Source organism: Musa acuminata, chromosome BXJ1-6, assembly GCF_036884655.1.
Source record: "Musa acuminata AAA Group cultivar baxijiao chromosome BXJ1-6, Cavendish_Baxijiao_AAA, whole genome shotgun sequence".
NCBI lineage: Eukaryota > Viridiplantae > Streptophyta > Magnoliopsida > Zingiberales > Musaceae > Musa > Musa acuminata.
The window spans coordinates 16,542,137-16,614,225 of NC_088332.1; the positions used below are offsets into that span (position 1 = coordinate 16,542,137).

The 72,089-nt window shown below is 37.2% G+C and overlaps 4 protein-coding genes across 9 annotated transcripts; 1 reads left to right on the plus strand and 3 right to left on the minus strand.

Annotated features, from left to right (window-relative positions):
• The first annotated feature begins 11,507 nt into the window (after nucleotides 1–11,507).
• LOC135676524 (uncharacterized) lies at nucleotides 11,508–14,777 on the plus strand. 2 transcript variants are annotated; one of them, XM_065187810.1, is made up of 3 exons: nucleotides 11,508–11,983; nucleotides 12,615–12,749; nucleotides 12,829–14,777. In XM_065187810.1, exons 1-3 carry the CDS (start codon nucleotides 11,576–11,578, stop codon nucleotides 14,479–14,481), a joined length of 2,196 nt encoding a protein of 731 aa, XP_065043882.1. In that variant the 5' UTR covers nucleotides 11,508–11,575; the 3' UTR covers nucleotides 14,482–14,777. The 2 variants fall into 2 exon arrangements, with proteins under 2 accessions (XP_065043882.1, XP_065043883.1); XM_065187811.1 differs by having other exon boundaries at nucleotides 12,844–14,777.
• A 7,437-nt stretch (nucleotides 14,778–22,214) lies between these two features.
• LOC135676525 (lactoylglutathione lyase-like) lies at nucleotides 22,215–29,609 on the minus strand. Its single transcript, XM_065187812.1, has 9 exons — nucleotides 29,524–29,609; nucleotides 26,199–26,322; nucleotides 25,973–26,097; nucleotides 25,645–25,709; nucleotides 25,344–25,556; nucleotides 24,784–24,831; nucleotides 23,932–24,039; nucleotides 23,705–23,857; nucleotides 22,215–22,497 (listed from the first exon to the last, which is right to left on the minus strand). Exons 2-9 carry the CDS (start codon nucleotides 26,318–26,320, stop codon nucleotides 22,453–22,455), a joined length of 879 nt encoding a protein of 292 aa, XP_065043884.1. The 5' UTR covers nucleotides 26,321–26,322; nucleotides 29,524–29,609; the 3' UTR covers nucleotides 22,215–22,452.
• A 27,463-nt stretch (nucleotides 29,610–57,072) lies between these two features.
• On the minus strand, nucleotides 57,073–60,563 carry LOC135676526 (aminomethyltransferase, mitochondrial-like). The gene is made up of 3 exons (XM_065187813.1): nucleotides 59,826–60,563; nucleotides 58,500–58,618; nucleotides 57,073–57,729 (listed from the first exon to the last, which is right to left on the minus strand). The coding sequence occupies exons 1-3, from the start codon at nucleotides 60,399–60,401 to the stop codon at nucleotides 57,183–57,185; spliced, it is 1,242 nt and encodes a 413-aa protein (XP_065043885.1). The 5' UTR covers nucleotides 60,402–60,563; the 3' UTR covers nucleotides 57,073–57,182.
• A 768-nt stretch (nucleotides 60,564–61,331) lies between these two features.
• On the minus strand, nucleotides 61,332–68,385 carry LOC135676527 (spliceosome-associated protein 130 A-like). 5 transcript variants are annotated; one of them, XM_065187815.1, is made up of 4 exons: nucleotides 68,164–68,303; nucleotides 65,297–68,083; nucleotides 62,233–62,724; nucleotides 61,332–61,780 (listed from the first exon to the last, which is right to left on the minus strand). In XM_065187815.1, the coding sequence occupies exons 2-4, from the start codon at nucleotides 67,913–67,915 to the stop codon at nucleotides 61,643–61,645; spliced, it is 3,249 nt and encodes a 1,082-aa protein (XP_065043887.1). In that variant the 5' UTR covers nucleotides 67,916–68,083; nucleotides 68,164–68,303; the 3' UTR covers nucleotides 61,332–61,642. The 5 variants fall into 5 exon arrangements, 4 of the variants coding, with proteins under 4 accessions (XP_065043887.1, XP_065043888.1, XP_065043886.1 ...); XM_065187816.1 differs by having other exon boundaries at nucleotides 65,297–68,080; nucleotides 68,164–68,301; XR_010514325.1 differs by lacking the exon at nucleotides 61,332–61,780 and adding exons at nucleotides 63,117–63,189; nucleotides 63,830–63,941 and having other exon boundaries at nucleotides 62,658–62,724; nucleotides 65,297–68,385.
• Between the last annotated feature and the right edge of the window lie 3,704 nt (nucleotides 68,386–72,089).

Here is a 72,089-nt window from a genome sequence, read left to right on the forward strand (position 1 = left end):
TATATAATAAAATATAAACATATATAAATATAAATAAAATCAAAATTATCATAATCTACGAAAGAGATGGGGGGAACGATGGGGGGGGGGTGGTGGGCAGGGCAGGCAAGGATGACTATGATGAAGGGAGAAAGCTATAAAGAGAGAGGAAGGAGAAGGAGTGTGCAATGGGAAGAGGAGGAGAAAGAGAAAAGAATATTAAGGAATCATCATCATAATTTATTGTGTTTGCAGCCATCGATCACTAGAGTAATCGTCATTTGTCGATAAAGAGAGGAGGACTAATGAAGACAAAGTCAAACAATCATTGCAACATCGCATGCGATTAGGGATTGGATGCATATTATGCGTGGAGCTACGAGGAGTTGTTATTGTTGAATGAGATGTTTGATTTGATTCAATTGAATCAAATGATTTTTAATTGAATCATAATCGATGCAATGAGAAGATGAGGAGAAAGAGAAAAGAATATTAAGGAATCATCATCATCATTTATTGTGTTTGCAGCCATCGATCACTAGAGTAATCGTCATTTGTCGATAAAGAGAGGAGGACTAATGAAGACAAAGTCAAACAATCATTGCAACATCGCATGCGATTAGGGATTGGATGCATATTATGCGTGGAGCTACGAGGAATTGTTATTGTTGAATGAGATGTTTGATTTGATTCAATTGAATCAAATGATTTTTAATTGAATCATAATCGATTCAATAAAGGTTCACTTAATCTAATTTGAATAATTTGAACCTAGCATCTCAATACATATATAAATGGGTTAGATACAAGTGAGAGGGAGTTCCATACCCATCCCCACTACGTGAGTAATATAAAATGAACCTCATCCCTATTTATTTTTTTCATCCCTAGCCCATCAAGAGTGGGTCCCCATAGGTATAATTCACATCTCTATGTGATTACAATTGAAAGATTTTTTTTAAATTTTATAGCATTTGGATCATTCCTTAAGGTTGATACTTTGATTTCGAAGTTCAACTAAATCAGATATTATTTATTAGGAGTTAACTTTTTTGGACCAAATTTATACTATAGCTTTGAGATATATTTAGAAGCTTAACTATTAAAAAAATTAAAAATTAAAAATTAAAAATAAAAACATAAAGTAGTCCAAATCATTGGAAATCTTTCTGAAAGATTTACAGTGCACCCATATGGATATGTATCAGACTTTTTCTAGTTTAGAAATTTTATTCATTTTTTGATTTATTTTATTTATTTTTTAATTTATATTCACCTTAGTGAATTATCAACCCTAATCCCTTTTCACTTTATACAGCCATTAATCATGTCATCAAAGTCTTATTATGAAAATTTCAGGAAAGCTTGTAGTTGAAACCTGATGGACCTTTATATCAAATTTTCTAATTCAAATTATTTTGATATTTTTTTATTTATTCTAAATTAGAATTGTTTGGTGTTATTTATATTTTCTCAATCTTTTTCTCATTTCCACCAAAACAAGATGGATCCATGCAATGTTTTTCCATTTCTCATTTCTACCAAACAGTTACAATAGTCCATCGACAAATTAAATTTTCAGAATTTGATTCAGATTTGATCCCAAAACCTTTTTTGTATTCATATATTACAATTCTAACTAACCAAATTTCTATTGTAATTTTCATTACACATACTATTATGATCCATGTGAAAATTTACATGATTGATAATTATATCTAAATGTTAGCACCTTGAATACTTATTTTTTTCCGCTATTTATTGATTTAATTATTACTTTCTTTCTTCTATTGGCCTGCACCGTGCTTCTAGGAATAACAATGATATAATCATATTCTCGTCGCATCCAATACTATTTGTTTCTTATAAGAAAAATGTTATCATTGCAAGTCTTCTTGTAAGTGTCTAAGTATATAAAATTTTTCACAAAATAAATATTGATTAGCACTCCCATATCCAATAGCAACCATCGCATGAGAACAAGAAAATTTTAAAATATCAAAATGCCGATACAAACTTTTTTCTCTAAATTTACTATAATTGTCTCAAAGGATGTCTTCACTTACAATTTGATATAATTATATGGAAAGACACCGTAGTATCCATCTTTCTCTTTCGCCTTAACAAGTCCATCCTTGATAATACTTGTCGTAATTGATATTAAATTAATAACTATTTTATAATGGATGTAGAACTATTCAGCAATCTTCATTCTCGTCATTTCAATCACAAAGATTATAGATAAATCATGACCATATTTGAGTAATGAATTCATACTTTTTGATGTATGCCCTATCAACATTGTATAATGATGACCAAGGAAGAATTCAAAAGCTAATTTCTTAATTTCATATATCTATATGAAACTGTCTATGTGGTTTTCTCTGAATTTGTATATGCATTCGTGAAACTTATACATAGTAGAGGCTCTAGCGATAGCCCAAAGCTTTACAATCTTTTTGTCTAGTACATTGGTCATAAGATTTTTTTATAGATGAATTATACAATAATCATAAAATGCCTCTGGGAAGATATTCTTTACCGCTAAAAGAATTTCTAGATTTTGGTCACTAGTAATAATCAAAATTTTGCATCTATACATATTCTCAATTGATGTAAGAATTACTTCCATGAATCACTATGCTCAATCTTTGTCACAACAAATATAATTAGAAATAATTTATTACAATCATCAATAGCTACAACCATCATCAAAATACAAAGATATTTACTCGATAGATGTGCAACATCAAAACAGAAATAAGCCGTATGTATAATATGAAACTTCTAAGTCAAGCTTTGAAAGACCAAAACATTCTTTGAAGATGAATTGACATTTGAACATGAGTCTTATAATTATGTAATTTCAACTCCATTGTAAATGAAATTATAATAGTATAGGACTGAAGTCACCACTAACCTCATTAAAAGCAGGCTCCAAGATAAGTCTTCTTGTATGACACATCTCTAAATCTTTTTTTGAATATTGGCAATAATCATCTTTGGAGTATAATCAACATTAGCCATAACTTTGATATTTGATTTAATCTTAAATGAAAGAACTATTGTATTTCTTATGATTCCTATTTAATCTTGATAAATTACATTCATGCTCTTTATGAAACTTGATAATGTTGAAACTATTAGTTCTACCATGAGATATTATCATCTATTGGTAATCAAAAACTTTATATTTTGCTTTTATCTCATGATTTCTAGTTACAACATATTTGATCTCAAAGTATCTTCAAATTGCATAAGTCTTTCAAGACTTTTTAAAATCCATCCTTCTCTTAAAATACTTATACAATGATGTTATTTGGATTACAAAATATTATATATAAAAAATTTGCAACATAATAATTTTGGGGGCTTTGTAATAGCATACTCAACTAACAAAAAGATCATTATAGGAATAATCATCATCTTTAGCGTAAGTGATCTATTTAACACACCATCATCTTTGCTATAATTGTATTCAATAAGTACTTATTTAATATTATCATATATATACTCACTTAAAAGAACTCTCACCAAAAACTTCTAATGTATCATAATTATTAGGTTTAGTGTCATCTTCAACTTTTTATTGTATTCATTTTTCAACCAATTCATTTCGTAAGATATCGCTACTATTATCATCTCCATCATAATATAAAGGTCATTTGAGTTTATGGTATGATTTGGAACTAATTGGTAGTTGGCTTTCACTCAAAAAAGATGTCCCACATAATCTCTTAATATCAACCTCATCAATCACATAAAATACTTTAATGAGAAGTGGATCATCCCTATAATGATATCGTTAGATAAACAAGTATATAACATTCCTATAGATGAACTAATATAATAGTATATTAGGTTATGATAGTTTTTAGTTTTTAAATTCCACAAAGGAATGTCACAAACTATGATAGAAATTTAGATTTATACAATGATATTTGAAATTTGATCTTCTAAATATGTCCACAAAGTATGGTAGAAATATGATCCATAAAAGCCAACTCCTGACATATGATATCCTGATTTAGGCTGAATTCAAAAATTAGAGTATCAACATAGATGGTCCAATTATTATAAAATTTTTAGGAAAGTTTTTAGTTGTAATCAGTCTAAATGCTATAAGAACTTTCTAATTTAGAGATTTTTTTATTTTTTGATTATTTTAGAATATGAACATCCTGGCATTTTTTTATTTTTTTTTTTTTTTATTTTCACCAAAATATGATGGATCCATGTATTATTTTTTGATATTTGAGCTTCTAAATATGTTAATAAACTATGGTAAAAAGTATGATATACAAAAGTCAATTTCCAGTATGATACCTTGATTTTGGTTAGATCCTAAACTTAGGGTATCGACCTTAAGGAATGGTTCAAATACTCTAATTTTTTTTAAAATAATTATATCTAGATAGACCCTTATAATAAAATTTCTATTTTAGAGAATTATTTTGTTATTTTTGATTTATTCAGTATTTGAATAGCTTAGTGTTTTCCTATTTTCTTCATTTTTTTCATTTCCATGAAAACATTATAGATCTTTATACTATTTTTTTTAACATTTTAGCTTCTAATTAGGATAACAAACTATGTGAAAATTTTGATCTGAAATGGTCAACTTATGGTACTATACCTTGATTTGGACTCCAAAATCGGAGTATCGACTTTAAGGAGTGATCCAAATATTATAATTTTTTTTAAAAAAAGCTTTCAGTTGTAATCATATGGATCTCTATAATATATTTTCTAATTTAGATTTTTTTTGATATTTTATTTATTTCAAATTTTGAACAATTTGAAATTTTCCTATTTTCTCTATATTTTTCTCATTTCTACCAAAATATGATGCTCTATTTATTCTTTTTTGACATTTGAGGTTCTAAATAGGTTAACAAACTATAGCAAAATTATGGCCCACAATAGTTAACTTATGATATACCATACTCTGATTTTAGTTGGACCCCAAGATTAGAATATTGACCTCATGGAATGGTCCAAATTCTTTAAAATTTCATGAAAGTTTTCAATTACAACCAAATAAACCTCTATAATAAATTTTCTAAATTTGAGTTTTTTTTATATATTTTTTATTTATTCAATATCTAAATAGTTTGATGTTTTCTTATTTTCTCCATTTTTTTTTATTTTCACCAAAACATGATAGATCCATGTATTATTTTTTGACATCTTAGCTTCTAAGTAGGTCCACAAATTATGATAAAAATTTGGTCTACAAAAATCAACTCTTGCTATATGATATCTTGATTTTGGTTAGACCTCAAAACTATAAACTCTTGCTATTAGAGTATCGACCTCATGGATCGGTACAAATACTTTAAACTTTCTAGAAAATCTTTCAATTGCAATCATATAGATCTCTATAATAAATTTTCTAATTTATAGATTGTTTTGATATTTTTGATTAATTTATTATCTAAACAATTTGGTGTTTTTCTATTTTCTCAATATTTTTTTCATTTCCACCAAAACATGATGGATCCATGTAATATTTTTTGATATTTTACTTCTAAATGTATCATAAAGCTATGGTAAAAATTTGGTGCAAAAAATTTAACTGTTGGTATATTATACTTTGATTTTAGTTAGACCTAAATTCAAAGTATTAAGCTCAAAGAGTAGTCTAAATACTATAAAATTTTTAGGAAAGCTTTCAATTATAACTAGATGGACCTCTATAACATATTTTTTGATTTACAGTATTTTTAAATATTTTTATTTTTTAAAAGATGAAAAGTTTAGTGTTTTCCTATTTTCTTCATCTTTTTCTTATTTTCACCAAAAACACGATAGATCTATATATTATTTTTTGATATTTGAGTTTCTAAATAGGTCAAAAAATTTTGATAAAAATATGATAAACTAAAGTTAACTCTTGAGATACAATATCCTGATTTTGGTTGGACTTAGAATCAAAATATCGACCTCAAGTAATGATCCAAATGTTTTATTTATTTTTAAAAAATTTCAGTTGCAACTAGATAGACCTCTATAATAATTTTTTTTTAATTTTTAATTTTGTTTATTTATTCAATACTTGAACAGTTTGGCATTTTTTTTATTTTTCTATCTTTTTTTTTTTTCATTTTCACTGAGACATGATGGATCTATGCAATGTTTTTTGTACTATATCATAAAACTATGGTAAAAATTTGATCCAAAAAAATAAATTTTGATATAGAATGTATTGATTTTAGTTGGACCCCAAAATTAGAGTGTCGACTTTAAGGAGTAATCCAAATGTTATGAAATTTTTTAAAAATATTTAATTGTAACCATATAGACTCTATAACAAATTTTTTAGTTTAGATAATTTTAAATTTTAATTTTTCAAAATCAAAATAATTTATGATTTTTTTTTGTTTTCTTTATTTTTTATATTTTAATAGTATCTGAATTGTTTGCCATTTTTTGATATTTTGAAGGATTATTTAGCTTATTAACATTTATTTTTCCTATTTTCTTCAATATTTCTTATTTACAGTAAAATGTAATAGTTTCCTTGCAATGTTTTTACAATAGTAGATTTGGTTATAACAGTTTCCAAATTCAATGCTCCTCTCGATGTGAAGATTTAAATACCTGTCAGTTTTTGAAAAACTATTTTGTGAGAGAAACACATTTTATCATATATAAATATCTATTCAATGATCAAAAAAGAAACAAAGACAATAATTTACTTACATGATACTTTTTTCTTTGAGCTCGAACAAATAAAAGACAGTGGAAAAGGGGAGAGAAAGAAAAAGCAGCACCACCCACGTAAAGACCCATAAGAAAGAAGAAAAAAAACAGAAAAAAAATGATAAAAATAAAAATGTCAAAGGAAAGAAAAACATGGGAGTTCAACTGTACAATGGACATCGAGCTTAGAGCCACAACTATCGTACGTTGTGCATGTTTTCTCAACCATGCTAAACCTACTGTGAGTCAATCCACCAACCCTTATTGAACCGACGATCCAAAAGTCACTATTTTGAACGAGAAATCGGTGACTTTTCTATCTAAAGTTATAAAAGTAGGGATGTTCTATTGAAAAAAGCTAAAGTTTGAGGTATTTTCTTGAGAATTCATCCAAAAATAAATGTTGGAAGTTAGTTAAAAAAAATAACTTTAAACCATAGTTTGATATGTTGGCTGTAAATAAAACAATAAGAGAGATGTTAGGAAATGATATGCTTTCTTTCCTTTCTCTCTATCTTAGCTTTTTGGCTCTGTTTGTGCGGTGTACTCGTTTAAGCATTCTCTATAAATAAGTAAAAGTAGAATTTTGTTGTCCGATATATAAAAGGGTTCAAAGTGAATCTTGGTTTGAGTTTGAGTCAATCATAAACTTAAGTTATTAAGTTCTATATATTTGGAGATGAGAAACTTTTCTAAAGGATCTACAAAAATTATACCGAGAGCATGATCAACAAAAGACCCTTTCGATATGCTTAAGTTAGTAACTTCGAAAAAGTGATAAAAGGATTCAAAGGGTTTAAAGAGCTTTGTATTTAATCAAAGAATATCCATTTAAGTATACACTTTTATAATGTGATATATGACTGTTGGATAGAGGTTGCAGTTAATACCGTAAACAACTATGTGTATTGTCCGACCATCAATAAGATTGTAAAGTCGTGTGTTGAATCTAAGGGTATGAAATAACAAGTCGTCAAATAAGCTTTCCCATTGGTGATATATAGCTAATCTTGTGGAATTAAATTGATTCCTTTGTCGATGCCACACTATCAGTCTTATAGGTTGGGACCCTCACATGACATGCTAATTGAATGGGGTTGGAGTGTTGGTCAGATGAGGATGATAATTTTATGATTATCCATGAGTAATATTTCCCTTATCATCTGTCGTCCCATCGTGTTTTAACATGAGAAATAGGGTTGAGATATAATGAACCATCCATTATGCCATTGTCCATTTTGAGTCTCTTATTAGATGCTTCATGCCTGACTTAACCGTGTTGTTATAGAGGAATGCTTAGCGGAAGATTTGGCTATAAGGTTCTGGATTGATGCTTTGTGATCGATTTGATTGCATCATTGTAATAGGATGTTTCTTAGAAGATTTAGCTACATTATTATAGCAGGATGTTTCTTGACTGATTTAGTCATATTATCATATAAGGATGGTTCTTGGTTGATTTGATTATATCATCATTATTGAGGGATATATTATGACTAATTTCACTATATTATTATAGAAGGATTCTTCAAGGTCGATTTAGTTGTATCATTCTCAGAGGATTTTTGTTTTTGATTATTTCAGTCGTATCATCATGGAGAGATGTTTTATAGCCTATTTGACAATATCGAGAGACGATGATATTTCATGATTGTATTCAATTGTATTATCATCGAATACCACTTTATAATCGATATGACCGCACATTTCATGAGCCTACGAGTTCACTTCAAGATTCTCCGAGTTTGGAACAAGATTCTCGAGTTACTGTGGCTAGAAATGGGACCCAGAGATGAGATTAAGTTGAAGCCGCGCTACAATGATGCTCAACCAAGAAACAATTTGCTAACGATCTGGTGGTGCCGATAAGCACCCTCATCCTGGTATAGCATCCACTTGCCTGAGGCTTCATGCTCTTGAGAAACCTGGTTATGACTATTGAGCCTTGCGATGTCAGTGCTTGACCATACCCTGTTTTTTCTGAGACCATCAGTTTTATGTTGCAGCTCAACATGTCTTCTTGAAGAGATGCAACAGCAGCAATCTTTAGTGTTGTAGCTCAGCCATGTCGAGCTGCAGTCTCCTTCACTAGTGCTCGGACAACCCTATGTCTTGGCGAGGCAGAGCTACAACTGCAGCAACCTCCTTTGCTGCTGCTTGGAGATGCCGAGATGCCAAACCATTTTGGACGATGCATAGTATGGTCCTTAAAATGTCGCTCAGTTATGCCAAGCTATTATCGTGCCTTGCCAAGGCACGTCGTAGCGTTATCGTAGTAGGTATGTGTGGTGGTGGTGGCCGACTACTGTTGCAGTTTCGTGTGAGCCTGGTTGGCCCAATCACTGGGGCATGATACACAACCACAGCTGCGAATCGGGCAATGTCGTGTGGTTACTTCTCGCCGAAGCATGATCGGCCGTTGCCTCTTCGCCTTGTCGAAGCACGGCCATCTACTGCAGCTCGCTATTACATGGCTATGGCAGCTGTATTGTGCTATTGTTGGTCATCGCGAACTCTATCTTGTCGATGCAATGATAATGTAGAAACGTTGTTTGTGTCTTGCGCTGCAACCACAAGAAGCTCGTCGAGTACTGCATGGCCAGCTGCTGCAACGGTGGCAGCTGTGTGACCAATGCGTACAAGCATTGGCGCTAAGGTGATCGACATTTGGAGCTGAATTATGTTTTTTATTGGTGTCATAGTATTAGTCTTGTAGGCCCGAATACGTTGGGTGAATAGGGTGCAAGATAGAGATGACATATTGCCGGCCTGTGTCATATCCTCTTGTATATATATGTGTAAACATATTGATCTGACTCGATGAGATCAGATGCAATCCACTTTGATCAACAAACATGGCAAATATCACTTACTAATATGGAAAACAAGATTGAAACACATTAGAAGATATTCATATTACTCTTTGTGCTAGCTTTTGCTTTTTGTGTTGTATTCGTATAATTCTTCATATTTATATGTATTCTAAAGATACACTGATCCGGCCCAATGATCATATTTATATGTATGTGAAAGCAAATCCAAGTGAAGAACGAGTAATATTGAACACGGAGGAAAATAATAAGATGTAGATGCAAGTTTCAAACTCATGATGTGCTCCAATAACAAGATAAATATTTTTTTTTCTTTTGTTAATCAGTTATCTGATCAAAATATTTATTGTGGTACTAGAACATGTTAAATTTCTATCATGCATGATGCCCTCTTAAAATTTTTCAGAAAATTTTCATAAAATTGATATTAGATTTTTTTATAAAATTGATCATGGTACTAGAGCATGTTAGATTTTTCATAAAATTGATATTAAACTTATCTTCTAAATCAAATTACTGAGTTATGTATCAGAGAAATTTTATCGAGTATCTCTTTGATATAATCTTATATGAATTGAAAGTTTGTGGATTCAATGCTCTAACTTTCGATCAATCGATAATATAATAATTCAGGAAATACTGAGCTTATAATATTATCTAATTAAAATATTTATCGAAATAGGATGGCTTCAAGATAAAATTTATAAAATGGATTGAATTATGTTGGGAAGGATCCATAAATTTAGGTTAATATTATTTGTCTTTGTGCAAATTCCATCTTGCCATCCCTGCTATCCCCATCTTAGCAATCAGTCCGGCCTTCCCTGCCTACAGTTAGCTCATGTGCAGTCGAATAGGATGACAACAAATCTAATTGTCCGACTCAAATAATAGTTTTATCTACACTTAGCCAAAACAGAGGAGAGCAGTATGATAATGAAAGGTGGTTCCGTTCTCACATGCCGCTAACTCTTTGCTTGGACCAGATCCAGTGCCGCGATGCGTCATCCTCCTCGTTGCTTTCTCCGACGTGGCGGGACGAGAGGCCTCCTCCCCAGGTCCTCCCTGCACTCTGTTCCCCGCTCCGCACCCACCTCCCCCCTCCCTCGGATTCCCTTATCGCTTCTCGGTGCAATCTTAGACGGGCCTCCGTTTCCACACAGCAAACGTCATGCCGATCGATTCGGAGTCCAACACGTCCCCCTTGGGACACGCGTTCGGCCGCTTTGCTGGTTTCTCGGAGCGTTTTTCCTGTGTGGGAGCTTACTGCCGGTCGAAACAGCAGCCGCAAAAAAACCATGATCGTGCCACGTACGCTCCTGCAGACTGTCATTTACTTACATCTTATGGAACATGACAATAACATATAATAATATAACATAGAAAATTAAAGAATATTAATCTAAATTAAAAAAGGAAAATAGTTCTTTAAGGATGTGGCTTTGGGAGTTTGCTGCACAAAGTCAATTGGACTAACCGAGTACCCGTTCCCATACCCTCTCAATCTAATGGCGAGGGAGTTGGAAGTCTTTTTATTATGGATTTTCATTTATGCCCCTTAATTTGACAGTAAGAAGCACAAAATTTCACATGAATTTAGCAGAAACAAATTAAATACATGAATACCCTTTTAACCTTTTAAAATATTATGAGAACAATTGCGATTTTCCACAAAATTAGAAAAGCACATGTAAGATGTTATGGCAATTTATCCCTGATTTTGTAAGAACTAAGACCTTGGCATGATTTTATGTGATTATGTGGAAATTTAGAGAACTCCACTTCTAAAATTTGTGTGGAAATTATTTGAGTTCAATTTTGATTTTAGCTTTGAGTGTAATTTCAGTATTTTTTAATTATTTTACCACTTCATTTTCCAAAAGACCATATTACCCTTCTACGTGCCTTGCGTGGGTAATTAGGTAATTTTTGTTGGAGCACGTGGTATGGACCTTTTGGTAAACGCCTCTAAGCGATCGCTCGTCTCTTCTACTCTTCTTTTGTGAGCAGGCACACTGTTCTCTCTCTCTCTCAATGTTGTCGGAGTGACGTTGTGGCCAATGCCGACCTCCGCTAGCCGCCTCGAGAGGATTCCTTCCTCCAAAGCCCTGGCGCCACCACACGACACCGATCTGCGCCCGGCAAGGAAGCCCCAACCCCGCCGCCGGATCCGTAACCCCGCATTCCCCGGCGCTGCTGTCGGAGCCCGCCCGAGAAAGGGCGGCGCAGGTTCCGGTGGAAGGAGGAGCGGCCCGGCCACCCCTCTGCTTCGGTGGAAGTTTAACGAGAAACCGGCGCCGGAACCTGGCCGGAAGGTTGACGATGCCGGCGCCAGTGAGTTGCCGCCGCCGCCGCTGCCGCGGGTCTCGGCGAGAAAGCTTGCGGCTGGGATCTGGCATCTGCGGCCTCTGGATTCCGGTGGGGGCCTCCGTGATGGCGAAGGCCGTCCAGCTCCTCCAGGTCCTGAGGTACGGTAGCATCAAGATCCCCACTCTTGCGTTCCCTTTCTAGGGTTTCTTTTCTGCGGTGGAGATTGATATGGATTTTGTAAAAAGTTCACATTTTGATGGTACGATTGTGTGAAAAAAACCAAGTTTTTCTTGCTCATTTTGTCGGATACCATCCAAAATGGAACCTTTAAGAGTATCTTCAACGTCCTTTCAGAAAAGGAAGAAGGATCTCTTGAAGAAATTTAGGAAAGTTGGCAAATGACATGGATGATTTATCACCAAAAAAACTCGTTTTTACCAATTTGTTCTTGATTTTTTGCTGTTTTCATCAAAAGAGGATCTCCAGCAGTCAATAGCACCAGATCCCTTTATAGCTATAGGGAAGAATGTGATGCGTTGAGATCTTTGGTTAGTGGCAGAGTTTCATGGTTGCTCTCACCACATCAAGATAGAATGAGACTTAGGCTTGGAACTAGAGTTTAGTCATGATGATGGGTTACAGTGTAGGTTCAAAAACTATGATGCTCTCTCTCTCTCTCTCTCTCTCTCTCTCTCTCTCTCTCTCTCTCTCTCTCATAGATGGCATATTGCACTTTGGATATTTGAATGTTGTTATTCATCACTTTCCACCTCTCCTTTTACATTGCAGCCTGTCCCTGGGCATCAAGGAATTCAGCTACTATATAATCCCCTTAGCACTGACATCCACACCAAACAGAATATAAAGAAAGAGTTTGCTAGTCCCGTCTCGGTCCTAAGTCCAAAATATGGCAGTATCCACAAGGTAACTCTTTATTTCTGTGGACTAAATGGATTTCTAGACAGCTACTGTGTTTTTGGTTGATATTTCTCGTGTTGAACAGTTTGCTGGATTTCAGAGTTCTGCAATGGAGAAGGCAACTAAATGGGACCCTGGCAGTTTAATGACATCGGAGGAGGTATACCGGTTCTATAGTCACCTCAAGCTTCTTGAAGATCAGGAGCTGAACACAGTTTCTATTGTTTCTTCTCTCCGGACTGAGCTCGAAAGTGCTCATGCCCGCATCAATGAGCTCGAGAATGAGCGGAGATCAGCAAAGAAAAAACTGGACCAATTTTTGAAAAGGCTTGCTGAGGAGAAGGCATCATGGCGGAGCAGAGAGCATGAGAAGGTCCGAGCTATAATTGAAGGAATGAAGGCTGACCTTGATAGAGAGAGGAAAAAGCGGCAAAAGATAGAGATTGTCCATAACAAGCTGGTCAATGAGCTTGCTGAGGCCAAGTTAACTGCGAAGCGGCTCTTGCAGGATTATGAAAAAGAATGCAAATCCCGTGAGCTTGTTGAGGACGTCTGTGATGAGCTTGCTAAAGAGATTGGGGAAGACAAAACTGAAATCGAGTCGCTGAGGTTGGAAGCATTGAAGATCCGAGAAGAAGTTGAGGAGGAGAAGAGGATGCTGCAGATGGCGGAGGTATGGCGTGAAGAAAGAGTTCAGATGAAGTTAATTGATGCAAAGCTGATGCTTGAGGAGAAATACTCACAGCTGAGGGACCTAATAATGGAGCTAGAAGTATTTTTGGCTGCAGAGACGACTGAAGACTTGGATGTTGCATTGATGAGAGAAGCTGAGTTGCTTAGAGAAAAAGCAAACTCAGTTAACATTGATGAGATAAAAGAGTTGTCTTACCAGCCGCCACCTGCTTCAGAAGACATTTATGCTGTCTTTGAAGAACTCCAACCAGCACAAGAAATTAACGAGAGATACATCCAACCTTGTGGTGGTCACAGCCCTAGAAGCCATGCCTCCAAGATTGACACGGCAAGTCCTGAAACAGATGTCTTCCTAGAACATCCCACAAAGCAGCACACACGTGAGTTGATAGATAGCAATGATGATGTAGACGATGATAGTGACTGGGAAACCATGAGTCATCCTGAGGAGCAAGGCTCAAGCAATACACTTGATGGAAGTGAACCATCTGTTAATGGATACTGTAAAGAAAGCAATGCTTCGGCGAGTGAAGCAGACTGGAAGGAGGATGGTATGAGGAACAACAGACTAAACAATGAGATCATAGAGGTTTGTTCTACAAACACAAAGTCAAGAAAAAAGGTGTCTTCGATATGTAGACTTTGGAGATCAGCAGCTCATGATAATGTTGAGGACCTCAAGAAAACATCAGCTGAGGTGAAACCTGGGAGGCTGTCAGATGGAAGGATCTCCAATGGAACCATATCTTCAAACAATGGTGAAGAGTACAAGAAACTTTCAGTGGAGCATATGAATGGAAGGCCGTCAAATGGAAGGATCTCCAATGTAACTTTATCTCCTGATATAGGTTTGGATGAAGTTGGTTTGAGCCTAGGACAGTGGAGCTCTCCTGACTCACTGAATCATCATATTAATCGAGGAATGAAAGGTTGTATTGAATGGCCACGGGGCAATCAAAAGCACAGTTTAAAGTCGAAGCTGATGGAGGCAAGGTTGGAGAGTCAAAGGGTTCAGTTGCGCCATGTCCTTAAACAGAAAATTTAGCATGCTTGTTAATACAGAATCTGAAGAAACACAAAGTAAAAACATTCTTGGTCATCAAGCCAAGGATGTTCTCCCTTTGAGGCAGATTCTGATACAGTATCCACAATAGGCTTTGCCTCTTGTACCTGTAGCCTGTAGTTCTCTGCATATTTTTGTCAACTGATTAAGCAACTCTAGTACGCAGCGCTTGTTGAACTTGTATTCTGTTGTATATGCTGTCACGACAACTGAATTCTGAGCAATGTCTTTCAAAGTGCAATAACACATTTACTTTGTTGAGCAATTTTCCATCTTCATCTCAAGTTTACTGAACTTTGGAGAGATCTGTAAATTATCTTGATTCCTCTTGATAAGAGCATCAAAGCTATGAACTAAAATGGCAGGTGAACAAAAATAGGAGTGGATGCATCTGCTGGGTTGCTCTTTGATGTATTTGTTAATGTTGAACTAGAAATGATCAAGAAAAGTACCTCTCCAATCGGCAGACACTGTTAATCCTTGTTCTCTGCAACTATGAGGTTGTTTCTATCAGCTTCTGAAGAAAAGGGTCTTCTGCCATGGTGGAGAAGCTATGCAACTGCACCACTGGGTCATTCTTCTCATGACTAGAACCAGAGATGTAAGGAAGTGATCAAGCTGATGTAGATCAACCAATATAGCTTTGTAATTACACATGATAGTTGATGGCCAGCAAACAAGAAGGAAAGAGAAAGGCCAAGTCTTTAGGACATGAAACAATGAAATTACCTGAACCAGCTGATGCGTAAATGTTTTAAGGAGACTTGGCAACCAGCTTGAGTTTGTTGTGTCACTGTCACCCAATTCATGACGACATTGTCTTCCATACCTCGTCCATGCTTTCTTGCTTGCTTGCGTCCACCCACACTCCACCACTAGTGCATACTTCATTCCTCTTGTGAGATCAGCCATACACTGTGTCTTCCTCCAAGATTGAGCTTAATTGCTCTCCAAATGTTAGAATCATAGGCTTATCATTATCTCGAGATGGGGTTTGTTTTGTTCTCGAATTTTGAAATCAAGTTCAGTGGATTAGCATGCTGAGCATTTCACCTTAAAAAAGAATTCTTTTATCAAATAATATTTGACTCATAATTATTTTTATTTGGAATATTTTTTTATTAATTTGATAAAAATACTCTCCTCTCTCTTCTAGTTGTTCTCGATCGTCATTGTCTTTGCCACTGCTACTATCTCCTACTCCCACCATGATCGATGCTTTCCATCACCTCTTCTCTTCCTTTTGTTTTTTTTGTCGTTGCCTCTTGCTCTCATCACGAGTTGTGTTGTTCATTGTTATCTCCATTCTCCCTTCTCTTTCGTGGACTATTTTAGATAAAATATTATAAAATGATTAACATATTTTTATATTTTAATATTATATTAATTTATATTTTATGATTATATATATATATATATATTGTGTGTATATATATATATATATATTGTGTGTGTATAAAATTTGATTGTCGAGGGAAAAAAGTTTGAAACGAGTAATGAATGAAATCATGAGGAATTCGAGTTCCTTTATGTTGAGTACTTTATATGATTACTTGGGCAAACCTATTAAAACTTACTTCGGCGGCAAATAATTGGCGATGCGGGAAACTCGTGAACAAAGAAATGCTGCTGTTCTTTGCCCGTTCTGCCAATTGAGAAACTTGAGGCTGTGGCAAATCCCACTACTCTGTTTGAATCCAAGTCATCCTCAAACCGTACGGCTATCTATCTCCACGTCGTCATGAATCCGGCATCCATCCTTCACGTCACAGCTACATGAAGACAAGACTTGAGATAGATTTCATCTCACAGTCTTTAGATGATCTGACAAACTATACTATTTGATAAATAAGATCATCTAATTCCCACGGAATCTACTACTAAATTATTTCTAGAGATAGATAGTACGAAGTGAGTTTTCCATAGATGGAAGACAAACTATTAACCTAACACGAAGTTTGCAAATAAGTGATTACCATGGTAATATGTTAATAACCCTACCCATTCCCATTTGGAATGGATCTAATAATTCCTTTCCCCGCATTTTCTAATTATAAATTGCAGTTCTATTTAGACGTTTGAATGCCCCAAGTTTTCCACAGCTTCAACACAAATTTCCAAGTCTGCTAAACGAGCAGCAATGAGCTGTTGCAGAAGTTCAGTTGGTGACTACCAAGTATAACAGCTTCTAAAACTTGTCACTGTCAATGTTTAGCTTGAGACAATGCTCAATAAGCTGTTGCAGCAGTTAAACTGATGACTAGAAGTATGAATGACAGCTTCTTAACCTTTCATTGTTAATGTTTGGCATAAAATAGTGATCACAGAACATATCAGATAAAAGTGATACATTGTCACTGTATTGAACAAATTGCTTCGAGAATTCCACAAAACTAAGAGGCACATTGCCTGCTTCTCTGTATACACTTTTCATACATATTATATTCTGTTCATAAATAAAACAGTGAATTTGATATCTGACAAATGATGCCTACTCATGGTTATTTTGATCTTAACATTATGTTAAAAGCCAACAAGATTTGATCGGGAAAAAAAGGCTCCATCACCACCTCAATTTAGTTCCACAAGGAAGCCAGCCATGGAATGTTGTTCATATATTCTAGAAGGAGGTTGCTGAATATAAGTAAGAAATTGAATATGTTGAGCTTTATTGGTCAAGTATCAAAAAATGACTTGATGGAATTATAGAATATGATTGGGAGGAAGAGAGAGTTAAAATTATGCACATAATGATCTTACTTCCAAACCCAAATAAGGCACGACACATGGGAACAAAAAGGGGGAGAAAAGGTTGCAACATGTTCTCATCACTGAACAGCCAACATCTGAAGATGCTCACTAGAAAGTTGAACATGCCATCACCCCCAGGAACAACTTCATGGGCTGATGGGTTCAACTTCGCCAATAAGAATCTTGCCTGTAGAAGAAACAAGCAAAAGTTACTCGTCAATCACGGTGCATACACTTGATAACACTGAACACCATCTTCATCCCGGGATATTCTACATTTTGTCGCATATTATCTGGTTATGTAACACCTAGGGCTACTAGTTTATGTTTCTTTCTGTAAAGGTGCTTTGATTTTGAGTGACCTTTTTGCACCGAAGAAATCATGCAGCAGTTCCTTCAATTGACGTGCCGGTAATTATGGTCTACCGATATCAAGCAAAGAATCTGGGAACAGGGAACCGATCTCTGATGATCGTTTGAACATCATCCTGAGGTGCTTGTAATAGCTGAGTGAAGAAGGCCTGAGGACAACAAAATTGATCCAGAAAGTAAATTCCTACTTTGCTGTGAAAATGTCCATTTCAAAGAAGAGATGAGATATTTACTGATATATTCACACTTGCAAAAGCTCCACTATGTTAAGGTTTGTCCTAGTTTTTCATTTTTGGGTGCAAATGGAACCTTGTATACCACACTTTGTAGTTTCACTAAGCATTCACTTTTCAACATGAATGGAAATTTCAAACACTTGGTTTTTGATTGAATTTGAGTAGCGCCAACATAACCACTACAGTAGTGTGATCTGGGATAATGTATTATAGTTAAAAATGAACACGTTTCAGTCCAAGCAGAGTGGCCAACCATTACGACTTCTTTAGGAATCTATATTTTCAAAGGTAGAACAGAGTTCTTGGTGAAACAAAAATGATTATGGAAATGTGGAACCAGATCAAGATGGTGACTGCAGTATATTTCAGATATAGCTTAAAGCTATTAACAGTTACAAATAGTTTAAGCTTCAGTCACTCTGGAGGCTGCATGATATAGATGTGGGGTGTATAGAACAGAAAATTAGCAATTAGACTTAAAAATAGTTGCAAACATGCTCAGAGACAGATAGATCATAATATGAATAACGAGTCCTATTCCAAGCTGTCGACTAAGACAATCCAAGGATGGATGATCCAATGGGACAGTGTTTCAGATGGCAGCAGCACTGACATAGACACAAAGTTCAAATGAGATGTACGGACCTTGTAAGCAGAAATGAAGTTGTTAGAGAATCTTTCACTGGCAGTGAGCAGGTGATGGATATTTCTTTGGAAAGGGGCAGGTTATACAATGCTCATAGGATGCAGTACATTTTTTCTTTACTGCAGTTGAGCTAAAAAAAGCCCCTTCATCAAGCATGAAGTTTATTATAAGTTATTATTACACATGGGGATCTGAAAACATAGAGTTATATATTGATACACAGATCAAAATTCTAAAAAAAAGGTTGAAAATAAGAAAAAAGAGAGAGAGAGAGAGAGAGAGAGAGAGAGAGAGACATGGAACTAAAGCTGACTTGGCATGGTAAGCCATAAGGAACAACACAAAACACTATAATTTTGAGTTATAACTTTTGAGTTATCTATCCGAGTAGAAAATTATGCCATAGAGTTACCTGATGCTCTGGTTGATTCTGGTAGCCACCGAGCAATGGTCATACCATGAAAAACAACAACACTGAAATAAGCATCAAGCAACAGTATACGATCTGCAGACATGGATGCCACGTCCAACGATGCCAGGTGCAGGAGGCGAGTTAGAAGAATAAGAGAACAGTGAAGGCTGGATCATAACAACAGAATTGGTGATACTCTCCCGACTCAATAACATCTGGAAGTAAGCTGTCTCATTGGGACATTAATGAAACAATTCAAGATTGATTTAAGGGGATTTAATTATTAAAATCATAGTCAATTTTTTCATTAATTATTAAAATTTTATGATTAATAAATAATGATAATTAATTTGAGATGATTATTTGACTTATAATGGTCTCTTAAGTTTTAACAAATTCAAAATTTTTATTTTTAGATTAACATAATAGTTTTAATTTATTTAACTAAATATATATACGTTTCAAGAATAATTATGTGTGAGTTTTTATTATCTAATTAGTTTTAAATTTAAGATCATGAATTTAATTTCTTTAATTCATGAATTTGAGTTACTCTTTAATAATTTAAAATATTAAAATTTAATTTAATAAGAAGAGTCTAAACTTGAGTCAAGTTGATTTACTAGACCGGGTCAATTCAGCTCTTTTGGTCAGGTATGATCCAATCAATGTGATTACACATAACTCATTCAATATGGTAATTTAGGATCCAGCTCATATGGTCAAGTATGACCAACCCAAATGGTCAAATATGATCCAACTCATGTGATAAAATATGACTCAGCTTATGTGGTCAAGTACTGTTAGGAACGAGTGGCACTAAGAGGGGAGGTGAATTAGTACAACGAATAAATATATCGGTTTGAAAGATCTTTATACGATTAAAATCGATTTCGGAAAGATAGCTTAATTCTGAAAGCATAGTCAAAATAAAGTAAGATAGGGATGAGCTCCGTGGGGTCGAGTTCTATATTTAAAGACGATCGAGAGTGTATTTTCAGCTATTTAACTTCAAGGGCAATGTCAATTCTCTACGTTCCCACGCCCATGAGCACCTCGGAAGAGCCCCGCCCACGAAGTGGGAGCAGAGGGTTTTGCAGAGTTGCTTAGATTGGAGGTGGACCACAAGGGGAGGTCTCATGATCAGAGAGTCTCGCGGGAGGCATAGGGGCCGCGGATGAGGTGCTGGAGACAGGGGTGTGGGTGGGAGGCTGGGAGAGAGTTCCATCAACGGGGGAGGGAGGAGGTCGCGGTGCACGGGAGGAAGGATTCGGAGGAGGGAAAGGGTCTGGAGGCTCAGACTCCGGCTCCATTTGTCTCTCATCCATCCATCCCTATTAATTGCTGGTCCACCTGAAAAAGAAATCACGTGGTGAATGCAAGCTGCCTCCATGTCTCAGTCTCCCATATAAGATTTCCTCAAGGCCGTTAAGGAAATCTCTAAGCAGTTGAGAAAAATCCCCCCTACTGAATGTGCAAAACCTCCATGCTGAATGTGTATAAATAGCTATCAAGAGCTTACTATCTAAATGAACTAGGCAATTACATCTCATACATTTCATAGTTTCTTCTACAATTTTTATCTTTCTATCTTCTTCGTTTAATTCTTTACATGGTATCGGAGCCTTCTTCCTTGCGGATGTAGGCAGCTCTGCTGAAGCCTTCTACTGCTCCTCTTTTCTGTTCAATTGGAAAGGGCAATGTTGCTGCTTACCTCTCCTCCAGCGCCGTTACTTCCTTTTTCGGAGTCAGAGACTGCTTGGCCACCTCTTGCCCTCACAAGAACCTCGCCTACACTACCATGGTGACCGCCATCCTTGCAACTGCTCCTTGGCCAGTGACCTCTCCTCCTCGTTCCCACATCTCACTCGAGTGAGAAGTGCTACTGCAGCCATCACTGCCTTCCTACGGCAATAGGAACGATTGTAGTTTTTACAGCTTCCATCTGTAGCTGCTTCCCTCTACTTTTTTTTTCACCTAATCGTTGCAGATTTCTCGCTCATCATTGCAACTTACTCACTCATCGCTGTAGCTTCCTCGCCCATCGCTGCAGCCTTCTTTACAGTGCATCGCTGCAGCCTCCTCTATAGTTCATCGTTGCAACCTCCTCTGCAGCGTATCGATCTACTTTTCTCCTCCTCCCTCCCTCCTATATCTTTACATCTTCTGTAAAGATCACTTAAACAACCACAAAATATCTGGGATGTCTTAATTTTCCTCTTTCAATATTCCTGTCCCTATTTCTGCAGGGACTCTGAGCACTTCTCAAAGTCTTATCACCATCAATGCTGTAACACTCATTCCCTTCAAATTATCCAAAGGCGGCAACTACGCATCTTGGCGGGCATAACTGCTAGTTGATCAACTGTATGTACGTGAGAAACACGGAGTTGATATCTAACAACTTGATCTCGCACGAAGTGGAAGTCAATGACAATGTGTTTCATGCGGGAATGAAACACTGGATTGGCACATAAGTAGGTAGCCCCAATATTATCACGATATATTATAGGAATAACTATGATAACATTAGAAAAAAGTCTCTGTTCATAACATTAGAAAAAAGTCAGAAGCATAATCTTAGCATGCCAACAAGAACTACCCCATCCATGCGCTAGCAATTGTAAACTGATAGTTTTGGGTGGTATTTTTGGCCTTCTAACTTCCATAATACCCCACCACTCTCAAGTTCTACAAGGTTACTCCTCTTGAATTCTCTTATTCTTTTAATTATGCCACATAAAGAAATATATGAAAACACTTAAACCACATCACACAAGGACAAATTGTTTCCATACAACTTGATCAACCAGTTAGTAATATACAACATGGTAAATACATTATGCATGCTATATGACCATTCGCCTATGCTGAAAAGATTTGAACAACACATTTCAACATTAACTATTATTAAAGAACATAAAATTTTCATATGATACAAGGGCATTTTGATGGAGAATTCAGAACACCGAGTATTTTGAGCAATGGTATATCTGGTGAAATAGATGTGATTATTTAAGCTTGGTGAGAATGATATAAGTGAGACATGACTTGTCAAGGTGAGCAAACGAAATGCATCCAAGCAATTGTGACAAAACACAAGAACATGGAAGGGTCTAAGATTGTAAAATAAGAATGAGAGATGAGAAGACATGGAAGTCGGAGACACTTTCATCTGGTGTAGAATGCAGAAGGCCTTCAACATAAGCCTTGATGCTTGAAAGCATTTCAGCATCATTACTCAATCCTTAACATAAGGATATGTCACCCCAGAGATTAAAAAATCACTAACCATGCCTTCAAGTTAATAGCTAACATTTATTTAAAACATATAACAAGAAGGACCATCTTGTTCTATCGCAAGAAACAGTGGAAGTTGTCAAAATAAAGCTACATATGAAAAGTTCACTAAGGAAATAGTGTGCAAAAAATTAACTACAACTCCAAGTACAACCAGAAATCACATGACAGGGCAATCTCAGGTAGCACTGCAATTATTACATACCACCATACTTAAGTTCACTCTTTGGTCATGATCACACCTCAAGCTCCTTGAGGAAGTCTGAATGGTCTACCAGAACCTGAAAAGCAATGGATTACTGTCAGCCTTATGCTGCCTATTTCGAATAACAGATCATCAATAAGAAGGCAATGAACATAATGATTGGAATATATTCAATCATAAATTAACTTTTGAAGCTCCTCATTTTTTCTAAGCTTTAACTGAATTATTGCATCACACCTCATAATATTAAAAAAATCCCTTATAAGCCGCTTGCTTCCAATGGATGCATCAAGTTAAGATTTCTTTGTTATCTCCAGCTAGATCACTTATTTATGGCAAATGATTTTACTGAAATATTCAAGAACCAGAGAAACTTTGATTTAAGTTTATTTATGAAAAACCAGAAAATCTGTATCATCCTCATGACAATTCAAAATCATCAAATACTATTGTGTTCCAGCCACCCAAGAAACTTCAGATGCAATGCACTGCATAATAAATGCCTAAATCATCTATCTCTGTGTTGGAATCCTGCAACTAGGCATTTAGCTGATCAGGTGCATTATCTTCGTAAGAAAATGCGGTACTCACCATTGTAGTTGCAGCTGTGTTCAGTTTAACAGTCAGACTAATAATGTAAGATAACTCACATGCACTCAGTGAAAATTTCATAAACATAAAATGTAATGAACAGTTTTAGCATTTTATCGTTCTATTATCATGGAAACCAATAACAGAGAAAAACAGTACAGTTCTCTGCAGAAAAAAAAATGATATAAAATGTAAACTTAAGATTATTGACAGGCTCCAATAGAAGATATCATTGCCTGATGAGCAAGCTACATATTTTGAAACCAATATCAAATCGAGATGGTAAATCTTAAAACAAACTACATGAAATTAGGCTAAGAGCAATTGAGAGCTTTCACATGTTTTTGCCAAAAAGTGTGGAACCTTGGGGCCAGAAAGTGTTTTTGCCAATGAAACCAATATCAAATTGAGATCATAGACCTTATAACAAACTACATGTAATTAGGCTACCAGCAATTGAGAGCTTTCACATATTTTTGACATACAAAACCTAGAATTAGCACCTATGTGGAACCTTGAAGCTAAAAAGTGTTTTTGCCAATGACAGGTGATGACTCGCTAAATTCTCTGTAAGAAAGATTAAATTGTGGTTAAATATAGCACCGAACCATTCACATTTGAAACAAAAATGCAGATGAATCAGCACTGATTCCTGTCTACTGGTAATCAAGAAACAGATGAGAGAAACTTACCACTTTCCAACCATCTGGATCCAGGAAAGAAGTTATTTTGGTGTTGATTCCTGGAATTGGTCCTGGTTGCCTGGTGATTTTTCCTCCTAGCTCTTTTGTAACCAAATCAACAACAGCAGCACTTCTATAAACATCTTCAGTACTAATAGCAACCTACAAAAACATATAACAGATGCTAGTAATTTAATCCTTAACAGAATCAGATTAGAAAAAGATATGAATAGAACCTGAGCATATGCATTGCCTTTCGTGTACTCCGTCACACCATAATTGTATGTCAACTCAATAACTGTTGATTCAATTTCTTCAGCGTAACCCATCATGGCAATAGTATACTGTAGAAATCATGTGACAAAAAAACATACTAAGCATGAAAATATGCATAACTTCAAATAGAATGGGCACAGCTAAATACAAAAACATATACCTTAGATATGCATAGGTGTTCATGTCATACATTGTATACCTAAATAAAGTAGCATGAGCATAACTGACTTGAAGTATATATACCTTTCATGCTGCATAGTTATTCATGTATCCTTGTCATACACAGCTATGCACAGTCACATAAATATCATGAATATAGATAAATATAAAATTACATACCTTTGATGCTACATATTCATGTATTCATGTCAGACATACATATACATATATATATATATACATATATATATACATATATATATATATACACATATATATATATATACACACAAATATATATATACACATATATATATATACACACACACATATATATATACATATATATATATATATAAAGATTTGATATTAATAATTTACCAAAAACCAGGTTCTAACAAACGTGACATGTAAGACCAAAAAGAAAACTCAACAATAGTTATGTGCAGCAGGAATCAATACACATGTTATGAACTGCTGCTGGATGATGTGTGTGTAGAGACAAGTATATTTATGCATGTAAGTGTCAAACTATGTTCACATAAATACATGCATGCTTGCAACTAAGACTCTGGAAAAGATTATGACTTATGTGACATCATTAGACTTATCATTAAATCCATAACCATCAGATTGGTGCTAGAAAATGTAACCTTGTAGGCAGGAATGTCTATTGACCTCAATAACTTCATCCCACAAGCCTGCATTAAATGAAAATTACAGAAAAGTGAAAAAGACAGTGATGAGAATAAAAGGAAAATCTCATATATTTGCTCATAGAATACTAGCAAGGAAACAAATTGATATTCTATAGCTCATCTCAGATCATAACCCTCTAAAAATCAAGGTTATTATATAGTCCAATAATAAAACTGGAGACTTTTTGGTATGACTAACTTCTAAAAAATAAAACAAAACAAAACTTAAAACTTGTATAGACAGGTAGCCTCAAAGTATTAAAAAAAGAAGAAAATTTCCATCTATGCTAGCATAATGTAGGATATGCATATACTATGGTAAAAGAATAAGTTCCTTGGTGCTACTACTAAACCTTCTCCTACAATTTATAAAGACAATTAAAGATACTTTTAAACATATAATTATGAAAATGCAAGTATTTCAACCATGCTATTCACGAAAAAGATCAAGATTAACTTAGAAAGGACATTCTTGGATTTAAACAATTAGTAAACCAAATGGTATTGGAAAATACCTTCTCGTAAAACTTGATGGACCTTTCCAAGTCACCTACGCGAAGCATAATTTGGCAAAGAGGCTCAGGTGTGGGGCCTCTTTGAATAAGCTCAAATGTATAACCATCAGGGTCTTGAACAAAAGCTAGAACTGTTGTCCCCCCTTTAACAGGACCTGGCTCACGTGTAATCTTACCACCCTTAGCCCTGATATCTTCGACCAATTTATAAACCTGCAATTCCAATAATTTCTTATTCAATTTAAACGTGAAGTGCTGAATAAGTATACTTATTGGTATTCATTTCAGATGTGCAACTCACATCTTCTGATGCAATAGCAAAATGCCCAAAGCCTGTGCCAATATCATACTTATCCACTCCATAATCTGCTCAAAAGACAGGAAAAATACAAATTAAGCTGCCATTTACTGAATGTCTGAAACAAAAACTGAAATGCACACTTATAACACATGCAGATGGCCAGGAAACAATGCAAAAATTGCAAAGTGCGATATCCTTCTCCATGGTAATTGACATCCTCTTCAGTAAATTTCACTAGGAGTTGGAAATAGTAAAGAGTTCATCACGAAGAAAATAAATGAGTAGATAATCAAGAAAGAAGAATTGCATCAGGATACAAGATACATACTATATGTCAACTCTACCACAAAATGAGAATCTTCAGGACCAAAGCCAAGAAATGCATTTGAATATTTCTCTTCAGGAATGTCTCTCTTCCGGAGCAGTTTCATTCCAAAGCATTCAGTATAAAACCTAAGAAAATACGACAATGGTTTAATTGCTGGAAACAAAATGACAGATAAATGATAATGCAGGAAAAAAAAAGGCAAAGTGATATTCTTGATTATACCCACTTTATTGTACGATCTAAATCTCCAACACGATAAACAGCATGTAGGAATCGGTGCTTGTCTTTCTGAGCCCATTCAAGCACATTCTCACTAGGAACAGTCTCTTCTCCTGTGCTGGATGCCATATCTAAATGAATGTAAAAAATCGTTGCTGTTAATATATCTGATGATACAGAAAACGTAGAAGAAGAATGATATAAATAACTCTTTTGTATCAGACATGTCCAGAAAGATCATTTTTAATCGTACATAGAACTAGCTTAAAGCAAAGAAATGAGCATCACAAGAAATACTAGTGCACTAAAAAGAAATTTATAAGATGTAAAAAAATAGGAGTTGAAAGTAATATACATATCTAAACAAATGTATATGTATATGTATATTATATAAGGAAATCAGCAAAATATGAACACTCATAAGAAAATTTAGAACTCAAATAAGAAAAGCAATAATTGTCATGACCCTGGCTTGTTAGTCCTATAAACTAAGTCAATCTTCTTCTATGTCTGATATGGGATTAAACTTAATTCTCACAATCTTCCCCATGTTACAACTTGATGTTTCAACAATATATAATATTAAGTTCGCTCTGAAACTATTTATCATGACCCGACCTAATGGGATAACTAATACATCAACCATCAATCTAGAATGCTTCAACCTAAATAAATAGTAGTAAACCTATCCAGCCCAATAAACCCACTCAATTCTCCTCCCACATCAGATGTGGGACCAAACTGGCTCACCATAATTATTTTGTAATATCATAACTAGTAAAATCAATAAATAACTCATCATTTAGCCTCTATATAACCTCTCTCCCAAGAAGTAGGGAAAAAGTGATGGATATATAATGAGTTTTCTTGTTAGAAGTACAGATGAACCACATAGCACAAAATAGAGCCCCTAAAAAGAGGCAGGCTAGGCTACCAAGCGAAATACTTTTTCAAATAACACTAGTTATTGAAATCAAATGATGCAGTGCAATGACATAAAACCAAACATCAATTGCATGTTCATTTCTTCGAATGAGATCCCATACTTACAGACCATCAGAAAATTAAAAAAAACTAATATAGCATTTTTTTGACCGGTGATATTGCCCAAATTAAGGCAAAATAATGGGAAAAGATCCATGTAGCTAACCCTTATGGTTGGTACAATAACAATGTCAAAACATGGGTTGGAAAGGATTACCACAATAGTAGAATGTTCAATAGATATCAGTGTTTTTAAAAGCACTAGGTGCCTTTTGACACTAAGATCCAAAATGCCCGAGGCACTAGGCACTCGCCTAGGTGCCCGCCCGAGCAAAACGAGGCACTCTCGAATATTATAATTAAAATAATATGCAACTAAATAGAAATATGCTAAATAGGTTTATGGAGACCTATGTTAGAATTAAACCGCTCCAAAAGCATCTTGTTAACCATGAATGTTTGGTTGCTCTAAGGCATCATCAAGTAAAAGCTAAGGGAGTTTCATATGCAAATCAAAGTGAATATTGCCCATGATGTTGTAGATACAACAAATATACGTAAATAGCTCCAAACGAGTTGTTGCTCATCCGTTCACAGTTTAATTAACAGGAAGGGGGGAATGGACGAAGCAGTTTAATTAATAGGAAGGTGGGACGAAGGCAGAAGACCATGTTGTCGACAGCTAACGAAGGCGAGGGAAGAGGAAGCTGCAACTGCAAATGGACGAAGCTGCAGTGGCAAACAAAGGCAGCAGATGATGTTGTCGACAACGGCAGACGGAGCTACAGCGTTGGACGGAGCATGCGAAGGCGATGGAATAGGATGTCATCGGTGGCAAACAAAGCTACTACAGCAACAGACAAAGCTATAGCGACGGATGAGGTTTAGGGTTTAGACGAGCTGTAGCGATAAACGAGTTGCAGTGACAGCTGCCGAGCTGCAATGGTGGATGAGATTGGATGAGGTAGCCAATGGCGATGGGCAAGGCGAACGAAGGTGACATATGTAGGGTTTCATTTCACCTTGTTTTCTTTTACTGGGTCGGGCGGGAGGGGGTTGGACGGTGTTAGGGTAACTATATTAATTGGTTCAATTGAACCAACTTATACGTCCAATTGAATCAAAGTTTGAATCCAATCAAATTTGGCTCAGGTGCTCACCCGAGGTGCCCGACGCTTAGGCTCAAGCGAGCGCCCAAGTAGTGCTTCATTGAAACGTTGTGCTTGGGGATTCTACAAGGTGCTCGGGCCTCGCCTCGCCTCGCCTCACCCAAGCACCTAGGCAAGCGCCCGAGCGCCTTTCGAAAACACTAGTAGATATTCCACTAATCAAGAGAAATATGTGCATGATTTTATCATTCTAAGAAAACGACAGTTTCTGAAATGTAAAGCAAGAAGCTTTTGCATAAAGAAGGAAATAATCAACATAAGTATCCATTTCTTACAAACTGCTCAAATATTAGCTACTGAAAATAAGAAATGTTAAAATGATGTGCTGTAAAGGACAGGCTGCAGTTGTAGCTTCTCATGGTTAACATGCATGCTATGAGGATCGAAGTTATAGATCAAAAGGTGCTTTACAAATGATAAATTGCCACATTGGTTACAGACATATTTTATGAAACGTTTTCCTGTTCAAAAAGAGCTATTTACTGTTTCATTGTTGAGTTTCATATTTTATGAAACTCAACAATATTGTTGAGATTTCAACAAACGGACTTCATTTCTCACCACCCAATTACCTAAAGGTAACATTTTTTTACAACGATCCATGGTTTTATTTTATTTACAAAAGGTAATAAAATTCGAGCCCAGGATCTTATAATGATCTATCAAAGTCCTTACCAGTTAACCTAACTGGCACCTTCATGATCCATGGTTCTTGACACAAGGACAGACTGAATAAAGATCATAACTTGTCAGTTCAACCCTGTCTAGCCCTAATTCACCAGAAGTTAACCAACCGTAAATAGAATCAAATGAACTCAATAATCGCAGACTCCCTTAACTTTAGCCATTCGCTTTAAGTGGGGTTAACCATAGTCTATTATTTTGCCCAAAACTCTTACTCGATGTATACAAAGACGTCATAAGCGTTTTAACCATCCGATATCATCCAACACCCACAATAAAGAGAAAAAAAGAATTTTTTTTTTTTTATCTACATCGAGATTTAGGGTCATTTGTCAATGCCATCATTATCCGAAACGCATATGATCCTCTTGAACCCATCTAAGATCATTCTCCTTGATAAAAGATTGCAGGGCAAAGGAACCCTAACTTCTTCATATATCGAATAAGAGAAAGGACGAGGACAAAGAGACAGGGCGAGGGGCCTCGGAGACTTACCGAAGATGAATCTCCCAGAAGAGCCGTGGTTGTCGCACACTCTCTCTGCTCTGCCTTCTATATAAATAGGCCCTTTTGCCCGATAATCTTCATGTGGTCCCTTCGAGCTGTGATTTTAAATCAATTCTTCCAATTTCCATATCACAGCCGTCTATGTGGGTCGATGTCACGGATTGTCACGCTGGCTCTAACAACAGGGTGTACATTTTGTGTACAATTATTGGAAAGGATCCGAACATTTTATCACATCTGCAAAGGTTTATGTATAAAAAAGAAAAGAAATCGTGCCAATATTTTATATCATTTTATATGAATTATTAAATTTCAGAGAACGTGAAATATTTTTTTGTTTAATATGGTAAAAAAAAAAGCATCGACGAAAACTCCACGTGATAAACGTGGCTCTCTATTCACCGTTTAATTAAAGGCTGGTCCACACATGTCCAATTATTGTACGCGCGGATTCGGATCCGACGTCTCTGATTCAAGACGATGCATCAAGAGTCGTCCGTCTCATCACAACTTTTTGCCTCTCTCTCAACGAACCACCGCGGTATCATTTGGTTGGAACAGACGGACGGCTGCGATGAGCTCTCGCGTGCTGGCATTGTGTCGCTCGTGACGGTGATATAATGCGGATCGAGATGCTGCGTCTCGGGTCGCAGATCCGATAACATGGGAAACAAATCTCCTGGAGCTTGGGGTCCTAACTTCTACAGAATGCATCAAGCTATGTTTCAAGGTACATGCAGATTCAGACTTACCAACCAAACATGTCATAAATGATATTATTTTTCCAAAGAAAGAAAAATAAATAATTGCGATGGACACTCAAGCTAAATGGCACAACATGAGCTTTGAGAAGGTAAAATGACACGTGGGATTTACGAGAACTAATCCAATTCTGAAGAGAATAATAATAAATATATGACCGTAGGATCGTTGAATGTGAGATGTGCAGAGGTTTGATATATAAAATAATTTTTTTTTGTATTTTTATAGTTAATAATTGTATATATAACAAGCTATCAAAATGAAAAAAATAACCATTTTAAACAAAATATGCTGATGAATATGTTCATAGGATTAAACGAATTTACTATTATTATTTTATGTGATTTGAAATTATTAAATTAATGAGTCAAAATCAATGTCCAGTTAAACCTATGATACTCCGATTTAGGTCCATATTTATATTTTAGAAGAAGAAAAATTAAATTGACTTATAGAGTTCGATTGCGGTTTGACTGTTTGAATTTAAATATTTGGATCTAGTGATTTAGACTCAATAATTTAATAGTCAATTATCTCGTTCAACTGAATCCATCTCCCAAACTATCTAAGTCAGTATGAGATATAAAAGGTGGCTATCACTCTTATTTTTCTTTGAATCTTGAATTTTGATGATGAAACTAATCAATATGTAGTTATATTTTAATCTACGTTTTGAGTGACGCAGGATGCTTCGATCAGGATGAGACAATTAAAGCAAAAAATCATGTTGGGCTGGAGGAATATGTCAGAAGATTAGATGTCGGGTCGGTGGATCGATCGACGTATCGATAGAAGGCTTCGGGCCGTGGATTCGGGCATCGAGCCAAGAAGAGTGGAGATTGTGCCAAGGATATCGGAGTTGTGGAGTCAACTGGCCAATTGGGCAATAGGCCGCAAGAGAGGACGATGCGCCGAAGAGTCGGACGAAGCATCGAGGGACCAATGACATGTCAGACAACTTGATTAGATGCTTAGGATTAATTGTCTATATCGAAGAGTGTTTTATATGTGCAAGATTAACTACGATAGCATGAAAACATAAAGCAAGTTTACCGGAGTCAAGTTCGATGGGTGTTCGAGAGTCCACCGAAAGTCCAAAGAATCTTCGGAAGTGCTGCTGGAACCATCCAAGAAAGAATCGAGGACTTGCCGAAGTTTTCGAAAGTCCGCCAGAAAGCTCGTCGGAGGTTCGCCAAGATCACTGAGAAGGTTCAGATACTTGCCAAAGACTCGTTGAACTCGCCACAAGACCGGGAGCCTGTTGGAAGTCCGCCGGAAGAAATTCGAGGGTGTATCGGAAGTCCGTTGGAAGTTCACTAGAAAGCTCGCCGGAAGGAAACTCGACGTTGCCGATTAAAATTTGCTTAGGGCTATGTCTTAATTTTATAGTTTGCATATAATTTGGGTTAAGATTAAGGGTTAATCCTATAACCTGGTTAGGAGCCAATTGGGCCTGAGTTTAGACTAGTTTGGGCCATGTTTGGAGCCCAACCAGTGAGCTGGAACAATCCAAGCGGTGGCACCGTTGGACTGGGCAGTGGCACCACTCAAAACCCGAGAGGTCTGGTAGTGGCACCGCTAGTACATAGTTAGTGTCAGACACTGACAAGCGGTGGCACCGTCAACACTGGGAAACCCAAAAGCAATTCAAATTTGGAGTCCAAATTTAAATCTTCTTAGGGCTTATAAATACCCCTCAATTCTCAGCAGAGATAACACCTTTTTGACAAGTTAGAAAGTGAGAAAAAGCTCTAGCAAAGTCTTGTTTTCAATAGCTTAAGTGTTCACCTCCCTCTTTCTCTTTGAAAAATCTATAAGAGTGTGAACCACTTGTAAGAAAGTTGTAAGAGGGGTATTTGGTCCTTCCTCTTCAAAGTGATTTGCTAGTAGAAGTTGGGAGCCTCATCGAAGAAGGCTTCGAAAGTGGATGTAGGTCATTTGACCGAACCACTATACATCGTGGTGTTCCTTGAATGTGTGAATGTTTAATTTTTTGAATCATTTCTTTACTTAGTTGCAAATCATTTGGTTTTCATCTCCTACTCTTGACTACCTTTACTCGAGCTATTTTAGCTAAGTCATCATTCATCAAATCAAAATCTCTATACATTTACGAAATCGATTTTAAATTTATGTGTTTTAATCCACTGCACTAATTCACACCCCCCCCCCCACCCTCTCTCTTAGTACCGCTCTGATCCTAACAATTGGTATTAGAGCGAGGAAATTGATTTTAAATTTACCTATTTTAATCCGCTGCACTAATTCACCCTCCCCCCTCTTAGTGCCGCTCCAATCCTAACAATTGGTATCAGAGCGAGGCTCACTCTCATATTTGGTTTAATACTCAAGAGAGATGGCTTACTCCGGCATGTAAGAGGGTCACTCTATTACATGTCCGCCTATGTTTAATGGGTCGGATTACATGTATTGGAAGACTCGTATGAGGATCTTCCTTATTTCCATGGATTTTGAGCTTTGGAATATTGTCGAAAATGGATTTAAAAAATCTTCTCTTCCGATAAGCGAATGGGATGAATTAAAGAAGAATGTTTTTGCTTTAAACGCAAAGGCTATGAATACCTTGTTTTGTGCACTTGACAAAAATGAATTTAATTGCGTTTCGATTTACGATTCAGCTTTTGATATTTGGAGAACTCTTGAAATCACTCATGAAGGCACTAACCGAGTAAAAGAGTCCAAAATCAACATTCTTGTGCATTCTTACGAACTTTTCCGGATGAAACCAAGTGAGTCCATCGGAGACATGTACACCCATTTCACGGATGTCATCAATGGACTCAAAGCTCTTGGTAAAGTTTTTTCTAACTTTGAACTAGTAATTAAAATTTTAAGATCTATTCCAAAGAGTTGAGATCTAAAAGTTACGGCCATTCAACAGGCCAAGGACCTTAAAACATTTCCTCTTGAAGAATTTATTGGGTCTCTAATGACCTACGAAATGAACAATGTGGCAAAAAGAGAACTCGAGAACAACCTTCCAAAGAACAGGAAGGATTTGAGACATAGAACATTTGAAGACCACTCAAGCATAAGCTCAAGTGATGGTGAACTTAAACTACAAATGAAACAAAAATTTAAAAGCAAAAAGAACGGAACTACTTGCTTTGAACGCAAGAAGAAGAACAAAAATTGGGATGAATCGAGCTCCTCCGAAGATAAGGAGAAAATAAAAAAAGGCTAGGTGGCAAACTACGCCTTAATCGCTTTCAATGATAAGGTAATCGAAACCCCCTTAATTTATTTTAAAATTTCTTGATGTTTTCCATGATATTTTTTTTTAGAATAATTATTTTTCTTAAAAATTCAATGTTTAAAAAATTGAAAATGTAAAAATATGATCATGATCGTAATTTTGAAAATAATAATGAAAATTACATGTTTTATGTTAATGGAATAAAATGTTATATTTAAATCTAATGATCATACGTATGTTTTTCTTAAGGAGAAAAAATGTGTATCTTGATGATTTCCGATTTTGATTGAAACCATGCTTGATGCCTTAATGAAAATATTAAGAAGTTTAATATCATGCTTAATGATGATGTATGACTTTTGTATGGAAATCTAAGTATGAAAAGATAGATTCACTTAAAAAGAAAAATGCATAATGAATATACTTATGTTTAATGATTTCTTTGCCTTGAATGTCCTATCATGATGAATATTTTGAAAATAAATGAAATCATGTTTGATTTAAAGTAATGCATAATGATCATGCTTAATGAGTTTTCTTTCGAAATAATGCATAATGATTTTTGTGATTTATGGATTATCGATTTTCATGATAATAAAAGTGGCTTTTTCGATTTAAAAAATGATACATGGATTTGACATAAATGAAATAGGCATGCTTATATGAAATAGTGTAAGTGTCATACTTGATGATTGTATACTTAATGATGCATAAAGTTATAATAAAAAAATTAAAATTTTGATACCATGATTTGATTATTTTATGCATGAGATTTTAAATTTATACATGATGATTTTGTGATTTATTGATCTTGATGGTTTTCATGACGAAATTTATTTTTTGATCCTAAACGTTGATGCATGGTTTTAACATAAGAACAAATATTTAAGCATGCTAATATAAAATCAATCACATAAATTAAAACAACTAAAAAGAGAAAAGTATTTTTCTTAAAAAAAAATTTCTCTATCTTATTGACTTTAATGAATCTATTTGATCATCTTAAAAGTGATTTTGTTGATTTTGATGATTTGAATGAATTTCATCTAACCACGATTTTTATCTTGATTTCTGAAAATTATAACTTAAAAATTTATTTTATAAATCAAGATTATCTATTATGATTCTTTCTTTTCACTATTTGAGTTATTAAAAAAGAATCATAATATGTCTCTTGATATTCAAAATTTATATTCACTATTTATGCATCTCATCACCAAAATTCTTTTTGATATTCTTCATGTGATGATATGAATGCATGAAACACTCATAATATGATTTTTATATAATTTCATGTATTCATGAAATATTTATCTCATCACCCAATTGATTCTTCTTGATGTTCCTAATGTGATGAAATGAAATTATGCATGAAATACAAATGAGAAGTTAATGATCATGTATGATAGGATGTAATGAACTTTGACATTTAAATACCATCAATTGAAAAAGCTATGATCATGTTGCCAAAATGATGTATCATGAATGCTTAAATATCATGTATGATATGCTTATAATGATGATTGATTTATTTGTATCATGCATGAAAAATGAAATGGATGGTTTTGAAATTGTGCATGTTCGAATTTGAAAATATGATGATGCATAATGATGAAATTATGTAATGAAAATATTAAATATTTTGAAACCATGTTTTAATGTCATGCATAATGATCATCCTTAATAAATTTCAAAATTATGTATGGTGATTTTTAAGTAATTTATGGATTATCGATTTTTATCATGATGAAATGTTACATTTTTGGTTTTAGGTATCATGTATGTTTTCATACAAAAAACTTGAGCATATTGATTTGAAATCATGTTTAATGGTTTTATAATTCAAAATTATGCATGATGAATGTTGCGATTTATGAATTATTGATTTTTACCATAATAAAAGTGCCTTATTGATCTTTGTCATAATAAATCTTACACTTTCGTTTTTAAACATGATACATGTTTTTATTTGGCATAAATGAAATAAAATCATATGAATTGAAAGTAATATTGAGATTTTGATGAATTTGACGATTTGAATTTGAATGAGTTTGTATTCAAATCATGATCTTGATTTCTTGGATTTACTATTTTGAGATTTTTTTTAATCACGATCTCTTCTTTGTACACCTAGAATTTTTGTTATTTATAAAAAGAAGAGATTTTATAAAATGAATCATGTCTTTTGTAATTCAAGAGGTCTTATCTTTCGTGACATGATGCCATTAGATTTGTGGCTTGTATGCCTTGAAATAATTGAAATATTTTGTACTATTTTGTTCTTCCCTTATTCTTTCTTGTTTACAATGATAAAATGAGGAAAAGTTATGATCATGCATGGCATGATGCAATTTGATAGATTAATACCATTATGGTTTAAAATATTTATGATTTGGAATGATGCATATGCTTTTTATTATGATGATGTATGTGATGTATTGCATATGATGTGTATCATGAATGCTTTAAATGATAAATGTTTGGTACCAATAATCATGAAGTGATAAATACTTAAAAATATTGATTTAATGTTCGGTATCATAAATACTTTATTGTCATACATGAAAATAGTGATAAATATTTTAAAAATAAATGTTTATTTCATGTTAAATGCTTTTACATTTTCTGCATAATGAGTTATAGTGATAATTGAAACAATGATTGAAATAATATGAATGATGATTTGGAATCATACATATAATGATGAGTTTATATGTTTTGAAAATATATATGATGATTTGGTATTATGTATGCAATACTTTAAAGTATGATAATGATGCACGCAATAATAAAATATTCATGATAAAATAATTATTTTGATATTTAAGACTTGAATTTTCATTTATGCTATTTACCTTTGTCATAATTTAGAAATTAACGTAAAGGGTCTTCCCTTCTTTTTGACAATAATAAAGGGGGAGCAAAACATGCTAGAAAGCTAATTTACTAGCTCGCACAATTCAAGAAAAAAAGTAAAAATTACACTTCTCAAAAGAGAAGAAATTGCTATCTTGAACATCACCTAGGAGTGCTATCTTGCCTATCTCAAGAAGCAAAAAAGTTAACTTGCACATTTAGCAAAACTTATATTTCAAAAAGCAAGAGTTGCTTTCTTGAACATCTTAAAATTACTAGCTTGCGTGTTTTAAAATGTTAAAATTTTTTTACTAGCTTGTATATTGTAAATTTGCTATCGTACTACCATATATATCTATGATGATAGCAAACTTGCATGATGATAAAAATGGATATTATATTTTTCATGCAATGAGTTAAACTTGTATATCACAAACTCTTGATTGTGGTACTTCTCCTTTTTGTTGATGACAAAGGGGGAGAAGTATGTTGATTATATATCATAATTTTATCATGACATGTTGCTTGGATTTTTGAATCCAAGATTTTCTATCAATATGGTATATTGATAGGGGGAGTTTGTTTAAACTCCGGGAGTTAAGGTTAACTCCATCGTCGATTGGTTGTCATCATAAAAAAGGGAGAGATTATTGAATCTCGGATTTTAATGATGAAACTAATCAATATGTGGTTATGTTTTAATCTGCTTTTTGAGTGACGTAGGATGCTTCAATCAGGATGAGACAATTAAAGCAGGAAAATCATGTTGGGCTAGAGGAACATGTCAGAAGATTGGACGTCGGGCCGGTGGATCGGTCGACGTATCAACAAAAGGCTTCAGGCGGTGGATTCGGGCATGGGCCAAGAAGAGCGGAGATTGTGCCAAGAATATTGGAGTTACGGAGTCAATTGGCCAATTGGGCAATAGGCCGTAAGAGAGGACGATGCGCCGAAGAATCAGACGAAGTGTCGAGGGACCAATGACATGCCGGACAACTTGATTAGATGCTTAGGATTAATTGTCTAGATCGAAATGTGTTTTACATATGCAGGATTAACTACGATAGCATGAAGACATAAAGCAAGTTTACCGAAGTCAAGTTCGATGGGTGTTCGAGAGTCTATCGAAAGTTCGAAGAATCGTCGGAAGTGCTGTCGGAACTAACCGAGAAAGAATCGAGGACTTGCTGAAGTTTCTAGAAGTCCACCGGAAAGATCGTCAGAGGTTCGCAGAGTTCACTGAGAAGTTTCGGGTACTTGCCAAAGACTCGTTGAACTCGTCACAAGACCGAGAGCTTGTTGGGAGTCCGCCGGAAGAAATTCGAGGGTGTATCGGAAGTCTACGGGAAGTTCGTCGGAAAGCTCGTCGGAAGGAAATTCGACGTTGCCGGTTAAAATTTACTTAGGGCTATGTCTTAATTTCATAGTTTGCAGATAATTTGGGTTAGAATTAAGGGTTAATCCTATAACCCGATTAGGGGCCAATTGGGCCCGAGTTTAGACTAGTTTGGGCTAAGTTTGGAGCCCAACCAGTGAACTGGAACAGTCCAAGTGGTGGCACCACTAGATTGGGCGGTGGCATCGCCCAAAATCCGAGAGGTCCGGCAATGGCACCGCCAGTACATTGCCGGACTAGGCGGTGGCACCGCTTAGAACCCGAGAGGTTCGATGGTGGCACCGCCAGTACACTACCAGACTGGGCGGTGTCATCGCCCAAAACCCGAGAGGTTTGGCGGTGGCACCGCCAGTACACTGTTAGTGTCAGACACTGACAGGCGGTGGCATCGTCAGCACCGGGAAACCCAAAAGCAATTCAAATTTGGAGTCCAAATTTGAATCCTCTTGGGGCCTATAAATACCCCTCAATTCTCAGCAAAGATAACACCTTTTTGACAAGTTAGAAAGTGAGAAAATGCTCTAGCAAAGTCTTATTTTCAATAGCTTAAGTGTTCACCTCCCTCTTTCTCTTTGAAAAATCTGTAAGAGTATGAACCACTTGTAAGAAAGTTGTAAGAGGGGTATTTGGTCCTTCCTCTTCAAAGTGATTTGCTAGTAGAAGTTGGGAGCCTCATCGAAGAAGGCTTCGAAAGTGGATGTAGGTCATTTGACCGAACCACTATACATCGTGGTGTTCCTTGAACGTGTGAGTGTTTAATTTTTTTAACCATTTCTTTACTTAGCTACAAATCAATTGGTTTTCATCTCCCTACTCTTGACTATCTTTACTCGAGTTATTTTAGCTAAGTCATCCTTCGTCGAATCGAAATTTCTATACATTTATGAAATCAATTTTAAATTTATGTGTTTTACTCCGCTGTACTAATTTAACCCCCCCCCCTCTCTAATTCCGCTCCGAGTCTAACACCAAGATTTAATGGTATGCAATGATAATGGATCTTTAGGATTTTCAATTACTAGAAAACTGTTCCTTTACCTTTTGGTTATGCGAGCCAGGAGCTAATTCGGATTTAATTTAATTTCTTTTTTGAATTGATCTTAAGGTAAATTCCTCTGATTCTCATCAGAATCCTATAAAACTATATCGGGGGTACTCTTAATGATTCTCCTCCAAAACTTAACTCAGGTAATAAGTATGATAAGTTAGACTCATAATGTATAGTATTTCCAAAGATACATATGAGGCCCCCTTTTATAGTGGGCATCTAAAATCGTCATGGTCGTCTATTACATGGATCATGCGATTGTGGCGGTATAAAATTTGAATATAATTATTGCGGACCTGCCCAAAATGTGTCGCTTTTCAACATATGACACTAATTAAGTATAGTTAACTAGTTTTACTCCATGGGTGCTCACGTGATGCTGAGGTGGCATTTAAGGATGGGACATGTGGTCATATCGTGTCAACCATGTGGAGTAAAGGTGTCGATTGGATAGCTTCATCACGTCAACCATGTCGAGCTAAAGTGTCAATCACGTGACTCCAACACATCAATCGAGAGAGTTGGCATGTCAACGAGATTAATCTGACATGTCTGCCATGCAAAGTCGAACTGTCGGCCCCATAAAGCTGACATGTAAGGTACTAGGCGATGACACATTGGCCATCACATATGCCTCCTCCCTTCTCCGTGCACCCCCCTAAAATCCACTTCTCAAGCTGGGGATCATAGTAGAATGAAGTCAAGAATTAGAGTTTAATTGGTCTCAGTGGTCGATGTTATAGTTTTTGGAAGGTCGACACGACCGGACATGATGTGCATAAGGGTTGATAGGATTTTAAACAAACATGCTGATAAATATGTTCATAGGATTAAATGAGCTTACTATTATTCTTTTATGTGATTTGGAATTATCAAATTAATCAATAAAAATTATCATCCAGTTAAACCTACGACACTCTAGTTTAGGTCCATATTTCAATGGAAGAAATTTTAAATTGGTTTATAAAGTTTGATTAGGGTTTGTTCTTTTGGATTTAAGTATTTTGATGTAGTGATTTAGACTCAATAATTTACTAGTCAATTATCTCATTGAATCGAATCTAAGTTATGATAATCTCCCAAGCTATCAGGCCATATAAGATATAAAAGGTGATTATTGCCCTCTTTCTCTTCTTGCAATCCCAATGTTTCAAGAAGCAAGTGTATGGACTAATGGGAAAGCTTGCTAGCATCTCATTAGATAATGGATAGTTAGGATTTTAAGTTATTAGTGAGAGAAACTATTTCTTTAGCTTTTAGTTGTCGAGGCTAGGGCTAATTCAGATCCAATCTAACTCGTTTTTCAAGCTAATCTCAATGTGAACTTAGTATCATTTGAACTTTACAAAATTGCATCGAGAGTACTTTCGATAATACTCCTTCGAAGTTTAAGTCAGTTGATAAGTATGACACATTAGATTTACAGAGTACAATGTCTCAGATATATATGTGAGCCCCCATTTTATAGTTGGTGTCTATAGTTATTAGGGTCATCTATTGCATTGATTATGCAGTTTGCAGGGGCATATAATTCGACCATAACTACTACTTGCTTGTGTATCCTTTTGACACATGGTATCGATCGGGTATGGCCAATTGGTTCCACTCCGTGGGTGCCATGTGATGCCAAGGTAGCACTATGGGGTGGTGTTAGGACCAAGTCGGCACTAAGAGGGACGGGTGAATTATGCTTATGATAAGTCGATTTTGAAAATTCTCGTTCGATAAAAACCTATAAAGAGTGCTTGACTTAGAGTAAGTAAACTAAGCAATTAATTAAGAAAGTAATAGCAATAATAATGAAAAGCAAAATAAAAATTACACACCGAGTTTATAGTGGTTCGATCGTCGTGCCCTACATCCACTCTTCACTCGAGGCCACCAGCTTTCACTACCAATCTTCTTTCAATGGGCGAAGATCAACTACCCTTTTACATTATTTCTCCATTTCACAGACTTACGAGAGAACCTGCACACCTCTTTTTTTTTTAGACCTTACTCCTCCCTTAGAAACCTTCTAACTCTAAGAGGAAGAGACTCACTAAACTTAGAGAGATTATAATACTTTTTTAACTTAAAATTCTTTTCCCTTTCTACTCAATTCTTGCATCTCCATGCAGGAATAGCTGGGGTATTTATAGACCCCAAATGGTTTAAAAAATGGAGCAAAAAAATATCTCATCTCAGGTCCTGGTAGTACCATCGCTTGTGTTAGGCAATACTACCGTCTACAGCACTGACACTAGGCGGTACCACTGCTTGACACAGTCTAGGAGACTATGTCTGGACAGTACCACTGTCTGACATAGTCTAGGAGACTGTGTCAGAGAGATACCACTGCCTGACACAGTCTAGGAGACTGTTTGGGCAATACCACTGCCTAAACTAGCGGTACCACTACCTGACACTAGGCAATACCACCGTCTAGTCTAGCGGTACTACCGCTTGACACAATCTCGGAGACTATCTTGGAGACTAAGCCTCTGGTGGTGCCACCACCTGGACCGGTGGTACCACTGCCTGACCCAACTTTTGGGTCACTGAATGAGCCTTTCTCTTGGCCCAAAACAACCTCAATTCGGGCCCAATTGGCCCCTAATTGAGTTGGCATGGTTATACCTGAAACTAACTCAATTAGTCCTCTAAACTACTTCGAACTAGACAAATTATTACAAGCAAGAATACTAAGTTATCCAGTATGTCATTGATTCATTCGGCGCTTTGTTCGAACCTTCGGTGCAACGTCCTCTCTTGCGGCGTATTGTTCAATCGGCATATTGACCTCTACAACATCCAATCTCCTTAGTGCAACGTCCAATCCTTTTGGCCCGATGCCCGAATTTATGGCACGAAGCCTTCTGCCGACATGTCGACCTTCCTCTAGTCTAACGTCCAATCTTCTGATATGCTCCATTCTGATCCAACTTCTGATTCTACTACTTTAATCGATTTATCTTTCCTGATCGAATCTAGTCCTACATCACTTAAACACGCATTAGATCATAACTTTATCAATTAGTTTCATCATCAAAATCCGAGATTCAATAATCTCCCTATTTTTGATGATGACAACCAATTAATGACGTAGTTTAAACCAAACTCCCCCTATCAATATGCCATATTGATAGAACTTTTGAATTCATAGAATTATAAGTATTTCACCATTTCATGCATTATGAATATTGAAAAAACCAATTATTCATATCATTGCATGCAACATAAAATCATGCATAATCAAAATATCCAAATACATCATCACATATATGATTATAATCATAACTTATACATCATCATCATATCTTCTCCCTCTTTACCATCAACAAAAAGGAGAAGTACAACTAGTAATTTTTTAAACATAATTTCAAGTTTTCTTTAAAACATCATTGCATATATCAACACTTTAGAACAAGCAAACTAGCAAGTTTTAGAGATGTGAAAGTTAGCAATATTTGCTTGTACTTGAAATGTGCAAATTAGTAATTTTCTTTTGAGATATACAGGTTTGCAAGTTTTACTTCTTGAGATGGGCAAGATAGCACTTTTGTATGAAATTACAAACTAGCAATTTTTCTTCCTTTTGCAATGCGCAAGTTAGCAATCTTTGCTTTTGTTTTAAGATGAGCAAGCTAACAAGTTTTGCTTTTCTAGAGCTAGCAATTCTTTCTCCCCCTTTCTCATTGTCAAAAAGAGAGGAATAATAATACAATGGTGCAATTTATTTTCCTTTACATCAATTTTCAAATTATAATATAAAGAATAATATAAAAAATTAATTTGATGATAAAATATACTTCATGAATACAAGGGAGTAATAGACAACTTTCAAGTTGTGAATCAAATATCGAAAAATCAAGAGAAAAGTTATGATTCATTTGGATAAGTATTCTCTTTAGTAAATAGCAAAAAGGGACATATGAGAATAAAAGATTTCGGTTCATGTATAAAAAATCTGAAGTTGTCAAAATCATGATTCATATATTAAAAAATTTGAAGTTATAATTTTCTAGAATTCATAAGAAAAATCATGATTCATAAAAAAATCTCCTCTTAAATAATATGAGAACACATAATAAGATATCTTGATTCATAAAAGATTTATAATTCCGAGAATTAAGATCATGTTATAAATAAGACTCATTCAAATTTAAATCATCAAATCATCAAAATCATTTTCAAGATATTCATAAAAAATATATAAATAAATTCATTAATCTCCCCTTTTCTTCATCAATGATTCAATTATATCATGAGATATACAAACCATAATTATAAAGGAGTAATATAAAATTCATGATATGAAAGATCTATTTGTGAATGATTCATCTTGACAAATCTCCTTTTTAGTAAATAACAAATAGAATCATAGGAGATCAAATCAGAGATCTTGATTTATATAAAATAAATCTTAAATCATTAATGTCAAGAATCAAGATTTGTTTGGATAAATCTTCTCTTAGATGATAAAATCATGTGAGAACAAAATTATTTATATAAAAAAAATCTCATGTCGTAAACACGAATAAATCAAGTGTTTGGATAAATATGAAAACAAATTGTCAAATCCAAAATCATCATCAAAATCAAATTTCTTTCATTCGGAAAATTTATTGAAAGCAACAATGATTGATTCCTATAAGATTAACAATAGCTAAAGTTCTTTTAGTTCCAAATTTTATAATTGATTTCATACTCTAGTCTTCCATACAAAAACCATACATCATCATTTAAAATCGAAAAGCAATACAGAAATCATCAAGATACACATTATTGTTTCTTAAAACATATATAGAATTAATCTTATTAGGTGTATAAGCATTAGATTTAAATCTAACATTTTGTTCTTTTATCATAAAACATGCAATTATCATGATCATTTTTTTAACAATTTATATATAATTTTTTTAACTAATTTAAAAATAACTCATGAAATACATCAAATAATTTCGTAGTAAAATAAAGGGGTTTTGGTTAAGTCACTTACCTTATTATCGAAAGCCACCAAAGCGTAGTTCGCAACCTTGTCTTCGGATGCACTCGTTTCATCCTCCATTATCACCTTGAGTTCATTCTTCTTATTTTATGCGGTCACCTTCTTCTTTAGTTGCGGACATTTGCTTTTGAAGTGCCCCGACCGATTGCATTCATAGCAAGTTGTTTTATCTTTTTTAAGTTTCTTTTTATTCTTTAATTGTTGTTTCTTGAAGTTTTTAAATTTTATAGTGAGAAGTTCAAAGTTATCATCATCACTTAGAGTTATCACTCAAGTGGTATTCTATTGTTTGAAGTGTCAAATCCTTCCTATTCTTTGGAAGGTAGTTCTTATATTCATCATGTTCAATATAAGTTATTTCATAGGTCATCAAAGACCCAATAAGTTCTTCGAGCGAAAAATTATTCAAGTTATTCGCTTCTTGCGGTTACTTTTGAATCCCAATTTTTAGGAAGAGAACATAAAATTTTATTAATAAGTTTAAGATTCGAAAAACTTTTACTAAGTGCTTTCAAACTATTGATGACATCCGTAAAACGGGTGTACATGTCAACAATAGTTTTGGTTGGCTTTATTTGAAATAATTCAAAATCATGCATCAAAAGATTTATTTTATACTCTTTAACTCTATTAGTGCCTTCATGTGTGATTTGAAGAGTATGCTAAATATCATGAGTAGTTTTGCAAATGAAAATCTGATTAAATTTATTTTTATCTAGAGCACAAAATAAAGCATTCATCGCTTTAGCATTCAAAGAAAAAGTTTTCTTCTCCAAATCATTCCATTCGTTCATCGGATTAGAAGACTTTTGAAAACCATTTTCAATGATATTCCATAAATTAAAATCTAAAGAAAGCAAGAAAACTCTCATTCGAGTTTTCCAATATGACGAGTCCGTCTCATTGAACATAAGAGGACAAATGATAGAGTGACCCTATTGAAAATCGAAAAAAGTCATCTCTCTTGGGTGTTAAACCAAACAGAGAGAAACTAGCTCTGATAGCAATTGTTAAGATAAGTCGGCATTAAGAGGGGGGATGAATTAGTGCTTATAATAAAAATATCGGTTTTGAAAATTCTCGTTCGATGAAAACAGATATCAGAAAAGAGTGTTTGACTTAAAGTAAATGAACTAAGCAATTAACTCATAAAGTAATGTTGAATCTCGTATTTTGATGATGAAACCACTTGATATGTGTTTATAATTTAAACTGCATTTTGAGTGATGCAGGTCTACTCGATCAGGATTAGACAGTTAACGCAGGAGGAATTGACGTTGCACCGGAGAAGATCACGTCCGGATATTAGACGGCAGAAGGCTTCGGACGTCGGGCATCGGGCCAAGGAGAGCGAAATTACGCCTAGGATATCAGAGTTGCGGAGGTCAATCGCCGATTGGGCAACAAGCCGCAAGAGAGGATGATGCACCGAAGAATCGGACGAAGCGCCAACCAATGACGTGCCGGGCAACAGAATGTCAATTCGCGTTGTAATAATTGTCTAGATCGGAGTTAAGTTTTGGTTTGTGTGTGCAGGATTAACTACGATAACGATGAAGACATAAAGCGAAACAAAGTGCCGGAGTTAAGCGTGAAGGATTCGTTAGGAGTTCGAGAGTTCGACGGAAGTCCAAAGGTTCGTCGAGAATGCTGCCGGAACTAGCCGAGAATGAGTAGGGAGCTTGCCGAAGGGTTTTTCGGAAGCTTGCCGAAAGGTTCGTTGGAAGTTCGCGGAGCTCACCGAGAAAGATCGGAGCTTGCCGAAGAAGCTCGTTGGAACTCGCCAAGATCAAATCGTGAAGTCTAGGAGCTTGCCGGGAGTCCGGGAATGGTTTCCGAGAGTTTATCGGAAGACCGCCAGAAGTTCGCCGGAAGAAGTCTTGACTTACGAACTTTGTAATAGCTTAGAAAATATCTTTAAATTCGTAGTTAGCATGTTAATTAGGGTTAAGATTAGGTGTTAATCCTATAACCCAAGTAGGGGCCAATTGGGCCCGAGTTCAGACTAGATTGGGCCAAGTTTGGAGCCCAACCAGTGAGCTGAATTGGCCTAGGCGGTGGCACCGCCGGCCTCGGAAACCAAAGAGAATTCAAATTTTGGAGCCCAAATTTGAATCCTCTTGAGGCCTATAAATACCCCTCATTTCTCAGCAAAGAATACAACCTTTTGAGAAGCTAGAAGTTGAGAAAAGCTTTAGGAAAAGTCTTGTTTTCAATAGCTTGAGTGTTCACCTCCTTTCTTTTCATTGAAATCTTTGTAAAAGGGTGAACCACTTGTAAGAGGTTGTAAGAGAGGTGTAAGAAGGAGGTTGATCTTCGCCTAGTAAAGGAAGATCATTAGTGGATGCCGGTGGCCTCGACAGAAGAGGAATCGGAGGAGTGGATGTAGGTCACGATTGACCGAACCACTATAAACTACCATCTTCTCTGGTTTGCATTTATCTTATTGTCATTCATATTACTGCAAACCATCTTCACTTTGATGCTCTACTTCTTTGTCTCCTTCTTACATATGCCTTCAAGTTAAAACGCAATCGAAACGGTTTCAAACGAAACATTGCTTTTATCGTACGAAGTTTCTGTAAGTGTTTAAATCGTCGAAAGTTTATCATACTTTACCATTGCACTAATTCACCCCCCCCCTCTTAGTGCCGCTCCGGTCCTAACAATTGGTATCAGAGCCACATTTTTCTACCTTAGTTTAACACCCAAATAGAAATAGCTCTTTACGACTTTCAAGAGGATCACTCTCTCATTTGTCCTCCCTTTTTCAATGGGACGGACTACACTTATTGGAAAACTCGAATGAGAGTTTTCTTACTTTCTTTGGATTTGAATTTATGGTACATAGTCGAAAATGGATTTGAAATGTCTTCTCTTCCAATGAACCATTGGAATGATTTGGAGAAGAAGATGTTTTCTTTAAACGCAAAGGCTATGAATGCCTTATTTTGTGCTTTGGATAAAAATGAGTTCAATCGGATTTCAACGTGCGAAACGGCTTTTGATATTTGGTGAACACTTAAAATCACGCACGAGGGAACTAGTAGAGTCAAAGACTCGAAAGTTAACATTTTAATACATGATTTCGAGCTTTTTCGAATGAAGCCGAGCGAAACCATTGTTGACATGTACACCCGTTTTACGGATGTCGTCAATGGTTTACAAGCTCTTGGCAAATGCTTCTCAAATTTTGAACTTGTTAGTAAAGTTTTACGATCACTTTCTAAAGCTTGAGAATCAAAAGTAACGGTAATACAAGAAACAAAAGATTTAAATATTTTTCCACTTGAAGAACTTATCGGCTCATTGATGACATATGAAATGGTGCGCAATGCACATGATGAACACAATGAACACTTGAACCACCTTCCAAAGAACAGGAAGGATTTGGAACTCCGGACAAATGAATACCACTTGAGCGATGACTCAAGTGATGAGGACAATGATGAACTTAAACTTCGAACACTAAATCTTAATAAGTTTATTAAAAAAAAATCTAAAATAAACAATGAACTTGAACGGAGGAAGAGGCCAAAGAAAAGGAAGGCACCCAAGGATGAATCAAGAACTTCCAAAGGTGAAACGACGAATTGGGCTTTGACGAGCTTCGACTACAAGGTAAGTAACTCAACTCTCTTAAATTATTTTGAAATTACATAATACTTTTCATGAGTTATTTTTAATTTAATTTAGGATTAATTACATAAAAATAAAAAATTAGAAATCATGCTTATCGTTCTAGTAATTTTAAAAATAATCATGAAAATTGTATGTTTATGATAAACAAAATGATCTTGATTAAAAATGCCTTATGAAATGTGATATCATGCCTAATAAATTTATTTTTTGAAGCTATGCATGATGATGATGAGTTTTGGGTAATTTATAGTTTATTGATTATTGATGATTTCCATAATGATCTTTTACGATTTATGGATTATCGATTTATACCATGATGAAAGTTGCTTTCGAAAATGATGCACGACCTTTGTATGCAAACTAAGCATGAAAGATAGATTCACCTAAAAAGAAAAATGTATGACTACAACAAATAACAAATGATTTTGGTTGAAAATACTTTATACTCAATGAAACCATCATTAATGAATATGTTTTATGTTTAATAGTTTCTTTGGCTTATATGCTCTATCGTGATAAATATTTTGAAAATAAATGAAATCATGTTTGATTTGAAGTAATGCATAATGATCATGCTTAATAAATTTCAAAATTATGCTTGATGAATCTTGTGATTTATGGATTATTGATTTTTACCAAAATGAAAATGTCTTATTAATCTTTATTGTAATAAATCTTACACTTTCGTTTTTCAACATGATACATGTTTTTATTTGGTATAAGTAAAATAAAATCATATGAATTGAAACAACTAAAAAGAGGAAAATATTTTTTCCTTGAAAATTTATTTTTCTCTATCCTATTGATCTTGATGTTTATTATGATAAATCTATGTATACCATTTTGAATCTCTTGAAAGTAATGTTGAGATTTTGATGAATTTGACGATTTGAATTTAAATGAGATTGTATTCAAATTATGATCTTGATTTCTTGGATTTACTACTTGAGATTTTTTTTTAATCACAATCTCTTCTTTGTACACCTACAATTTTTGTTATTTATAAAAAGAAGTGATTTGATAAAATGAATCATGTCTTTTGTAATTCAAGAGGTCTTATCCTTCATGACATGATGCCATTGGATTTATGGCTTGTATGCCTTGAAATAATTGAAATATTATGCACTATAATGTTCTTCCCTTATTCTTTCTTGTTTACAATGATAAAATGGGAAAAAGTTATGATCATGCATGGCATGATGCAATTTGACAGATTAATAGAATGATGATTTGAAATGTTTATGATTTGCAATAATGCATACAATACTTGTGCTTTCTAATTATGATGTGATGTATTACATATGATTAAATCATGATTTAAAATACTATGAGTTGTTGCTAAAATGATGTATTATAAATATTGATTTAATGTTTTGTATCATGAATACTCTAAATGATGAATGTTTGGTATCATGATCAAAATGTTGATAAATAGTTAAAAATTTTAGTTTCATGTATGATATCCTTATAATGTTGATCGATTTATTCAATATCGTGCATGAATGAATATAAGATTTTTAAAAATGTGCATATTCTAATTTAAAAATATGATGATGCACAAATAAGATTTATACTTACCTTTGTCATAATTGATGTAAAGGGTCTTTCCTTCTTTTTGACAATGACAAAGGGGGAGATAGCTAGCTTGCACAAGTCAAGAAGATGCAAAAACTTGATTGCTAGCTTGCCTATCTTAAGTAGCAAAGATTGCTAACTTGCTTATTTCAAGAAGCAAAAGTTTTCTTGAACATCACTATCTTGCCTATCTTAAGAAGCAAGACTTGCAACCTGCATATTACAATAGGAAACAAGAATCGATAGCTTACACACTTCAACAAGAAAGCTATCTTATATTTGCTTTCGAGATTTTTGCTAGCTTGTATGTGGCAAAACTTGCTCACTTTTTCAAACACTTTGCTAGCTTGCACTTTGTAAAGGAAGTGAAAAATAGCACTTCTCAAAAGAGAAGAAATTGCTATCTTGAATATCACCAAGAATTGCTAGCTTGAAACATCAAGAAAATGTAAAAATGTGCTATCGTGCCTATCTCAAGAAAAACAAATATGCCAACTTGCATATATTTGAATTTGCTAGCTTATAAAACTTGCATATTTCAAGAAGCAAGAGTTGCTTTCTTGAACATCTCTAAATTGCTAGCTTGCAAGTTCTAAAACATTGTAAAATTGCTAGATTGCATGATAATAAAAATTTAATATTATATTTTTCATGCAATGAGTTGAACCCATATAACAAACACTTGATTGTGGTACTTCTCCTTTTAGTTGATGATAAAGGGGGAGAAGTATGTTGATGACATGACATGTGATGCATAAGTTTATGCATATGTTCATGATGATGTGTTGCAAGTATTCATAATGAATATTGCAATGACTTGAATTCAGTTTGAATTCAAAGTTCTATCAATATGGCATATTGATAGGGAGAGTTTTTTTAAACTCCGGGAGTTAAGGTTAACTCCATCATCAAGTGGTTGTCATCATAAAAAAGGGGGAGATTGTTGAATCTCGTATTTTGATGATGAAACCACTTGATATGTGTTTATAATTTAAATTGCATTTTGAGTGATGCAGGTCTACTCGATCAGGATTAGACAGTTAACGCAGGAGGAATTGACGTTGCACCGGAGAAGATCACGTCAGGATATTGGACGACAGAAGACTTCGGACGTCGGGCATCGGGCCAAGGAGAGCGGAATTACGCCTAGGATATCAGGGTTGCGGAGGTCAATCGCCGATTGGGCAACAAGCCGCAAGAGAGGACGATGCACCGAAGAATCGGACGAAGCGCCAACCAATGACGTGCCGGGCAACAGAATGTCAATTCGCGTTGTAATAATTGTCTAGATCAGAGTTGAGTTTTGGTTTGTGTGTGCAGGATTAACTACGATAACGATGAAGACATAAAGCGAAACAAAGTGCCGAAGTTAAGCGCGAAGGATTCGTTGGGAGTTCGAGAGTTCGACGAAAGTCCAAAAGTTCGTCGGGAATGCTGTCGGAACTAGCCGAGAATGAGTAGGGAGCTTGCCGAAGGGTTTTTCGGAAGCTCGCCGGAAGGTTCGTTGGAAGTTCGCGGAGTTCACCGAGAAAGATCGGAGCTTGCCGAAGAATCTCGTTGGAACTCGCCAAGATCAAATCGTGAAGTCTAGGAGCTTGTCGGGAGTCCGCAGAATGGTTTCCGAGAGTTTATCGGAAGACCGCCGGAAGTTCGCCGGAAGCTCGCCAGAAGAAGTCTTGACTTACGAACTTTGTAATAGCATAGAAAATATCTTTAAATTCGTAGTTAGCACGTTAATTAGGGTTAAGATTAGGTGTTAATCCTATAACCCAAGTAGGGGCCAATTGGGCCCGAGTTCGGACTAGTTTGGGCCAAGTTTGGAGCCCAACCAGAGAGCTGAATTGGCCTAGGCGGTGGCACCGCCTAGACTGGGAGGTGGCATCGCTTGGCTGGGCGGTGGCACCGCCAGTCCACTGTCAGTGTCAGCCACTGATAGGCGGTGGCACCGCCACTAATAGGCGGTAGCACCGTCGGCCTCGGAAACCAAAGAGAATTCAAATTTTGGAGCCCAAATTTGAATCCTCTTGAGGCCTATAAATACCCCTCATTTCTCAGCAAAGAATACAACCTTTTGAGAAGCTAGAAGTTGAGAAAGCTTTAGGAAAAGTCTTGTTTTCAATAGCTTGAGTGTTCACCTCCTTTCTTTTCATTGAAATCTTTGTAAAAGGGTGAACCACTTGTAAGAGGTTGTAAGAGGGGTGTAAGAAGGAGGTTGATCTTCGCCTAGTAAAGGAAGATTATTAGTGGATGCCGGTGGCCTCGACAGAAGAGGAATCGGAGGAGTGGATGTAGGTCACGATTGACCGAACCACTATAAACTACCGTCTTCTCTGGTTTGCATTTATCTTATTGTCATTCATATTACTGCAAACCATCTTCACTTTGATGCTCTACTTTTTTGTCTCCTTCTTACATATGCCTTCAAGTTAAAACGCAATCGAAACAGTTTCAAACGAAACATTGCTTTTATCGTACGAAGTTTCTGTAAGTGTTTAAATCGTCGAAAGTTTATCATACTTTACCATTGCACTAATTCACCCCCCCCTCTCAATGCCGCTCCGGTCCTAACAAGTAATAGTAATAATAATGTAAAGCAAAATAGAAATTGCACACCAAGTTTATAGTGGTTCAATCGTCATGACCTACATCCACTCCCGATTTTTCTTCACTCGAGGCTACCGGCTTCCACTACCGATCTTCTTTTAACGGACGAAGATTAACTACTCTTTTACACTCTTTCTCTTTTTCACAAGCTCATAAGGGAACCTTTATATCTTTCTTTATTTTAAACCTCACTCCTCCCTTAGAAATCTTCTAACTCTAGGAGGAAGAGACTCACTAAACTTAGAGAGATTACAACACTTTTTCAACTTATAATTATTTCCCCTTTCTGCTCAATTCTTACATCTCTATGCATGAATAGCTTGGGTATTTATAAACCTTAAATGGATTCAAAAATGGAGCCAACAAAGGTTTCATCCCGAGTTTCCCGGGTCCTAGTGGTACTACTGCTTGTGCTAGGCGGTACTATTGCTTGCAGCACTGACATTGGGCAATACCAGTGCCCAATCTAGCAGTATCATCGCTTGACATAGTTTGGAAGATTGTATCTGGGCGGGACCACCACACAAACTAGCGATACCACCACCTAACACAGGGTGGTACCACCGTCTAATCTGGCAGTACTATCACCTAGCACAGTCTCAAAGATTGTGTCTTGGAGACTAAGCCTCTAGCGATGCCACCGTCATGACCGACGGTGCCACTGCCTGACCCAACTTTTAGGTCATTGAATGAGCCTTTCTCTTGGCCCAAAACTGCTAGTCATAAGTGTCGTACAAGCCAATCATGTGAGTGATAACATGTGTGACATGACATATATTCTTTTTGCTTATTATATTTTGGTATTTTATCACTTTATATTACTTGTTGCATATATGTATATATATATTATGATGTCTATGGATCTATGCAATGGGAATCAAATCATGATGAGATCATGATAATGAGACCAATTTACCTTTAAACACATACCCTAAATAATCCTAGTCATAGGTTACTCGAAAGGGACATCGAGATAATTTGATAGATTGGTGTACTGTATACCCATCTATATGATGGAGGTAGCTGGTCTCATAGCTGCTCGTGTGGGGACACTAAGGAGACAATGCAGGTGCTTATTGGCGAATGAGTTCACTGATTGATCTGCTCATGGAATACTGGATGGTTGATGTACCTTATTGTTAGATAGTGATTCTGTAGTCCTAGTAGTGTATATGGTTTTTAGACTTGAGATATCAAAGATGTCCTGTATGAGTCCTCTACTCTTTGATACCAGACTTACAGGTTTGGGAGTTTCAAATCTAGTACAACCGGTTATTGGGAGTGGCAGCCAACCTTACGAGGGCTATTGAGTGTCGATAGAGGATCATCTACTCTCGGTATCATGGGAGGAATATCTTGTGTGTTCTTGTTCGGACAAATCTTTGGCCAAGTCATTCGGATCGAGAGAGAAAGAGTTCTCCGGGAGAATATGATTATAGCAAAACTCGATGAGAAATCATATGGGTCTGACAACACCATGCCCGATATATTATCTCTGGGATATTAGATAGTTGAGAGACTATAGGTACACGGTAACTAAAGACATATATGTACAAATGATTGGATTCCCCTGTATTGTTTAGGGACTACGACGCAGTGGCCTAGTACATCTATAGTCAATGAGTCGAGTGAATTATTATGGAGATAATAATTCACTGAGCCAAAATGAGTTATGACATGTATGACTCACAACTAGCTTGATATTGGGCCTAGAGTATCACACACATATGGTAGGTGTTGCGAGGAGTAGAGGTTCGGATATGAGATATCTGCTAGAGCCTATCTCTTATTGAATATCCAATAAGCTCCTGAATTATTGGATCCTATGTATGAGATCCAATAAGAGATTATTGGATAAAGACCCACTAATCTAAGAGACTTAGGTAATTGGATGGAGATCCAATACCCAATAGGGTAGGACCATTAGGGTTAACTAGGGGCCTCTATAAATAGGAGGGAACTAAAGGAACTAAAGGCCCATAGGCTGGGGCTTCTTGGTTGCCACATCCTATTCTCTTCTCCCCTTCTCCTTATTAGATAGCAAGCGTGGAGATTTGAAGAGCGTCGTTGTAACTCTATTGTGTGGATCACCGCTAGAGAGAAGGACACTTGACATCCTTCATCCTCTCCAACAAATCTATAGGGATTTAGGGATATACGATCTCCCTAGGTAACACAACTGTCTCACACATGGTTTTCTGTGTTGTGAATTTTGCACACTAATCTTCGTACGACAATGAACACATATTTGAAAAATTTAGGATTTTTGTTTTATGTTCTTCCGTTGCACATATAATGTTGAACCTAGATTTCCCTATAGTGGTATTAGAGCTAGGTTGTTTGTGTGAAAGATTGGTTTTGAACTACGTGTATTATGTTTTAGAAAGGCTTTTGACGTCAAAATTATTGACACAAAAGCGAGAAAGGATAGCAACTATTGCTACTGCTCTTACTGCCCTCGCAGATGGCAGCCTTAGTTGCCATCTGCATGCAAGCAGGCCCTTTGCAGCAGCGGTCGGCACTTGCGAGCACTACCTACAGGTACAGCACCCGCAAGGGTGGCATCACCCGTGGGCGAGCAGCCCGCAGGGGCGACCGCCGCATGCAATGGCGCCCATAGCGGCACTTGCTTTCAAAGGGGGCGTCGACTCGCTACGCCCGCTGGGGGGCCCACCTACGGGCAAAAGGGGTGCTGCTACGGGAATTGGCTCCACAGGGGCGGGGCCGCCCGTAGGCACAACGCCCGTGGGCAAGGGCGGCATCCCACGCCCCCTATAGTGGCGGTCGTAGGTAGGGTGGCAGCGGCAGCAACATAGTAGGGAGAAGGAAGGGGATTAGGGTTTTTCTAGACAAAAGATAGTTTTGCCCCTTAGAACTTCAAAAATTTCGAGTCTAGCCTTTCTATCTGAATTACCAAAATACCCTTCATAATTCAAGAAATTTTTTACATATCCCAAATTTCTAAAAATATTAGTTAATTAAAAATTTTAATTAATTATTATTATTATTATCTAGTAGTCCTACGTGATGATGAGGGATACATGTGATCTATGATGTGGACAGATGATGATGAATCGGTGTGTGTACATGTGATTATTATTATTGGGGCTTGTAAGCCTCTAATTTATTTCTCGTTTATTGTCGGGATTTCATGCCTGTGATTAAGTTGTAATTACATGAGGAGGCACCGCTGGAGCGTGGAAGTGATAGCAGGACCCACGAGGTTGAGATGGACGATCGCAACGCATGGAGATATGCCGAGATACCGACGAAATCAATGAGGACGAGATGGACGATCACAGGGCATGGAGATATGCCACCATACACATAGATCTTGATGTGAGTGATTAGGCCCACTGGCTTGGGCTTGATCATATTAGGATGTGGTCCATGATCATTTGGTGTAATTACTCATGTGATGTGTGATTACTTATACACCTACTAGATATGTATATATATTTGATATAGTTATATATTAAATATGTATGTGTGTGACACGTCATATTAGGAGATCAAATAAAAAATCCTCTCTCTTTCTATTATTAAGTCGGTAAACATGAGGTAATTAGATTGACCGACGTGACCTTCCATCGTTATAGGTAAGGATCGATTCCTGACGTAAGTTGAGTTGATTGAGTTATTCAAGGCTCACATATTTCGTGATTCACTATCTTGCCTACGACATAGAGATGTCACCGGTGACCTGAGAACATGGTATACTTGGTCGAGTCACTCGATGGCATATTGTTGAATCAAACTTATCTTGTAACGATGGTAATGACTTAATCGAACACCATGGTTGGTCGAGTCACTTGGGGCCATAGTGATTCGGAGGACAAATAGGATGAGAATCACAAGGAGTTGTGATTGGCAAGAGTTGCCTACCTTTACGGGCTTATCATAATTGGTCGAGTCACTCAAGGTTACATTAAGACGCCGATTGGATCCCGATCCCCACTCTAGATCTACTGGGGGTCTTCGATTCACATACCAGAGGGAATTGTGTGATTCGTAAAAAAGTAGTGGGAGTAGATTAAGATAGAAGTTCTTATCTTTATTATTTTTTTTTTTATAAAATCTGCATGTTATTTATTTCTGTTACGTTTTTATTTTTAGAAATATGTCACATTCAAATCTCTTACATGGCATACTTAATGTCAACCACCTCACTAGTCCAAATTATACCGATTGGCTCCGTAACTTGAGAATCGTTCTCAAGGCGGAGAAAATCACGTCTGTTCTTGATATAGTGATGCATACGCCCGAGGAAGGGGCAAGCGAGGATGAGATCACTCGCTATGTGAAGTGCATAGATGACTCTACTCTTATTCAATATGTTGGGCTCCATTACTCATGAGTTATAGAGACATCATGAAAAGATGGATGTCAAATCCATTCTCCTGTATCTCCGCAAACTATTTGAGGAACAGGGAAGGACTCAGTAATATGAGATATCCAAGAGTCTCTTCCATGCTAGGATAACTGAGGGGACACTAGTTCAGTACCATATCCTAAAAATAATTTAGTGGATTGAGAAACTCATCTCGACCTCATAGAGCTAACATGTAGGGTACGTGGCGTTCATGCATCAACCACTTCATTATCATCGTAACAAATACCTAATTTAATTTAATTTAAATTTGCTGTAATGTGCATGGGTTTAGTGAGGAAAAAAATTCTTCTACGTATACATATGGTTAATTTAAGTATAGACCTCAATTGTTCTCGATTACGTGGTTCATGCTAGAACATAACGACATCACATGGTTCATACTCGCCGAGTAAATGATCTCCGGATGTCACATTTTTCTTCCATTCATATCTTTTTAGAAGAAAATTTCACACATTTATCTTAGAGCTCAGCTTCCGTTCTACAATCCAGTATCTCATTTCATATCCTTTCAAAGAATATTTCACACATTTATCTTAGAGATCTCACTTCCTGCTCTACAATCCATTTTCTCATTTCATATCTTCAATGTAGTTTTGCATGATGAGGCTCCTACGGAAACAAAGTCTTGCTTCAGCAACATTACAGCGGCAGACTCAACTCATCCATCTCCAAACCTAATGCAGGGACCATTGAGATGTTGTTCTTGACCTCCATCCACAAGCTGTGAGATACAGTGGCAACCACTCAGCTTGTGACTTGGTAATTTGAGCTAGACATGTATGATGTAGTTTGGTCTCTCATGCACAAACATCATAATCAACTTTCGAAGGAATATTTCAAAGCGTGAAATCAAATAATAATGTTCATCAAGTTCTGATACAGAAATGCTACGATATCTACAAGACAATGTTCTCACTATCTTCACACATCCAGAGATACAAATTTAATCTTATGAAACAACACTTTTGCTTGTCTTCAAACGATAAAAATGTGATAAGAGGTGATGTCTCTACAAGTTACGTGTAATCTCACAAGCACAAATGCTAAACAGATATCATAGAAAGAAGCAAAAGACTTCTTTATTAACTCGGTACTCTTACAGAAGGAAATGCCAAGTTAAAACCATCTATTAGAATGGGCAACTCAAAGTAGAAGTTGCATGATCTAAGATGGCTTATAATACTTCGTTGGAACAAATGGCATCTTCGTCACAACGCCATCATTGGACTTCCCACGAATAATAATCTTAACTTCAGTTCCTGGCTTGTGGAGACCAGACTTCACGTAGCCCATGGCTATGTTCTTCTTTAAGCAGGGACTGAATCCTCCACTGGTTACCTCCCCAATCTTTTCCCCGCTGCTGTTCAAGATCTCATTGTGACTTCGCGGAGGTGGGCCTGTTGAGAAGAAGCCAACACGTCTTATAGGTGGGCCTTCCTCGAGTTGCTTTAGGATCACTTCCGCACCCAAGAATCCACCTTCAGCTCTTCTTCTCTTACCGATCGCCCATGTAAGGCCAGCCTCGACAGGTGTGGTGTGCTGATCCATGTCATTGCCATACAGACAAAGGCCAGCTTCGAGGCGAAGGCTGTCCCGAGCACCTAACCCTGTCAACCTCACCTTCCCTTCAGATTTCTCCAGAATTGCTTTTGCAAGATCTACTGCATGCTCGGATGGAACAGAGATCTCAAAACCATCTTCGCCTGTGTAGCTGAAAGTTTCAGGAAGATGAGAACCTGAGATATTTGTGATTCACAAAAATAAAGTTTACCGCTAAATAACAAGCTGAATAAAGTGGTAGCATATTAATATAAGAGTTGGGTAACAGCAAAGCTCCCAAATTCTAAAAACATAGATGAACACTTGCAACCCCCGCCCTAGTCAGTAGCTCTATCAGACCACTCAGAGCAAGCCTGTACCTTTCGCTTTCTATAGGTGAGTGAACTATGCTGAATAAAACAAGTTCTTGCAAAATTAAACCCAGTTTCTTGGAGAAATTCTTTCTGAACCATGGTCATATTCATCACTTGAAGGAGAAAAAAGACGATATTTCTTCCTCTACCAGCACCAACCATCCCCTTTCTGGAAGCTAACCCCTTGGTTGAGTTGTTGCAGCAATATCCAAACAGTGCAAATGGGGAAGAAAGCAGAGAGAGTGTTTTTCTTTTTCTGGCAAAAATACCGACAAGTTTATCGTTAACACTCCGATTGACTCTTGACAGAAGAAGACAGTGAACCTTTCATTTAAATCTGATCAAGTTGCAAAATTACATCCACAATTCATCTGCCAACCTGTCCATGAACAGTTATTATATATTTTACATTTTTTTAAACCACATTAGCTTCTAGTCCAAGCCAATTTCCACATCCAATTATTAAATTAACAAACTCCTATTGTTTTCAGATGTGCTTTCAACATTGTCAGTTGCAAGCACTTTGTTGAACAACTACTTGAATAAAGCAAAAGAAAATAAAACATACCCAGTTCTTGTGAGGAAACAATGTGATCCGTGAATGTCCAATGTGCAGAACTCGCCAAAATAGATTTTACTTAGATCGTCTTTTGTTAGCAGCTGAAGAACTGGTGCAGCCAGAGGACCCTGAGTTCATTCATAAAATAAAGCGCAAATCATTTCATATGTAGTGAGCTGAGCAATTCGATCAAGACAGTGGATTAGCTGCTACATGGACACCAGGAAAAGATGTTCTTATAGGTGCTGACTAAATGCATATAATTCAATGATCTTGTCAAGATATGCTTGCCATAAATGTTTAGTGTCTAAAGAAAAAGTTCAAATTAAAAGGAAAAGAAAGAAAGAGAAATTACTACAAAAGATGATTTGCTATATCTTGTGGTCAAAATCATGCTTCAATTCTAAGCAACTCAACAATAAACATGACCATCAAGATCCACTTACCAAGGGCAACAGGTTTCATGCTTAAAGTGATTGATGTCAAATCCCAAATTGCAAGCTAGTCGACAGATTTCTCAAGCATGGATCCAATTGCATTGAAATATCCATAAGCATCATAAACTTCTCTCTTTTTGACCTCTATTAGATAATACATAACATGGCCATTTCGATAGCACTCAGGCCATTAGATTGTATAGCTCTATAATACTGCGCTTGTAGATTTGAAGGAGAAATGAATGTGATATAGAATCTGAAGGCAAAAAGGAATATCATTTGACCAAGCTTTTAACATCATCTGAACTATTTATGAGTTCAGAATGATCTCTATTGAATGCACAGGTATCAAGTAAAGCTGAGAACAGAAACCTGAGTGTCTTAAAGTAATCTGATTGTATTGAATGCCTGTACCACATACTATCTCCATGCAATGTGGTATTAGAAGAACTAATTATCAGGCAACTCCCCTATCTTTATAAATGTGTGGAAACATGTTCACAGTGGATTCAGATACCGACCAATTCCAAAGATTGATGACCTTAGTTACTTTCGATCTACTGGTCTATGAACAAACCTAGATTAAATATCAAACACAAGGATCTCGCCGATTCAAGATTAATTATCAAGAACAGTGGCAGAAGAATCAACATCAGTTAAGACCCTAATCAATCAGAGACAGAAGGAAATTAATAATATGTAGACTGACTTCTGTAAGACTAATACTCTGTTAATTTCATGAAGTAGTTGAATTATTAAGGAATAAATGAGAATCTTTTTTTCCCTTATTGGAGCATAAAACAACAAGAATCTTTATCGTATCAGATTAAAATGAAAAAGACAAATAATTATCAGATCCACATTTCCATGACTTCCCAAAGGAGCAGATCTCATATACCTGTAGAGCCAGAAGCGACCTTTCATCATGAATGTGCCAGTCCACAGCCCCTCCCTTAGCCTTGAAGGCCTCCATGTGAGCGGAGATGTGGGCCAGGTCCTTGTCCCTGCACCCAGCGTTCACCACGAGGTAGATGTGGTCGTCCCGCACCTTGGTCACCACGGAGTCGTCGATGGCACCGCCGCGCTCATTGGTGAAGACGGTGAGCGTCCCCGTGCCAGGGCGGAGGCCGGCGACGTCGGCGACGACGAGGGTCTCGAGGAAGGGGATGCAATCGCGGCCGCGGAGGCTGAGGCCGCACATATGAGAGACGTCAAAGAGGCTGGCGGCGGCGCGGCAGTGGAGGGTGGAGTCCATAATGGAGTCCTTGTACTGGATCGGCATGCTCCACCCAGCGAAAGGCACCATCTTGCCGCCGTGCTCGACGTGGAAGTCATGCAAGACGGTCTTTTTGAGCTCCGCCGGCTCCGCAGCGGGGGCGGCGGCGAAGTGGCGTGGCTTGGGGGTGGTGGACTTGGATTGGGCGAGGCGGCGGAAGAGGCATTGGCCCAGCTGCCAGAGGCTGCCTCCTCTCATCTTGGGCAGGGAATAAGGATGGATTGGATAACGAAGATGAAGCGGAAGAAAAAGATGGGAATGAATGAGAGGGATAAAAGGAGATATATGCAAACAAATATAGAGGAGGTTGGCAGTGGGTGGTGGAGGACTCCTTAATCCTTCGCTCTGTCGAGTAGGGATGAGTTGCGAGTGGCAACCACATACACACACACTATCTCTCTCTCTCTCTCTGGATGCCGCTTGTTTTGATTTGGTTTCTCCTCTGTTTCTGTTTTGGTGTTGCTTTTGTTCCTTGTCATTTTGTACAAATAGGACTTGTGTTTTTCGGTTGCTTGTATCAATTGGGTGTTTGGAGAGTAATTTCTGTGTCGGCTGATCTGATTTTGTTTTGGTTTTCTGTTTTCCTGTATACCGTGAAGCAATTGGGAGTTGCCCTGTTTTTGTTGTGTGGTTTTCTGTTTCTTGTGTACTATATAACCGTGCATTAGAGCCTACAAATCTGCCTGTCTGCTCCTTTGTTTGTTGTGTGGTAAGTGTTACACATGTACCTGATCACAGGGTAGACTGAGCCTAACATATTTGAGAGTTGAGTTAAGAACTGTGCATCATGGGTTAAGGTTTAACCTAACCTCCTACAGAATCTGGTGATTTCAGTGATTACAAATGTAACTTTAACATCATCCACTGTAGGAAGCGACAAGTACATTAATTTACCCTAACAATGCCATAAAACTCAAAAGACTTCCACAAAACTCTTTACTGATTCAAAGTTAACTCTTACTATGGCTTTCAGTAAGGGAGCAGCAGACTCATTCTCCCTCTGATCTTATGAACCTCAAATTCCAGATCTCACACCACTAACAATGTTCTGAGTTTATGTTGGATCAAGATCTCTTTTTCCCCTTCCAAGCTGCTGTCTTGGAAGGAACGAAAAGTAATGCAAAAAAATTCACAATGGTCACTATTAATCAGTAGCATCCTATATGACAAGCTAACCAAACTTGTAACAGTTTAAACATGTCAAGATTAGCAAATTCAAAGTACAACTGATGAATGCTCTCTTGTTCAGGAAGAACAGCAGATGTAGATATTCTCCTAAACTTGTAGACAAACATTAAACTGCTGAACTGGCTCTGACTGATGATATCACTTTGAGCAATGATGGCCACATAATGCGATACAATGAGCGTTTAGCTTGCTGATATAATAGCAGCATAAAGCCAAGCAGGATCCATGCCCTAACTCAATTGTTGCAATCCTTAAATTATCTTATTTCTGACATCTTCAAGCTTCTTCAGTATTTCACCTGGTGTTCTATCAAGTTCGTCAGCAATCTTCCTCTGCAAATCAGGGGGAAGGGTCGGAAACTGCTCGCATAGATCACCATCGATTACATCCTGTAGAATGATTTTTGCTTCAATAAGCAACTGTTTTATTGTGTATCTTTGTAAAGCTTAACTTGAAGAACAGCAGCCTTAAATAATTTTAAACAAAAGGCAATAAGGTGCAGTAGTAGGTAGTCCATGTGAATGTCAAATTGGGAACAAGCATGAAGAGACCCATGGGACACATCAATCTGAAATTGACCTCAAGAAGTACACCAACCAAAGAAAATTAGCAGTGCAATTACCATGAAAAGGGATACCAAAGCATATTACCCATCATTTTCTAACCCTTTAAAGAACATAACGGAAACTAATACCATATCACATATCATGAGTAGTCTCCCCTCCTAAACCATCAGAACTACATGCTAGAAAGATCTATTGCACAAAGAACCAGACTTGCAAATGAGACAGAAGCAATACTAAAAATGCACAAGCAAACTGTATGAGTCCTGAAAGGTCACCTTGACGGGGAAATAAGCAGATCTGAAGGTCATATGATCCCGACCACACAGTGGTGGATGTTCTTGCCTCATGTGCATCTCCAAGTGAGAGAAGAAGTCCACATCTTCCCTAGATGTGAATGGAAGTAATGCACCTAAACTTCCCATCACAGTTCCATAAATAACACATTCACCTCCTCCAGGTATCAGTGAGGCCTTTTGCAAGCATGTAACAACATCTCCCACATGAAACTGTACTATCTCCTCCACTTTATTCGGCGCACCATTTAACTTTCCTTGCTCCCACTTTATTTTACCTCCCGTTGGATCTTCCTCGATCTCATCTGATACATCTTGAGACAGTCGGACAAAGTATACATTTCCAAATTTGTCTGCTCCTGCCATGGTGTCAAAGTCTATGTGATGTGACGCAGTGAGCCACCTTGGAACAGAATCATCTGCAAAAATGTACAGTTGGTTCTCATCCCTTCTGTACTTGCAATAATGAAATGACTGCAAGAGAACACCATAATGACAATTTAGTTAGCAAACACGGCCTAAAAGGTTGTAATCCATTGCTGAATGACTACATGCACACAGCTATTCAAAACAGATCCAAACAAGGTTGCAGATATACGAGCAGATGAAGTATTGTATGCTTAAACAAACCCAAATAACAAAGTGCATGTACATGCTAAGACAGAAACAGACAAGTCCAGCATAATCGTTCTCATTTATTCCTATGTTATCCAAGTGCACAAGGAACAGGAAGGACAGGAACTATCACACATACAAAGGGTTCAACACCCAACATGTTTTCACAGATATGAATATATCATTGGATTCTAGCTATATACAAGACTTGTCCTAACTAATTTGGGATTAGATAAAGGTTTTGCTCTTACCCTGCCGTTTTCACCTTCCAAAGTGATACTGAATTTTATAACTGAGATGATCCAAGTTAATTACAAGCCTTTCCTGTCAAACAAAGATTGCCTGATAAGAAGTCTACCGAATGGGCAATACACTTTCATGCAATACAACCTAAGTTCCTGATAGAGATCAAATAATGACACTACAAGGAGAGAGAACATTTAACAGGGAGTTGCAATGAACTAACAAAACACTATAAGAACACCATAATGTTGAGCAGTCAACAAGCAATTTATCACATACTGGGGATCCTCAACCCAAAATCTGACGATTCATATAAACTCCCGCATTTAAAATATGCAGATAAAATGACACACCTTCAATTTAGGTAATTACTGGATTAAGATCACTGATCAAATTTGCATTATATAGCACACATAGATGGAACAGGAAGTAAGATCACAAGCAGCATATCAATCTGATATAGTGATTTTCAAGATGAGTGAAAAAGGTACTACATCATGACAATACAAGCACATTACTAGACTCTGACCAACTATTTTGTAATTTTTTTCTCAAGATATTTTACAAAGTTAATTGTACATTCACATTATTTTCCTTACATAATTTTAGCAAAAAAAATCCTACACTGTCAACCTCAGGTTATATACTCTAGACATTACCAAGTATTTCTTATTCACTACTGGACCTTTTTATCCTATGGGCTAAAAGTTGAAACACTTACAATAGGATACAAGCCAAACTAAGTTCCAACTCCAGGCACCGGAAAGCAATTTTTTTTGCGCAAGGTCCTTTAGCAGAGGAATCTATCTGGGAATTTATCACCCTTGAAACAACTGGGTATAAAATTAAAGTTAGATACACTTTCCATTCAGATATAGCACTAAATATGGTGCAACTTAGAAACAATCAACAAGGGCCAAGCAGACAAACAATAAGTGACACAATAATCGATTCTAAATATGTTAGGTTGCCCCCTCATAACTGATCTCCCATCTATCACGAAAATGCAAAGAACAATGTCAATCCATAGTGGGAGCAAAATATGATGAAGACTACAGGTAGCTGATACCATATAGTCAGTTAAAGATTTTGAATTAGCTCTAGTTTAGGGTAGATTCAAAAAATGTCTATTTAACATTAGAATCACCACTACTAGGTTTACCAAATTAAGATGGGTCAGATATTATTTCATACTTAAGTCAGGATTAGTAGTCCAATACTCTGTAGTTGCAATGCAAATCCTGCTACTTTATTCTCTTTTATCATTTTTTTTATTCAGCTCCCACTTCCCTTCTCTAATTTTGTTCCTCTACCCTATCCACTCCAAATATTATTTTTTTAATTAATATACTTTCACTTGAGCATGTTCTGCAATACAGCATCTATCATCAGAGCCAACTAGGAGAGAAAACATATTATCTTTATATCCCTTCTCTCCATTATAAGTCACTCCTTTCTACATATTTCATCCTTGTTCAGGCCTCATTCTTCCCTGACAATATTACATTGATAATCCAAGCAGAAGAAACCACGGAATAAGTTATGTATGCCAGGTCTCTGAGGCCACCTTGAAGATTAATCAATTGCAGAAGCTGTGTAACCATAATCAAACTTTCAAGATCAAACAAGAAAGGTATCAGCATCGGTTGGCACAAACCAACACACGCTGGAACAAGCTGTTGCAGAAAGATATCAACATGCGTTGTGCTGATCCATGCCAGAGGTGCTGACATAACTAGCCCAATTTCTGGCTTGTGTAGGACATGACTTAGGTATGCCATGTCAAGGGAAGTATCAGCACACTCTCATCCCATGAAACTAAATCCACATGAACAATAAGCTTTTGCATCTCATAAGAAATAGCGATGTACACATATCACACTAACTTCATTCAGTAACAAAATTATCCATTCCAAATGCTTGAGGAAACACCTCACCAACCTAATGATCAACCACGAATACAGAAAAAGGGTACTACACACTAGCTAAAGCCAAATTGGGGTTCTTACAATATTATCCTACTAATCCTACCAGTCATGAAAAGTGAAGTTCATCAATAATGAGTGGGAAAGAACAGCAGCTAAAATAAAGGACAGGCAAGAATAAAAGTTCCATTGAATGAAATCAGTCTATTGCAAGAAAACAAAACTATTGACAAAAAGTACATACATAAAGAAGAAAGACATACCTCTTGGATATCACCCACATAGATCCTATCACGATAAGTATGAATAGAGACAATTGTATTAGGGAAGAGCTTGTTTTCGCATTTTCTGAGCAATCTCCTTTTCCCCAGGTCATATAATCTCAGCACTGAGCCAATACCTGCAAGCAGCCTCCCCTGAAACTGACACAACGCAAGTGGAACTCCCTCTACCTGTGTCTTGTGCACAAGCTCAAGAGATTTTCCTTCTTCAACAAACCTATATATGTGAATAAACCCAGCTGCAAGACTTCTCTTAGGCCAGAACTGTAGCCCCTTTGCAGTTCCTACAGCCAGGAGAGTCCCATACTCCTTATCATGGAAATTCACTGTACAAAGGCTGAATGCAGCCTCATTCTCTTGAAGCTCCAACAGACAAGTTGTATTTCCTGTTCGTGGATCAAGAACTCTGATGCAAGATACCCACTTATCAGACTCTGCCTTTGGATAACCATATTGCTCATCAGAGAGAGCATCCTCCTTCTCCTCCTCATCACCACCACCATTTTCCATTGCATTTCCATTTTCACCCACCCCTGCAGCTTCCAAGCACTCCTTTCTGGCAGCTTCTCTCTCCTCTGCGGTGAACGCCCCTTGATCACTCTCAATAATAACTAAATGTTTGCGCTTGGGCTGCAGCACAAACTTCCTTGGAGTATATCGCAAAGGTACAACTGTTTCATTAAATGTCTCTCCCAGCCGCTCAACTGTGAAAATTCTCAAAGCTTCACCAGCAACTGCAACAACACCTTCAGCACACTGGTCAGAAGAAAAGGATGCAGCATATTCAAGTGTCTCATAGGAAAGAGGAGTCAGCAAGAAATGTCCTTGATGAATATAACCAAGCCAGGGCCTACTGGACAAGCAAAGCATCGCTTGCCGGCCCCTCACAGTAGCTGAGAAGAGCTTGGGAGCTCTCAGTCCTAAGAACCGGGATCGAGTATCTGAAAGCTGACCAGTAACCATATCAACAACTGTCCGGAAGAGAACACCATTTTGCAAGCCAGCATTGAGAAAGACGCTAGCCGGATGATCTGCTCCATCCTCTCCTCCAGTTGAAGCTTGTACCTCAAGCAAAAGGAGTGATTCAGGTGGTGAGGACACACTCTGGACACTCAGTATCTGCATACAGTCATCAGGATCCAATGATAGAATCCGAATTGTGTTATCATAAGAACCAACAGCAAGGAAGCGTGATCTCTGCCTTCCCTCCGGAACTGGTGCAATATCCAAGCAAGCCACATCTCCGGGCATCTCATGCTTTTCCACCTCCATCAACTGGCCAGTCATGTCCATCTCGAAATAGATAAGCTCCCCTCCACTTAGAGCAATCACCACCTGGAGCCTATTGGATCCAACCTTCACAATGGTCTTCTTCCCAGGTGTCTTCCACTCATTGATACGCCCGTCCTCTCTGATATGCCTAATTCCATTGGGATGGACCTGCATAAGGGAATCATCTCCCAGTAAAGAGACTGAGAGTGAAGGCGTGGTGTCAAGAAACCCGCTGTCGCTGACTTCTTCAATGGTCTCACCGATGGAGAGCACAAGGGTAGCATTCACAAAGGACACCACAATGTAGGCATCAAACTCATCATTCACATTCTTTTTTACAGTCCACACAGCACTGGGAGTACCCGGAAGCTGTGACACAGCCATTTCATTGATTGCCAGTCCTGGCCTCAGGATACGCAGTGAGGAGCGTGGGCCCCTTCCACAGAGGGTGAACACCTGAGGAGTCTCTTCCTCAAACAAGTTCATGACCCTCATGTCCATGATGGGCATAAGACTCTCAATATGGTCAATCCTCACCAGATTCTTCAAGCCCCGGGGTTGGAAGAAAACAGGCTGGAATCCCTCCTCGGTCTCCATCAGCGTGGCAGAGGATGCCTCAACATCCTCAGCCTCCCCAATGGCCTGGAACTGGTATAATGCATGATTGCCAAACTCAGAGGCAGCAAAGAGGAAGCCAGTCTTGAGGACACACATAGAGCAGGTAACGGGGATGGTATCAAAATACTTGATCTTGAGCTCGGCAACGCGGTCACCTTCATGCTCGAGGGTGACCTTGAAGATGTCCCCATTCTCAGTCTGCAGAAGGAAGAAAAACATGGATTTTTGGCGATGGGTGGCGGCAGAGACAACGAGGACACCACGCTCTGCAGGGAGGTCAGCACGACGGGGGATGACAGCACGGACATCCGGGTGGCCCTGGTTCTTGTAGATGACAAAGTTCTCAGCGCAGACAAGGACGCCACTGGGGCCATCGCCACCACCAGGCACGGTGACGAGGAGGTTGGCACCATTGTCAACGGGCTCGGACCACTTGCGGGAGACGTGATTGAGGCCAAGATCCAGCTCATAAAAAGTGAGGTGCTTCTGGGCCTCGGCCGCAGCCTGGCCTGTGGGATCGAGGTCGGCCTCGGAGTAATCGAGCTCAATGGCGGCGAAGACAGGGTTGTCAAAGCCACAGTCGACGCCAACAACAGAGTAGGAGATAGTGTGGGACTTGTGCGCCTCGAGGGGCGAAGAGATAGTGAGGCGGGCCGCGGCGTCACGGTTGAGGACGTAAACTAGTTTCTGCTTCTCGCAGGCGGTGGCCATGGCGGCACGGCCTTTCGGGTCGACGGCGAGGAACTGGCCGGGGACGATGCGGCGGCAGCCAGACTTGCCAAAGGTCTCCTGATGGACCTTGTGGAAGAGGTTGCGCTCACGGGAGTACTCGAGGATGACGAGGCGGCCGGAGTCAGAACCGACGACGACGTAGTCCTTCTGGGAGCCGGTGAGGCGGAACTGAGAGAGGGAGCGGATGGCACCGAAGACCTCGACGGAGAGGAGGGTTTGAAGCTTACCAGCGTCGTCCGGGCGGAGCAGGTCCAGAGTCTTGCCCCGAGCCACCACGATCTCCTGCGTCTTCCCGCCCACGAAGTTGCCGTTCGTGGCGCACACCACCCCGCCCGCCTGCTGCAGTGTCAAGCTGTACAGATACATCTTTCCCCACCTTCTTCCCTTTCTTCTAAAAGAGAGGAGGAAGGAGATTAGGGTTTTAGAGATGGCTTTTAGGGTTAGGGTGTTTGGGGGGGGGGGGGGGGGGGGGGGGGCGGGGGGGAGAGAAATGAAAGGGCCAAAGAGGAAATGGGGAGAGGGAAGGCACACATCACTTTGAGGTATCATTAAAAACGGAAAAGAGATCGATATTTTTTACCGTATTGGTTACACTCAATTTTTGTACCCTTGTTATAACTGAGTGTAACGGATGGGTCCCAATAGAAACGAAACTGGGACCTGCTCTCGTGTCACGGGCTAGTTCGTCCCGTAGAATGTTGGCAAGTCATATTAGAATTTTCGTCGGAATCGAACGAGCTGGAGAGTGCTCCCGACGGGAGAGAAACGTACAAGCGTACATACGTACACAGACACAGTCATCTATAAATACGTACGATCACGATTAGAGAGAATAATTTCATATTAGCATAGTTCATTATGATTAATATCTCAATCTTTATCTTTAAAAAAATAATACTGGCATCCCTATAATTATGAAATATTTAATTTTAATTTTTTTAAATCATTAATTTTATTGATGAAGAAAATCACATCACTTACAAAAAGGACATGAATTAAAAAAATAAAAAAAAAAATAATTTTATTTATTTTTAAAATTATTAATTTCATATAATTTTATATAAACTTTTCACTTGGTAACTTAAAAGCCTTAATAGAAACCACTCTCTTTTGCTTTGATTCCCTCCCCTTCAATTACGCTACGAATGTCAAACAAGCAGCGATGTCAATAGCACACAAGACCAACTAGCGTTCTAGAAAAGATTCGAGCACCACCTTCGTTAGTGACTAATTTCCTCCTCTCCTCTTTTTTCCTACTTGCTTGCATGCCACACATGGTTCTGTACATGAGAGCATGTTGATCCCCCGGTGTTGTACGAGATTTTGCTCATTGCACTTACTCATATACCGTATATCTCTTAACAGAGTAGCGAGGCTTTCTCGTACAGTTGGAGAAATCTTATCTGCTATCATACCTTATCAGTACGATTATTTTGTCCACCTTCAAGTACATCAATGATACTTAGCAAGTGGCAAACGCTATGGCCTTACTTGCTGACCTCGCCAATGTCATTGGTGGTGCCACCACAATGGTGGCCACCCTACAGCACTACGATGTCAACATCTATCTCTCGGCCCCGTTGCAAATCGAGAGGGATGGGTACCGGTCAGATGCCACCTCAATGTCACCAAGCGAAGAGGTTGTTTGGAAGGAGTTCCCATGACTAGGGACACCATTGGACACAACGATATGTAAGGAGGGCAAATGCTAGTTATGAGCTGTTCAAGCAGCGATCGATGTTGTACCGAAGCACAGCATTGGCCTGTATGTGATCTACATAAAGGAAGGGTTGTACAAGGAGATGGTCTGAATGCCATTTGAGAAGACAAACCTGGTATTTATCGAGGATAGGATGGGCAAAACAATCCTTACGAGCTCCCTCAATGTCGACATAGTTGACGTCTCCACCTACAACACGGCTACTGTCCATGAGTTCAGACTCAACTTTCCTCAGAGTCATCACTTATAGTTTCTTTTCTATAATCAATAAGAATTCACTATGAATCCTCAGTCCAATCTTGACCTGGTCGTGGTTCAAGACTTGACCTTCACCAACCCCATCAGGTTGAACAAGCACCAGGCTATGGCCTTCCGTTGCGATAGTGACCTCTTAGTGCTCGAGTCGATGGAGTTTCTCATGTTCAATCTCGAATTTTGATGATGAAATTAATTGATGAGTTTGTGATCTAATCTATGTTTAGAGTGATGTAGGACTATCTTTGATCAAGGAGAGGCAAATTGATTAAAGTAGGAGGAATTAGACGTTGGGCCAAAGTTGAACATGTCAGGAGATTGGACGTCGGGCCAAAGGATCGATCGACATGTTGGCAAAAGGACTTCATGTTGTGAGTTTGGGCATCGAGCCGAAGGATTGGACATTGCGCCAAGGAGATCGAAAGTTGCGGGAGTCAACATGTCGAATGGACAATGCAACGAAGAGGACGATGCGCCAAAGGATCGAACGAAGTGTTGGAAGAACCAATGACATGTCGGACAATATATGATTCGTGCTTTGTACTAATTTATCTAGATTGAGTTAGTTTAGGTCTAATTGAGTTGGTATTGGGGTGAAACAATGGCAACTCAATTAGGGAGAATTGGGCCTGAATCAGGGCTGAATTGAGCCTATTGTTTGGCCTATTTAGTATTCTATAGTAGGGTCTAGTGGTGGTACCGCCCAGAGAAAGTCTCCTAGACTATGTTAGGTAGTGGTATCGCCAGACTGGGTGGTGTTATCATGTAGTGTCAGTGTGTCAAGCGGTAGTACTGCTAGACTAGGCGGTGGTACTGCCTAGTGTCAGAATTGACAAGCGGTGGTACTGCCAATATCCCGAAATCCCGAGGATTCAAATTTTTGACTCTAAATTTAAATCCATTTAGAGCTTATAAAAACCCCACTCATCCCTGCTTGGTTAACACAAGAACTAAGAGCAAAAAAGAAAAAACGATATTGTAATATTGTGAGAACTCCTCTTAAGCTTTAGGTGTTGGGTGAAGTTTAAGAGAGGGGTGAGTGGTTGTAAATGTTATCTCCTAAACTTATGAAAATGAGAAAAAGGGGTGTAAAAGGGTAGTTGATCTTTGCCCTGTCATGAACTTAGTTGGTTTCGCTTAAGTTGTGCGGCACCCTTGCATGTCCATCTGCAAAGGTCAGCCTCCCCGAAACCTCTCATGGTCCCTTAGGACCTACAAAAGAGAAAACGGGTTAGAGAAAGCGCCTCACTTGGGATTCACAAGCAAACATTTCTGAAAACACTTCATAGCTAATGCAAATTATAAACACACTTTATAAGCTTTGAATGGTTGTACAACAAAGAGTTAAAATGGTCCACTACAAACTGATTATCTCTCATAAGTGTCCACATGATACAACATTTATTTACAAGCCTAAAACGGTCATCAAACCCAACTAAAATGAGGTTGTTAAGCCTTCGACCATCCCTTTATATATTGTGCAAAGTATGAACAAACCAAAAGACACGGACATACATAAGTATTACATCAAACATCATATTTAAAATTTTGTCAGTGACATTCTCCCCCACTTATTCCTTCGACATCCTCGTCAAAGCCTTTGTCGATACTGTAACTCCTCGCCTTCACTGAGTCTTCAATCTTTTGCTCCAACTGCAATACGCCTCTTGGCTCTCAGTTGCTCTCCATTGCTGTTATTGAGTAGTCAAACTTTTGATCCGCCATATTGCTTTAACTCGCCAATGACTCTAACACTAGTGTGGGGTTAGTTGAGTTGTGATGATCATTGTTGGTTCCTACGGATCCATCAAATGAAGGAAAAGACCATCCCTACTATGCATCAGTCTCTCAAATGTCCTATGCTGCTTGAACTAGGTGGATGCTTGTTGGAGCTTTAACGAGCATCGCCTCGTAAAACTTCTAAAGTTTTGGGTCCTTCCTCCATAAAATTTGCCCATCGACTCTTCTTTCACTTAGTTGTCACTTCTAAGTAAATTCGCATTACTTTTGCTTTCGATTGGCATTCTATTGGGAAATGAAGTGGATAATCTACTCTCAATAGCACTGATCACCATTGGTGAGGATTTGACAACTATTATCTTACATTATCTTTGAAAGGTCTTTGAACCTATGTAGAGCTCCTCTGTTGAATAGATAAGAGAATTTGGGTACTCGGTT

What these genes read in the sequence shown, in the direction of transcription:
- LOC135676524 (XM_065187810.1), top strand. Translation starts at nt 11,576, where the DNA reads ATGCCGACCTCCGCTAGCCGCCTCGAGAGGATTCCTTCCTCCAAAGCC. An exon ending in CAGCTCCTCCAGGTCCTGAG is followed by an intron (nt 11,984 to 12,614) that starts GTACGGTAGCAT and finishes TTTACATTGCAG; the next exon opens with CCTGTCCCTGGGCATCAAGG. An exon ending in AATATGGCAGTATCCACAAG is followed by an intron (nt 12,750 to 12,828) that starts GTAACTCTTTAT and finishes CGTGTTGAACAG; the next exon opens with TTTGCTGGATTTCAGAGTTC.
- LOC135676525 (XM_065187812.1), bottom strand. Translation starts at nt 26,320, where the DNA reads ATGGCATCCAGCACAGGAGAAGAGACTGTTCCTAGTGAGAATGTGCTT. An exon ending in AAGGCAATGCATATGCTCAG is followed by an intron (nt 23,858 to 23,931) that starts GTTCTATTCATA and finishes ATGTTTTTGTAG; the next exon opens with GTTGCTATTAGTACTGAAGA. An exon ending in ATCCAGATGGTTGGAAAGTG is followed by an intron (nt 22,498 to 23,704) that starts GTAAGTTTCTCT and finishes ATTGCTTTTCAG; the next exon opens with GTTCTGGTAGACCATTCAGA.
- LOC135676526 (XM_065187813.1), bottom strand. Translation starts at nt 60,401, where the DNA reads ATGAGAGGAGGCAGCCTCTGGCAGCTGGGCCAATGCCTCTTCCGCCGC. An exon ending in GGTCGCTTCTGGCTCTACAG is followed by an intron (nt 58,619 to 59,825) that starts GTATATGAGATC and finishes GAATGAACTCAG; the next exon opens with GGTCCTCTGGCTGCACCAGT. An exon ending in TGTTTCCTCACAAGAACTGG is followed by an intron (nt 57,730 to 58,499) that starts GTATGTTTTATT and finishes TGAAACTTTCAG; the next exon opens with CTACACAGGCGAAGATGGTT.
- LOC135676527 (XM_065187814.1), bottom strand. Translation starts at nt 68,302, where the DNA reads ATGTATCTGTACAGCTTGACACTGCAGCAGGCGGGCGGGGTGGTGTGC. An exon ending in ATGTGGGTGATATCCAAGAG is followed by an intron (nt 62,725 to 65,296) that starts GTATGTCTTTCT and finishes GTTCTCTTGCAG; the next exon opens with TCATTTCATTATTGCAAGTA. An exon ending in CTGCTTATTTCCCCGTCAAG is followed by an intron (nt 61,781 to 62,232) that starts GTGACCTTTCAG and finishes ATCATTCTACAG; the next exon opens with GATGTAATCGATGGTGATCT.